The sequence below is a fragment of the Plodia interpunctella genome, chromosome 4 (assembly GCF_027563975.2).
Source record: "Plodia interpunctella isolate USDA-ARS_2022_Savannah chromosome 4, ilPloInte3.2, whole genome shotgun sequence".
Classification (NCBI taxonomy): Eukaryota; Metazoa; Arthropoda; class Insecta; order Lepidoptera; family Pyralidae; genus Plodia; species Plodia interpunctella.
Window position 1 is genome coordinate 3,485,937 of NC_071297.1, and position 72,089 is coordinate 3,558,025.

Genomic DNA, 72,089 nt, shown 5'->3' on the forward strand with positions numbered 1-72,089 from the left:
ATTCAATTTCAGTACCTTTGTAAAACTAGCGGCCGGATACAATGTGGTTGAGCAAAATTCACCTGATTTGGACCAGTAGACTCGGAGGAAATGGCTGTGACAAACGTATACAAGCGATTTACAAGGGTTCCGTTTTTTTAAATTAATCATACGGAACTGTAAGGAACCTAAAAATTAGCCTATGTTACTCCGGAAGTATGGATGTATGTGCATTATATATAGTTACTGTACATATATAGCAGCCTAATACACAACCAAACAATCAGTAGCAGCTCCAGTGTGCAGATTTATTGGAATAATGTACTTAGACGTTGTATAGTGTCTAGACAATCTTGTAATTATCAATTCATACACAAATAACATTCGTATCTGACCGCTCGAGCGTTAAGGTCGTTTAGCAAACATGATTGCTTTGACACTTATTTTTATCGCGATTGTGCTGTGCCTACTGTCTTGGCTGTCCATGTTAAGGGACTACAAAAAATTGAAAGTTCGAGGACCAGTACCCTTACCCTTAATAGGAAATGGGCTTCATTTTGCTGTGAGTTCAGAGAGTGAGTTTGTTTTAAATTGATTATTTTCTAAACACTTTATCGTTGGGATTGAACTCAAACCTACACCTAAAGTAATCATTCACCATCGAAGGCTTTTTAATGTACGTGATTTATATTTTGGTTTGATATATTTTTTTTTTTATAGTGGCAATAAAGTTCCATAGAATCTGGTTCTCAGAGCAATTTATCAGTAGGGCTGGTAATTTTAATATGGTACCTAGGTACCTACGTAATTATCTAGATAACTTAGATTCAATTATTATTAAGTACCTAATTATATCTACTTGAATCCTAATAATATTATAAATGCGATAGTTTGTGAGGATGTGTGTAGTATGTGTGTATGTTTGTTACTCTTTCACGCAAAATCTTTTGGACCGATTGTTATGAAATTTGTTACCCGGGTAGAATATGACCTGGAATAACATAGGCTGGGTAACTATAATAGGTATTTTTATCTCGAAATTCCCACGGGAGCGAAGCCCCGGGGTGCAGCTAGTAATGTAGGTATAAATGGATCCCAGCCTTTGAACCTGTTTTGTTTATATTTTTACATGTCTAGTAGGATCAAGAACAATAACGAGAAACAAGTTTGCGGAATCACATTATCAACTTGTTTTATAACATTTGACATTGACACACCTACAAAAGTACCTACCCAAAGTACTTAGGTACCTACTTATCATTAACCATATTACTTACCATTATGATTGGCGAATAAATAATAATATGAACATGAAAAAGTTTCATTTATATAATGTAATACATATTCAATTTATCAATATAATATTTTTTGAATAAGTATTAACTAGACCGGAAAAGGTGTATTAAACTTGGTTTTGAGGGCCCGGGGCGTTTATTTAAGTAGCGGCCCTAATATTCACTTCAGAAATAAAATTTTACTTTTACTTATTTTTATCATTGTATATAATTTTACTTTACAGGGTTTTTGCCAGTCATGAAAGAATTGGCTGATAAATTTGGCAACGTGTACTCGATTTATCTTTCATCTTTTCGATACTTTATGGTTTTGGACTCCCATTTTACAGAGGTAGGTATGTAATTAATTAGTCTCAAACTATTCAGTTATCTATGTGTAAAAATATATTTCGTACGAAAGTTTTAATTTAAATAAATATTTTCAGGGGTTACTATCCAGCTCCGAGTTCATCGAGAAAGGTCGATCTTATAATTTTCTGAAGCCCTGGCTAGGTTCTGGTCTCCTTACAGCTAAGGGTAGGTATCATTTTTATGGACTATCAGTTTTTCTGATAACGTGTTTATACAAATTATTTGCCAAGTCACTACATACACTGCCACTGCAGTAGTCGCAAACACACTAGTCAACTAAATAATATACCAAGGTCAGGTTTCCTCACGATATTTTTCCACCAGGAGAAACTAGTAGTGGTCTAGGAAAACTACTTCCCACTAACCCTACTAATATAATAAATGCGAAAGTTGTTTGTCATGTGTGTATGTAAATACGGGTAGAATATAACCTGAAGTAACACATGGGTACTTTTTATCTTGAAATTTTCACGGCAGGGAAGCCAGGGCGCAGCTAGTTTTATATATGAGTCTGATTGATACTGGAGGACTTGGGACTTTTCGATCATAGTTTGATGTTTTCCATCATTAAAAATATTTTGCCGTTTCATTAGCAGTAAGCATATAGGTATAGCAACATAATTTTAGCAACTCATGTAACTATAACGTACGTTGTTATAGCTACGAATTATTTAATGTGGCGGGTTGAGATCTTTCTATCTTCACTACATAGTATAAAACAAAGTCCCTTCCCGCTGTCTGTCCCTATGCATACATAGATCTTTAAAACTACGCAACGGATTTTGATGCGGGTTTTTAAATAGTGATTCCAGTGGAAGGTTTATTGCAATATCTTTGAAATTTTGTTTTAGGACAACGTTGGAAAACGCATCGGAAATTTTTAACGCCCACTTTGCATTTTAATATATTGCAAAACTTTGTGCCAGTCTTTTGCAAGAATGAGAACATTTTGGCCAAAAAATTAATGAAACTAGCTGATGGACGAGCAATAGATATATTTCCTATAATAGCTCTAGCTGCTCTCGATAATGTCACAGGTTAGTTAATTATTAGTAGTGTTAACTATTAGGTATTAGTAAATACAATCAATGGCATGCCTATTGTCCAATTCGTATTGGTCCTCACAAGTCGAGTTGACTTGCTCAAAATAAGAAGAAGAACGCCAAGTTAAAGTTAAAAGAGCATATAATTTACCATGATTTTAGACAGATTTATGTGCTGTTGCTGTGCTGACTGTAAGTACAAAAGGAGTTATTACACCTTCACTGCCCCTCTTACTTTAAAAAATGTTATTGTATTGCATCTACCACTCGTTCTATTTATTTTTATATTTAAAAAAACGTGTATGTATATTATAAATTGCTTTTCAGAATCCGTTATGGGAGTAGATATGAATGCACAAACTGATACAGAATCGAAATATGTGAAGGCTGTGGAATGGTAAGTAGGTTTATCTTATTTTCTTCTAATTACTTAACTAACTGATAAAACAAGTCCATAGCATGGAATAAATAATATTTTATGACTATTTTTAGCATTTCAAATATTACAGCAAGCAGAATGAGAAATTCGTTCTTAGCTGTAGACGCTATATTTAATTTGACATCTTTAAAAAAGAGGCAGGATGATGCGTTGAAGGTGCTACATGGCCAAACAAAACAAGTTATTGATGCAAGACTACTAGAAATAGAAAGATTAAATATTAAAACTATTTCTGATTTTTCAGAAATAGGTAAGTATTTACAAATATTTAACGAGCATGAATTAATGAACAATGATATTAAGGTGACGTGACATTTACGAACAACAATAGGTCGCGACTTAAACTTCCAAGATGACAATAGGGATGGGGCATAATTAAATTTACTTACTTACTGCATAAAAAACTTGGACGAATAGGGAAATTTAATTTTAAGTAATATTCACAAAACTATTGTTTTAGGAATCAAAAATAAGCATGCATTTTTGGATTTATTACTATTGGCAGAAATTAATGGTAAGAAAATAGACAATGAACATATCCGTGAAGAAGTCGATACTTTTATGTTTGAGGTGAGTGGAAATCAATGAATTCAAATTGATAGGAATTCTCAGTTGTTGAGACACAATCACATGGTTTAGATTTATAAAAACTAAAATGTTATTAGCGTGTGTCCCAAAATAAAACTTGGAAACAGTATTAACTACTTACTTATATAAATTTATTGTGTTGGATAGTATTTAGGTTTGATGTGTGATCAGTGAATTCAAGGGCACAACCTTGAATAACATTTGAAATAAATTAGGTTACTAAGCTAAATTTATTTGCAACATCACCAGCATAAATAAATTGTGCAATTCTGATATTTTTTTATTTTGAAATACTATGTACTTACTTACAAAATATTGCAGGGTCACGACACAACGGCATCTGGAATTACATTTACGTTATTTTGTTTATCGAAACACAAAGATATTCAAGACAAAATTTACAATGAACAAAAAAGTATATTTGGAGATGATATGAAGAGAGATCCCACTTACTCGTAAGTGTGAATTTATATTTCATATTATTTTTCGCCAACAATTTATGTAATGCATGTAATATAACGTATAATATGATTTTTAGTGAACTACAACAAATGAAATACTTGGAGATGGTTATCAAAGAAGCTCTTCGGTTGTACCCGTCAGTGCCCCTCATTGAACGCAAAATAACTCAAGCAGCAGGTAAGTCATTTAGTATAATTTTAAACTATCTACATATTTGTATAAAGTATACCTATTGTATACATACAATATATAACCATACCAGCATCAATCGGTCCATTATTTTTGTAGTGAAATATTAGTACCTAGTGATGAGATGATAGATAACGGTTACAGAGAGTATCTACTTAGAACAGTTATAGTTCTTATTCCAAATCATTGTAAGGACATACCCAAGATTAAGTTTACTAATATGCAACCATGTTGTAACCATTAACCTTGGTCGAGTTTTGTGTAGGAATTTATTTACACACTACGCGCAATGCTTGTGCAATTCACATCCAGTGACTAGAAAATTGACACTATGATATAGAAAATGAAAATATAATTTATTTCAGATATAGCAGGATTCTATGTACCTGCAAATACATCGATAGTGTTAAACATATTCGAAATGCAACGTAATCCTGATATCTTTAAGGATCCTATGGACTTCAGGCCAGAGCGCTTCGATTCCTCCGTTAATAGGAATGCCTTCAGTTGGATACCATTCAGCGCTGGACCCAGAAATTGTATAGGTAGTTAATACTTTTACTAAATTGTTGATTTTGTTGTGCCTATGTATGTAGAAAATTAACGATATTTTACAGATAAATATGTACGTACCTACTAAATTATTTATTTTCTTATTTCTGTTTTACTAGGTACATAAAAAAAACTATATAACGTAATATTAAGCAAAAAATATTGTATAATCAGTATAAAACATACATTTATATGTTAACATGCTTTACACACGCACCCCTTGTAAACCCATACCCGTTGGCCCATGTCTATACCTAATATCCACCGGACGGTACGTACGGAGTTAGGCACCACTGATATAATACCTAGTAACAAGCAATAACTTCAATAAAAATTGGTGCATCATCGAAAGTAAACTCCAAGATAACATTTTAATTAATTGTATTCTCTCCACGTTTTGGAGAAATAAATGTAATATTACATAAGTAGGTACCAATTATTATTTTGCTCTTTTCGTGCTCACTCACGTAAAAAAGAACAATTTTTCCTTACATTTCCCGTGCCCGTGGGAATTTCGGGAAATACTCTTTTAGATATTTTTTTCATTCCCTACACTCTCCAAGAAATATAGGTACATAGTACTATATATATATAGTACTATACCTGTCTATATCAAAATTTCAATGTGGAAACTCTTATTAACGGGTCGTAGTCGTTCGTTGTGAATTTTATGAGAAGAAAATTTCGAATGTAATAATTTTTTTATTTCACAGGGCAAAAATTTGCCATGATGGAGTTGAAGATAACCATCGCAGGAATTATAAAACAATTCCATCTGCTGCCTGCTGGTGTGGAGCCGAAATTGGCCGCTGACCTTATTCTACGATCTCGAAATGGAGTTCATGTGAAAATGCTTCCGAGAGAATGACGACCGACTGTAAAAAACTAATAAACGAATTACTAAATGTATATTCAAAACTAAGGACGTATACATAAGCACTAAAGTTTTTGAAGTTTTTTTTTAATATGTGGATAGGTAGTATACTAGTACTTAGGTATACCTACATACTTATTTAGAATTTATTTATGAATTTTAGGTATGGTGTGGAATGGTACCTAATGGTTTATGGTAAGTATTTTTTGACCCCCGACGACAGGCGGGAAGTTATAAGTTTAAATGTTTAACGTGTCTGTGGTGTATCTGTATGTCTTTCCGTGGCATCGTAGGTAGGTGACTTAGTAGCCAAACGGCTGAATCGATTTTGATCTAGTTTTATTCGAGAGAGTTCTTAGCTATATTTGGAAAATGTTCAGCCATTTAGAAATTTGAATATTTCTAAATGCCTAATTTCTCTTTTCTAGCGGGTGAGACGATGTCAACAACTTCGGAGGGGGTATTTTAAAATTTTAATTTAGTTTTTATTTCCCAATATTTTTACTGATAGACTCAGGCTATAATGACCTACCTACGCCTGGTTCTTTGTAGACCTATGCATCCAGATAGTTATGACTATTTTACCTTCGCCATGTTCCTATGTCTCGGGCGAAATCTTTCAACTCAAGTTTGAAGCAAATATGTTCAACCGAATGAGTTGAAATTTTGTACACACGTTTAGTTTTGACAATGCATTATTATGATAAGCATGACCCAATGATGCATCCAAGAAAAGCTCCAGACGTGGAAACTCCTCAACGGTTTACTGCACGGAAATGATTTTTTGACACTCATTAAATGTAATTAAGATCTCTCTGATAACAATAAAAGCTTGTGTCAAAAATGGCACTTTTGTAAAAAAAAAAATATGCATTTTGATCCCATTTGTGAGCAAAAGCAAATGTAAAAACTGTATTTTCTTTATTTTTTGCCGAATAAAGTATTTCTTTCAAATAAATATCAATACATCTAGGTAAATAAAATAATGATCGTTAAATGATCTTCCACTAACTAGATACTAGATTTGTAATAGACCACTTACAGACCTATTGGTAATTAAATCCGTAATAATCTATGAATCACGATGACTTAGACATAACTACCTACCACGTACTCTGCACTTCACATGGCTTGACAGTAATTATATTGATATACTTCGTTATTATGTGAAGTAGGTACTTTATATACCTACTTCCATTAAATGCTAATAACTATTGCTATGATGAATGACATAGCTTGGCGCAGTTATTAGGTATACCTACTTAAGTTCGAGAAGCGGTGGTAGTGTAATTGATAAGACGTTCGCCTGTGAACCGAAAGATCCCAGGTTTGAATTACTTCTCATGCCACATGATTTTGTATGAAGAATAACTTCGATCAAAACTTGAAATTCCTTTCTGGGTAAGTCCGCCTTTGTTATTTTACTGTTTTCTCTGTATGTGATTTTTTCGTGCAATAAAGACTGTACAAACCAACTTGTATTTACTTTATGCCGGCTCTACAGTCCACACTGTCGTCAATTGTCGACAATTTGCCAAACTTTGGCGTATTCGATATATATATTGCTGGTTGTTTATTGCGGTAAATAAAAGCACCCTTACGAACTACGCAAGTTCACGCATTCGCTTCGGCATGTGTCTGAGTTGAGTTCGCTGGCATGAGAAGATGCCATACTTACTTCCCTCCTGAGAAATTTAGTTACAAAATTTATTGACTATACGAACCATATGGACTCTTAAATCACAAATTGAGACTATTTTGATTACTACCTACTCACTTAAACGACAAGACATGGACCCAAGCTTCTTTTCCTATAAGGTTCGGGAACTCACAAAATTTCTAGTCTTGCTCTCACATAAACATTGCCAATTGAGGGAAAAAGCGTCAATGTTCAATATTGTTGCAGATTTACGACCAAAAATACCTTCTACGCAATCGTGGTGCGAGTTTAGAGGAAAAAGGAAGGATTTAGTGGAGTATCCTGAAAATAATAACACTATTTTAGGTCATGTTCTGCATTATTTGGTCAACTGTGGTCATAAACGGATGTAAACTTGATTTTACTGAAGATGTAAACTTGATTTTCTTACCTGTTTCATACAGGTAAGATCACATCCATAAGTCCAGATTTTAATAAGTCTTCTCGTGTGAAGTGTTCCGAGCTTCTTTTCAATCGTTTACTGGCTCGAAAATTTTACAGCGCGAGGCGTATCCCATAGTTTTCGAAGTTTTTTTTATCTTATGGAAAACGATTTTTCCTAATATGTTACTTACATTGTTGTATATTTTCACAAACGAATTCTTACATAATGAAAGGATTAATAAACTAAAATAAAATAAACGCTTTAATCGACATAGCAAAAGGCGGCAAACCTGTGTACCTAACATACTGTGCTGTACTCTGGTGAGATATATGTGCAGTAATACTCCCTATTGCCATCGCAATTCAGCGCGGGAATGCTGCCCGAAACAGAGAGAAAATAAATACCACAGAAAAAGATACAAAGGTACTATTATTATTATTTTTGCTTCTTTTTGTACAGTTACCTGCATCCCTTTCTAAGTTACATTGCATCGAGAGGTGAATACAAAGGATGGTGTAAATAGGACATTAACGCGTAAAATATAAATTATCCTGTGAACAAAATTCTGGGCTGGCTGTCACTGTCAGAAAATCAATGAATGTTAATACAATTTGACATACATATGAGCTGTCATTTTCATTATCATTTCAAAAACGCAATGTGAAAATTCCATGGAAATTCTTAGTTTAGGAATAATTCATATTTTTTTTCAAAATGTATAAGGGATTTACACGTATATTAACTCATTCCGATAGAATTCAAACGTGTATTTCTCCATTACTTAGGTCTAATGTTCTCTGTGCTCGTAAAGACAAAATTGCGAGTATAGGTTATATTTTCATGAGAACTAAAAAACATGATCGTGGAAATCCTTCTGCATTGTTCGTTCCTATTCCTGTTAAACCCAACCCTGATGATATTAACATCGGCGAAGAATTTACTGGTCGCCTGAAGAAGCAAGATTTGTTAAAAATATTGAATAAGTTCTATCAAAAGCCAGAAGTTCGAGTTTTGTCCTCAGAAAATGGTTTGGACGATCAATTATTACATCAGGCATTTCTGTCGTTCAGACGACACTGTTTAGAACACGACCTACCTCCTGATTTACATATAACTATTAGTGACATACTTCAGGGTAAGTGAAGGTTAATTATAATTGACACATCTAGCTTACAGCATTATTGTTGTGAATGACTTGACACCAGACCAAGAAAACTATATAAAAGACGGAGTGTAGCCTAATTTGCTAGAAGATTTTCAATTAACTGTGTTAAATTTACCAAATTCCCGATGTCCAATTCAGTTGAAATTTTTACCAATTAAAAATTTAACTTATAATTAGGTAAAGTTGGGAAAAATTACCATATAGAGGGTTGATGTCAAGCAAGTGAGTGCAGTAGTAATATTGGACTTGTATCTTGAAGTGCCGGAATGTAAATCCTATCCTATCCTACTAATATTATAAATTTGAAAGTTTGTGAGGATGTATGTGTGTGTGTGTATGTTTGTTACACTTTCACCCAAGATATACTGGACCGATTGTTATGAAATTTGGTACACAGGTCGAATATTACCTGGAATAACACATAGGGTAGTGGAGCAAAGCTACGGGGCGCAGCTAGTAGGTACATAGTTGGACGAAAAAGAGAAGTAGCTGGGAAATCTTCACCTAAAATATAAGGCCCATGTTGTTTTTTCAAATACAATTTTTTATTAGCGTTTAAAGTTGTGCTAGACATAATATATTGTAATTTTTTATTTTTGCATATATATTGTTTATATCTGTTATAGGTGCTGGACATGTAGATGATCTATTTCCATATTTTCTCAGACATGCTCGATTAGCTTTTCCACATTTAGATTGTCTAGATGACTTGAAAAAAATATCTGACCTAAGAACCCCTGCAAATTGGTAAGTTTGCATTATCTAATAATAAAAAATGTGGTTTCCACTGGTATACAAATGGAATTTATATTATTCACAAATATAAACTTATGTAAGTTTATATGAAATCACAAATCTTCAAAATTTGAAGTCCACACTTAATGATGAATTGATAAACTGAATATGTATTTAATTTTAAGGTATCCCGAAGCTCGTAGTATCAATAGAAAAATTGTATTCCATGCGGGACCCACTAATTCTGGAAAGACTTACCATGCAATGGAGAGATTCCTTGCAGCAAAATCGGGAGTATACTGTGGACCTTTGAAACTCCTAGCTACGGAAATTTACCATAAGTCAAATAAAAGAGTAAGTCCCTGAATCATAAAATATTGATAAAATTTTTTTTTTGGGTTTTTCAATCTAATTTATTAAGATTATAGGAAATTATACATCAACAATAAACATTTGTTGCTTCTTGAGTAATATTAAATCTACATTTTTACACTAAATAATTATAAAGCGCATTTAACCAACCTTTCTACAGAACTATTCAAACAATTTCCAAAGTTCTTTCATCTGTAAGACTAATTACTCTTTTTATCCCAATATCTTCAAGAGGTAAAGCCCAGGGGCACATCTAGTCCAGAATATATAATCCAAGTGCCCATTTCTGATTTCAGGGTACAGCATGTGACTTGATCACAGGTGAAGAAAGACGGCATGCCTCCCAGTACAATACAATAGATAGTACAGAAGACGAAGCTAAAACAGAAGAGCCGTTTCTTCTTGAAGAGTCTGAACTTACACCATCTAGTCATACAGCTTGTACAGTCGAGATGACTTCGCTCAATAATTCTTGTAAGTAATAAATTTGGACAGGTATAAAAATAAGATACAATTTTATTTTCTTATTACAGTAATATACCTAATTGCTAAGTAAAAGCAAATCCACATGTAAATATGGATTTGTTCAATATCGTAAAAATATTTGAAAACCTATTTACCTACACTGTTTTGTTGTCTTTGATTTTAGATGAAGTAGCAATCATAGATGAAATTCAAATGATAGGAGATAGAGGAAGAGGATGGGCTTGGACAAGAGCCATATTAGGTGAGTGGAAATACTTTTTCATAACCCTTTCCGGTTCGCATTCTGATTATTGTCAAGTATGAGTGTTAATTTGTTATTTTTAATATACACAATCTGGACTGATTGGTGCGAGTCCTTAGTTTTTATTTTTGGCTTCACAGTTCACAGAATCTTGCAATGGTTTTGTAGATGGTTTTTGAATAAATGAAAAAATAGTACTCAAGTAAATTTTGCAATTTCGTATTGAACAAAACCGGGTACATGTTACTTGCACTAGACCTGTACAATTCTTTTTTACAGGTCTTCAAGCTAATGAAATTCATTTATGTGGAGAAGCTGGAGCTATCCATTTAATAGAAGAGATATGTAATACCACTGGCGAAGAAATGGAGGTATGTTAATTTTCATCAGAAAATCAGGTTTAGTTTGCTGAAAGCTGTTAATAAACAGACTATAAAGCAAGCTAAACTTGTTGAAATATAACTGAGAGAGGAACATACTAATATACAAATCTTATATGAAGTTCATAGTAATATAAAAAAATTGAAAGTGTGTTGTTTTGTTTGTCCTTTCACGTTAAAAGAGATCTTATTGGATTAAGGTGATTTTTGCTACGGGCAACAACTATTTGGTGCATTCATTTTTCTACTTATATTAACTTGAAGGATTTTAGACTTTATGTTTACAGATTTTAACAAAGTCCTTTCATTTCAGGTGAGAACATACAAAAGACTAACAGAATTGAAAGTTGAGGATACGGCGTTAGGATCGCTAGACAACGTAAAGCCAGGCGATTGTATAGTGTGTTTCAATAAGAACGACATTTATAGTGTAAGTCGAGCCATAGAACAGAGGTCAGTCTATGTCGAGGCAGGTATCCAATAGAATGTATCGTTAGCTGGCAGTTTTTAAATACTCTAGTCAGGCCATAGGAAATTAAACCTTAAGCCACAAATACACTAGGGGAAATTTATCGTGCATGTTGTACGTTCTTTCCTTTTCAGTAGGTACAATTTATAAGATAATGTGCTATTTCACTCGAGTCAACTGAAATGAGAAGAGCGATATGTTGCGCGTAAAACGTCCCTAGTGTATAACTGGCTTGTAAGGTGATGAGGCCTTTTTAAAACGTTTTAAAAACATAGAAGTAAAGAATAGTGTATTTAAAATGTCCTTTAGACACTTTTTCGATGTCAATTTTAAGCAAAGATAAGCTATAAAATTAAATTAATATACATTATTTTGTTACTAGAAGATTGTCCAGAAATCTCTCATTATTGCGATCAGTTCTTTCTGCTCGTGATATTTATTTGCCTGTACTGGCTTGTTATAGCCGGTTATTTTTAAATGAACTTTAGATATTATGTGAAATTGTCAGATTTTATTTGTCAGTCCTGGATTGTAAGATTCCTTACCGACGACCTTTTTCATTTGTTTTTTTTTAACCTTAAATAAAATTGAAACTGCCAGTGACATCTCAGTTAATGTACCTATTGACCATTTATAACTTATGTAAGTTTTGTTATTGTATTGATGTAAATGTCCTTTTTAGGGGCCATGAAGTAGCTGTAATATATGGAAGTCTTCCGCCTGGCACTAAACTGGCTCAGGCCAATAAGTTCAATGACCCCGATAGCGCGTGTAAAGTTATGGTTGCCACAGATGCTATAGGACTTGGTATCAATTTGTAAGTTCTGGTGGTAATAATAAGAGGAGTTAAATAATTTTTTAATCATTTCTTATTAGAAAAACCTCATTCGTCGCTGTGATAGGTTTTTGATTGTTATTGAAAATCAACAAAAATAATATTTCAAAAGTTAGTTTTATATATTGTGTATAGTGGTTTTAGATATAAAAAATATTGTGTTTCAGAATAGGTATTATAATTATATTTTCTTTATACAAAATAAGTTTCGTTTTGACAATTTGAATAATTATTTAAAAAAATACTGTAAATCTTTCAGGAGTATACGACGTGTGATATTTTATTCATTAATAAAACCTGTTGTGAATGAAGATGGAGACAAGGAAATGGACGTCATCAGTATATCGCAAGCCTTACAAATTGCTGGTAAATTCACATTTAAAACAATTAGAAGTATATATAAGGTAAATTATTGTAATAAATTATTTGTTAAAATAAACATCAGTGAAATAGTTAAAAAATTAGAAATAGGTGACGTATCAGTCAGTATTACGCTGAACGCAGGAACGTACATATTTGTACCAAATTAATGCAAATAATTCCTCGATCACCGTGCGTAGAGACGAAAAAGTAAATAAGTGGACTCTTGGTTCCGACGCTCAATGTTTGCGGAGGTAACCGGGATAACGTTCAGATGAGAAAGAAATATATGTATATGTCTCTTTCTCTCTCATCTAAGCGTTTTAAGAAAGAATATAATATTTCTTTCGATGTCAGGTCGCGCCGGTCGTTACGGCAGCGCGTGGGAGACTGGGTACGTGACCACCTTCAAGTCCGAGGACCTGGCCACGCTGAAGACGCTGCTGTCCCGGCCTCCGGACCCGGTGACCCAGGCTGGGCTGCACCCCACCGCGGAGCAGATGGAGCTGTACGCGTACCATCTACCCCACGCCAGCCTTAGCAGTCTCATGGTGAGATTTTTGTTGCACGCTCTTCCGTTTGCGGTCTATATTTAACTTCGATACATTAACTACTTTTGTCTATTCCAAATTTCATCAAAATCAGCTCAGCGGTTTAGCCGTTATGCGTGACAGACAGATTTTCGCATTTATAATATTAATAAGTAGTTATGTATGTAGGCTCGATATTGTCAAAGAGAATATGGTTACCTGCCAATGGGCTGACAATTAAGAATACCGAAGACCGTGTGCAGTAGAAATGAAAAAGTTGAAAACCTGAAGCTTTGCTTCAACAACGCTCAGATGTGACTATTGCCTGCGAGAGATATTTTTCTCGCAGCATCTAACGCTGGTACCCAACTTTCTATATAAAAAAAATAATCGCGTAATTTTTCACTTGATGTCGGATCTATCGAAATTGGTCGCTGCATTATGTGTGTGTGCAAAAAAGGCCGTAATTTTGTGAATTTGGTAATTAAATAATCATTCAAGACAATTTGACAGTGTTACAATTATTCCCAGGACATATTCGTCCACCTATGCACAGTGGACGACTCCCTATACTTCATGTGCAACACCGAAGCGTTCAAGTTCCTAGCGGAGATGATACAACATGTACCATTACCGCTGCGCGCGCGCTACGTTTTCTGTTGCGCGCCCATTAACAACAAACTGCCGTTCGTCTGCGCCACTTTCTTGAAGGTTCGTGTAGCTCTATACTTGTTCGTGTAGCTCATACTCGGTTTAAGTTTCTAGCTAATATCCATTATTTTTTCAAAAGGCAAAAGATCAAGTGAATTACCAGAAGAAGTGTTCTGAAAAACCATTGCGATACAAATATGACAGTTTTGTTTCTGAAACTTTTTTTTGTGTGCTATATACATATAGTACAATTATAGCAAAAATATATTACGTTATTTCTTCTTTGGCAACTGGTTGTGGATGTCAGTTGTCAATGTAGCCGGAGGGTAATTATTTTTTATTAAGTTATCACGAAAATGAATGTACATAACTAGTATATAAATACTGAAAGTGAGATTTAGGTGAGCTTTTCATCATAATTTACGATCAATGTGCAGATGGTCCGCCAATACAGTCGCAACGAGCCGATCACACGTAACTGGATGTGTAACAGCGTGGACTGGCCACTCCCCGCCCCCAAGACCATCATGGACCTGGTCCATTTGGAGTCCGTGTTCGATGTTCTTGAGTTATACTTGTGGCTGAGGTGAGTGCCTGCTCTAAACAGTTTTGATTCGATTTTGAGAAAGAAACCTTACATATAAAACAAAGTCCTTTGCTGCGTCTGTCTGTCTGTTCACGATAAACTCTAAAACTACTGCCAGGATTTTCATGCGGTTTTCACCAATAGATAGTGATTCATGAGGAAGATTTAGGTGGAACATTTATTATGTTTTTACCTGAGTGAAGCCGGGATGGGCAGCTACATTTATAAAAAAATTCCTCTGATTGTGAAAATAAAATGTTTCGTTGGGATTTTGTGTTTCACACAGCAAAACTACTGTGCTTAACCAAATATAAAATTTTGATTAACATTGTAGTTAATTAATATTATTATATGATTTACTATACCTATAAAAGACAAATTTTAATGATGGAGTGTTATAGAATATCGTATTTTATACCGTCTACTAACCAATTAAAAATGGATAATAAATTATATTTTATATTACGTCTTTTCCAGCTACCGGTTTCCAGACATGTTTCCCGATGTGCGACTCGTGAGGGACATGGAAACGGAACTGGACGCCATTATACAGCAAGGAATATTCCAGATTACGAGGTAAATACAGCTTTTTTATTACCTTTTAATACTTGCAATACATCTATTTCTTTTAGAGTTTATAAATTTGTGAGGATGTGTGTGTTGTTGGTTACTCTTTCACTCGAAATCTACTTACCGGATTGATATGAAATTTAATACACGGGTAGAATATAACCTAGTATAACACAGTTATCCCGAAATTGCCCGAAATTGAACTGACGCACCAGTAGAAATCCTACCTACTTAAAAAACGTCTCCCTCGCACACAAAACATAGGTTCATTATCCTCTCCCCTATAACAATCTCGTTTTTAATTGGCAAAAAATTACGGAATTGTGAATAGTGAATATAATCATTATTGATATGGCCTAAACAGTTTAGAATTTTTTAAGATGTTTTAGGTCTTAGGGGATTTCTTTTGGTAACGTGTGCGTGTTTCAAGGTTGTTGCCACGTCAGGCCAAATATTCACGATCCAAGTTTGACAGCAAAAAGAAAATCTCAAAAGATCACGGAGATAAGAGGAACAGAAGTCCCAAGTTAGTCCGATTTATATGACCGCCAATGCCTACATTACACGTACATATTAGATGTGGTAAGGTCCTATCTAGCCGTACACTAGCCACCATACCATAGTAACTACCATAGTATTTTTATCAATTTCTTTTATTTCTTAGCGAAAGATAAAAAAATACATGGGCAAATTATCCCACACTAGATAAAGAATTTAAATTTTATCACAAAGTAATATACGAGTTTATGTGAGGCCGCCAAACTGCGTAAAACATAACCTTACAATTTGAAGAATCCGCTGTGATTCTACGACCGGCCGGACTCTCTGGGAATGTTATTGTTGCTATCAGTCACCGAGGTTATTGGTCTCCTATATATGGAGTGGTCCTATTCTAGGGCGGGACCAAGCGTCACAAAATTACAAGAAACGATACGACTACTACATTTATTGAAGCTTTGCGTGTATATACTAGGCAGCACAATCGCTTTTCCTTGTACGGTTTGTAAGAGTGAGAACCACGCTGTGCTATTTCATTTAAATCAATCAAAGTGAGTGGGATAGCTTTATAAATGACGTGTGAATATGGAATTAATACGTGTGTAGTTTAACATTCGTATACGATTAAGTCGTTACTTGAAACCGCCCCACGAAATAATATCGCGGTAACATGTGGAACTATCAATAACAGTTAGGTTACGTTGTTGTTGACAGCGACTGTAGCGCCGCACCTACAGGCCTTCTTATGACTCGGTGATTTCGATAAATGTGACGTTCCACGTGAAAAGGTATGTTATGGAGGGAAGTCGCTTAAAACGTTTCACTTGCTCAATTTTATTACAGATGCCAACGTACTTTAGCTTCCGAACTATCGATAGCTATTTTTGAGCAATACAATTGATAAAGAAATCGATAGTATTGAACCGTGATGACGAGTAGGCTATCGATATTATTTGTAGGAATGTAGTCAATAAATAAGCATATTATTGAGTATATTTAGTTTTATTGCGGTTGTAAACACGCGGTACAAGAAGGTATTTTTCTAGGGAACAAAATGGAGGATAGTGGACACATACACAGCGCCACTACACACAGAAAAAGAACTATTAGGGTTGCGTTCCATTCTTCCCAACGGTATTGCTGTTTATCAATAGTTTGCACCAAAACCGGCTATCGATACTGTCAATAGTATCTATACTATCGACAGTAACTATCGATACCATTGCTTTTTCTTAAACTGTGTATTGATATTGAAATGCTGTCGCTAGTTGATTATTGTGCGGCAACTTTATAAGCGACTGCCCTCCATTAATGTACCTTTTCTCGTTAAACGTTATAAGTAAATATCAAAGTTTATCAACATTATCGAAGGTGTTGGAGAAAAATAACTTCACAAAATGTGCAAGCGAGGAATGTTTATTGTGATAAATTTTATTGCATTTATCACTTTTATGCTGCAAGTTGACTTATTAGGTATGTTAAAGGCAAGTTTACAATATTGAACAATTTACTCAATAAACATGTTTCAGGATTATATACTTTTTAGCACATCCACCTACCCAAATTCATTGCAAACTCGCCGCTATTACCGCGCCATAGAGTATCATGCATGGTAACTGACGTGCTGTGGACTGTATTATCTAAGTATGATAATCTGATAGGGTTTCAGGGACGAAATTTTAGATTAGGAGGATTAAACGCACGGATATAAACATCACTATTTTTTCAGAAAATTTCCCAAAATTCCCAAGGGACGGAAGCCCCGGGGCGCAGTTAGTATTACTATATACACCTGTCGACTTCAACTGTGTTCAACAATGTGACACACGCGTGTATTGATAATTACATACTCGGCTTTCTCATGGCACTTCGCTACGCGTCCCGCGATAAAATCTTCCCGTCTCTCCCCCTCTATGTCTCACATTTACACGCTTGTATCATAATGTTTTCGATCTTTTCTCAGCCTTTTACTACCACACTTCGTAATTGGGCAATCTTAATCCACTTCACACCTGATGTTTTCTCAATATTATCAAAACAGCGCATATGTTGTCTTCGTGTATATCGCCTTCATGTACTATTATGTATTCGCTCCTACATTTGGTTGGCTACAAAATCTTGTTTTTTAACTTGTTGACAGATTGCTTCGAAACTCCGAACAGGGTATCAAGGAGGACCCTGCGTCCTTGGAAATGAGCGGGAAGAATTCTGCAAGGATCATGTATGGCCAACCTAAGGATGACTCCAAGGGGAAACTCTCCGATATGCTTGTTTCTAGGGTAGGTATCTAAAATTACAAATTAATAAATGAACGGACAACACTCAACAGCCCAGACTAAGTACGGAGCTGATATCGCGGTTGCGATGGACATAAACACAGAAACGAGCACAAAACACCCGTACACTAATAAATCTGAAAGTGTGTGCTTTCACATCAATATGGTGCATTAGATTGACGTGATCATTGGTGTGTATCTACATGTGTCTAACGAACGGTTATTTTGATCTAAAAATAAATAATAAAATAAATAAATAAATAAATATATTAGAACAAATTACACAGATTGAGCTAGCCCCAAAGTAAGTTCGAGACTTGTGTTATGGGATACTAACTCAACGATACTATATTTTATAACAAATACATATATAGATAAACATCCAAGACCCGGGCCAATCAGAAAAAGATCATTTTCCATCATGACCCGACCGGGGATCGAACCCGGGACCTCTCGGTTCAGTGGCAAGCGCTTTACCACTGCGCCACCGAGGTCGTCAAAATTACAAACGTAACACAAATTCATCCATAATTTGTAAAATGTGTTATTATTTGTTACAGGGTCTAATAACGCCACAGATGTTGAAGAAGCTCCAACAAGAACTGACATCTGAGAAGAAAGTGGACAGAAGTAAAAAGAAAATCAATAGGAATAGGAGGAAATAGTGCAGTTTCGTAGATTACCGTAGATTAAGTACCTGTAACGTGTAAGAACCCTGTTGTAAGAAAGTAAAATAAAAGTTACGTGACTTAGTATTTTTGTTTTTATTATTTACTAGCTGTTGCCCTCAGTACCATATTTTTCAATCTATATATATCTATTCCAATTTTCATCAAAATTGTTTCGTCAGCTGTGAAAGCGTGACAAACAAACTTTTGCATTAATAATATTAGATGTTTTTTCTTGTTCTGTCAATGGCAAATTTTGTAACATGCGTTAGTGACAAAACATACTTTAGGATAAAAAATGTTTAACTGTTTTATGCTACAGTGTAAAAGTTTGATAACAGCATCATTAGTTACATGGAAATGAGAATAATCATAGGACCATTATGCTAGAATGAAAATTTTGATACGATGGCCTTATCATTGTCACTTTATAACTAAATACTATATTTGTTGTTTATCTAAGTATATCGCTAATTGGGCGTGGAAAAAGGTTATCGTAAGGCTAAAAGAAATGTTAAGTAGATATTTATCTATTTGTATATGTATATTTGTATAAATAAATTATGACAGACATGTTTCTATAAAAAAACAAACATCACATCTTGCCAATTGGAAGATTTTGATTGCTTTATGTAATTGCGTAATATGCGACAGAAATTGTCATATATTTACATCGTGAAATACAAGCTTTTTTTCACAGCTAATATGCCGTAGATACTATTATATCTCCGTTATATGAGTCCTACGTTTTTACCTACTGTGGTGGAACCCTAAAAAACTAAGTACGTAGGTAACTTTACGGAATCCTCGGTGCGCGAGTCCACCACGCAATTGACCTGTATTTTTATTATTCTGTGGTGGGTGTGATACCTGGCATCTTGGAGAAATATTACGTATTATAAAATACCAATGCCAAAATATTTCTCCAGAGCATCTGTCCACGGAACTTTAAGAATAGAAGGATGTATTTTTTTCACTTTTTCATCTCACTATATTCAAATTAGGTCAATAGGAAACCAGCATTTACGACCAGCAAAATAATGGTTTGTTACTGTAAAGCTTTCTGAAAATACAGTCTGCGATTTACCGCGTCAAGATTAGAATAGATCCATTGTCAGCATTATCTCAAGTAAGCCTATCGCCAGGCTAAATAATAAACGTGGCAAATTTTTGTCAATGTCTTATATAAATCTGAAATTGTTAGTAAATAATAGAAAGTTGTTTGAAGCTTGTGTTGAAAGCTGTTTATGTAACATCCCTAATAATTATCATAGGTCTCGTGAAGTACAGACCTGTCGTGACCCACCTTATCAGTTCTAAAGAGGGTAGTTCGACCGAGATCAGTCAAGTGTCGGCAGTCTATTCCGTTTAAAATGACCGGCGACAAATTGTTTTTTCTCGTTTTATTTATTGTTGATAGAATTTGGAATATCAATGGTAGGTTTACAATAGGATTTTTTAATATAATAACGTAGAACTTCTAAGTTATTGTATTGTATATAATGGTGTGAATTTAATATTTAATTAAAGGCTATCGAGTGATAGATGTGGATGGAATTACTACGATTCTGGCGTTAGAAAAAGAGACGGTAAACATAGAATGTACATCAGATGTGGCGGTAGCATATTGTGGGTTTGTCCATCCCAGCGGAAAGAGATATTCGTAAGTTACATACTCGTTTTTGTCACAAATTTTCTTTACAATAAATTATGCCTTGTGTGCGTTTTTTCCAAACTTGGTTTAGTTCTTAAGTACTTACTGTTTCCACAGGAGTTGTTGTTTTTCCGAAATGAAAAGTAGCCTGTCCATAGTCTTAACTATATGAGAAATTGTATGGTGAAAACTAGACGCAAAATGTGTATTTCTCAAAATGAGTGTTTGATGCAGAATGAGCAAATTGTGATATTTATTTTACATACCAGAAGCATCTTATGCCTAGGTTTACAGACAATACAAAATCTCCAAGCCAAAGTTTAGATGTCTAAAAAAATTTCAGAGTAACGGGTCCTGACCTAAACCTCGGGAAATGCGGGATCCGAATCAAAGCGTACAAAAACGACACTGGCATTTGGAAATGTCACATGGGGACGTCAGCCATAGGCGTCGAGACCATGAATAGGATATTCGTGAGATTAGCCAATCAGATCGCTGCGATTCGGTCCAACATCACCGTGACCCACGGCAAGGAAGTGACCCTCGAGTGTACTACAACTAGAGGATTAAAGCCGCTGAGATATTGCCGGTTTGAACCGCCTAAAGGCAGCCCTTTTAGCATCAACGCGGCTGTGAACGTTTCCACGTAAGATCTTACTTTCGATAAATCATGTTGTACTTATGTTAATCGAATTAAAATGTTTATATTTTCGGGATCCGCTGTTGATGTGGCCTAACATTTATAAAATTACTAGCTCCTATCTCCACCTGCTATGGCTTATGTTTGACACCGGGTCATTCGTTATACCTATCTATTCCAAATGTTATCAAAATCGGCCCAGCTGTTTAGCAGTGAAAGCGTGACAGACTTTCACATTTATCTATATGTATAGAGCTCGCCAATAGAAGTCAAGCTGTCTGCTTCTCTAGTAAAGATTGTAAAAGTCGATCAAGGGAAAGGGCTATAAACCGGAGATGATTGTTATTATAACAAACTTTAAATAACTAAGTAGCCTAGCAATCTATCTCGATTCATTCTCAATTCCAACTAATAGGCCAAACGTTTGCCAATTCCCAACTCCTGTCTTCACCGTATCAGAAGTATATTGTAATAATTCCAGTGCAATACTGGGAAAATACTACTATCCGAGAAACAAGAGCGTTGACCGGGGGGATTGCGCGGTGACCATAAAGAAGGTGAAGTATGAGGACATCGGGACGTGGACGTGCGGGGCTGGCCTCGACGATGATAAGGAGTATACTGACGTCATCAAAATAGAAGTAGAAGGTAATTAGCTTTCTGATATCATATTTCACGTATTGTTATCGCTACGGGAGTGAGAGGAAGCAAACAAATAATTAACCATATCAACTGTTACGTATTTATAGGGCATTGTCGCCGAACTCAGACAGATTCGGACGCGTATGCATGAACATTGCGTAGTTTGTATGAATGTTATTATTTACCGCAATGAAAAACCAGCATTGTATGCCGAAATAGCAAAATTTGGTGTGTTATAATTATAAATATAAAGGAGTCCTTTTTTTCGAGCTAGACTCATCGACATATTTTTTTTTCAAATTCATGGTTAGATAATAGCGAAGCAACTCCACATATTTCCACCAGGTGGTGTTGTTTCCCACCCATAGCACTAGCCAAAAATCTCACTGAAGCCTCTCCAATCCCAAATGATTTTATGAAACTCTTACGACATTTTTATTTCTTTCCTTTCCAGGATTTTACACGCTGTCGACAGCGTCCGTTACGGGCATCACTTTTGGAGCCATCGGCATTTTCGGCCTTCTGTGCTTCTTAGGCATGGTCGCGTGGAAGAAGCGAAGCGTATTAGGCAGTCCTCCACTGCCGGCCGAAGAGATTGAAGTGAGGGAACTGGAGAGACAGAGGACGCCACAGAGGTCGCCACAAGTAACACCACAGTCGTCTAGGCACATCCCTAGCGTAGTGGTTCAGTCACCGTCTGAACCATCAGAGCCAGGGTCGTCACCGCTGATGCCGAAATAGAATTAAATCTTTCGCGCTGGCTAGCCGCTGGGCGGATTTTGATAAATATAGTTAATAAAAAGCTATCGCGGGCCGAGCTGTGGGCAACAGCTAGTATTGAATATGAATTTAACTGAGTTTTTGTTTAAATTTTTAAGATCTCAACGTTACTAGCGTGTTGTATTGAGTTCCTGTTAAAATACGGGAATAAATTCAAAGTCTATTAAATAGTATGTTTTTATTAGAAAAATAGGCGTAAAAGCATCATTATGCTTATACGCAACACAAACACTAGACTATTTATGCAATATTTTCTTATTCATCAATACCTTCGTTATATATAGAAAACAGTCCACACAACTAATTCTAACTCTGACACTACATATACATTATAATACGAGGGCTGCTATTTATGTATCCGGAATAACAAAATTAAACAAACATATATTATTACATATGGTTTTATTGTTTCTCGAAGTATTCTCCGCGATGATCTATGCACTTCTGCATACGATGAAACCAATTTTCAAAGCACTTTTTCCATTCTGATTGAGGTATGTCCAAAACGTGTGTTTTGAACGCATCAACGGCCTCTTCGCGGCTCGAAAAACGTTGACCACGTAATTTATTTTTAATGTTTGGAAATAAATAAAAATCATTGGGTGCCAGGTCGGGGCTGTACGGCGGATGACCCGTCAATTCAATCTTTTGACCCTCCAAAAAATTATTTGTTTCAGCCGACTTGTGGCAGCTAGCATTGTCGTGATGAAGTATGATTCTGCGTTGTGGGTTGTTCTTTCGTATTTTTTCAAAGACTTCTGGCAAACAAATGGTGGTGTACCATTCAGAATTAACCGTCCTACTATTCTCTAGTGGCACTGTAGCTACATGTCCGTTGATACCAAAAAACAAGCGACCATTTGCTTTAAAGTGCTTCTCGCACGAACAACTTTTGTTGGATTCGGTTCATCTTGAAAGACCCACACCGTTGACTGCTGTTTAGTTTCAGGGTCATAAGCATAGATCCAGGTTTCGTCACCTGTGTAGATATTATAAACAGCTTTTGACGTGCTACGGTTGTATTTTTTTATCATTTTCTTACACCAGTCGACACGAGCCTGTTTTTGATCTACGCTCAAGTTGTGCGGAATCCAACGCGAACAAATTTTTTTAACAATTAAATGTTCGTGTAATATCGCGTGTATACTCGTCATACTAATGCCCAGAGACGCCTCTATCTCGCGGTATGTAACATGACGATCTTGCATTACTAATTGTCGCACAGCATCAATATTTTGTTGTACCACTACCGATTTAGGACGACCCTCCTTAATGTCATCCGTGAGCATAGACCGTCCACGTTGAAATTCCTTAAACCAATAATACACAGTGGTTTTCGATGGTGCTTCATCTCCAAAAGTTAAAATCAGTTGTTCGATGCACTGTTTTTGAGTTAATCCACGCCGAAAATCATAATAAATCATCGCGCGAAAATGTTCACGAGTTAAATCCATGGCAATGAAGACAAGCTATTTTCAAAATTGGCGCCAATTGAAAAAAACAAATGACAGGGACATGAAAAATATTTATTCTCTAGCCGAAGAGTTCTATTTTCAAATGTTGTAATTACTTTTTAAATATTCTAGAATTATTGGCCAGTTCCGGATACATAAATAGCAGCCCTCGTATTATTATCTTTCCTTATTGATAAATATCTACCATATCTAGTCTTTCTATGGTAGTCTCCTCTCTCTCTTATTCAAAAATATTTATCTATAACACATACACTTCTAAAATCGCATTCTACTTTTCGAGTGAATTATTGCTAACACTGGTGTCAGATTTTATATCACTAATAAATTTCTGAATAGGTACAACAACGCCAGCAAAGCCACACGACAATAAAAATTAAAAAAATATTTAATAGGTATTTATTAATTTTTATTGCAAAGCCCTGTTATGGGTTTGAACTTTCCCGTTTTGAGCCAGATTTATTGCGTGAATCACAAAAAATATTATCAGTGAATGGGTGACAAGAAAAATAGATAGCGCAAAGGGCGCGATATCAACCACACTCGCGTTTCGTGGGGTCATAACTCTGAAGCTCTGATAAGTCCGCTATTATGCCAGCTCCACACTGTCGCCGAACATGGCGACACGTGGCGCCGCGAACGCGTGAAGATTGCGTAGTTAGTATGAGTGCTTTTATTTACCGCAATGAAAAACCTGCAATGTATATCTAATTCGCCAAAGTTTGGCAAATTGTTCGACGATAGTGTAGAGCCGGCCTTAGATCTAGTCACCGTAAATTATGAAAACATGAACCCAAATAGAAAAAGTCCATAGTCAGCCAAATTAATTATGATTAAATATTTAGATATGTCAGAAAAATGACTATATTTGTTAAGTTTATAATAGTTTATTATAAGGTAAAAATAAAATATTTTGCAGTACTTATTGTTTTTTTTAGAGATTTATTTTTATTTAAACAAGCACCTATTTATAATTAATATTCTTAATAATACAGTTTATGTGTCAAACAACACAGCTTGCCAGTAACTCTTAAAACAGATATTTAAATATTTTACATTTCAAATGATAAATATTCTTTCTAATAACTGGGATGGTTCAACATCAGAGCAAGTCTTTCCATATTAACAGCATACACGGAGTGACAAGCTATAGCATTCTTATGTGTCAGCAATGTGGTGTAGAACTCGTCTATGGTCAATTTATCATCATTAGGCTCTGGGTTTGGTACACTGAAATATAAATGTTCACTTTTAAAAATAGAAAAAATATTGTTTTGTGGGTTGCTCTATATCCACTTTGTAAGCATGTTGTAGTGGTTATTTATTTTTAAAAATGTATTTACTGACAAACTTAAATTATTGATAATTGATTAATTTATGAGAGACCTTTGTCCAGCAAAGGCAATTTTTGACATAAAATTTTATATTATATAGTAATTCCTTGAAAAGCCACAAACTACTGAAAACTATAACTAACTAAACAAAACATAAATAACATTAATTCCAAATAATTAAACAATGATATTGTAATTATATTAATAAATTTCATCTCAAAAGTAGAAAGGAGGAATGTTATATGAATCATATTAAAAACATTTACCTGCAAGCAATTTCAAACGCAGCAGAATGCTCGACCTCATCTATAGTTGGTGGACATCTAGGGCCGAGGGCATCAAAACTATCATCCAAATTAACCCTCCCTTCTAATTGCGGGTCATACAACTTTGAAGTATTCCTTAGCCACATATTAGGGACGTCACCTCCAACATCATACATGAAGTGATTGCCACGCATCTTGTAACCTTTGCGTTGGGATATTACGGTGCTTATAACATTCTTCAGGAAATTCTGGACAGCTACCACTATGATGTCTGCGGCTTCATCATCAGCTCCTTCTAGGCCAAGTTCCCAGGCTGCTAACATGAATCTACCAACTACCAGTGCATGATCTGGTAGAAACACCTCCTATAAAATAAAGATTTAAACATATCATCCATAGCCTTGGCATCTGATAGTCATCAATAGCCTTCCCAATGGGAATTGGCGTCAGGCAGGCAGACTGTTGTAAAATCACAGATGATGAATAAGTCGAAAGAAATAATAAAATGACCTTTCACACACTGATATGATCATAACAATTAAAATCATAATTAATTTTACCTGTGCTGCATATTTAACTCCATCACTGCCAGCTCCAGGTGGTGAATTAGGTGGCAAGTACTCAAGAAGGTCTGCTGGTTCAAAAGTGGATTTTTCAGATTGTCTATGGCTCTTTTTAGGTTTCTTTCTGTTGTGTGAAACTGCTTTCTCTTGAGCTATGGATATAGACGTTTCAGCCAGCCCTTCAACTTTATTTAACAACGCCAGTAAGAACTCATTGTGGTAATGAACTTGGTCTACAGTCAGCATATTCCGTGCTTCAGCGTCAAATTCTTCCTTTGTTAGTTTCATTCGAAACCACTGCTTCATGTGGTTAAAATATCTAAGCGATTTCTCCCCCAAAGCATCGTTCAGTTTTCTTCGGGCTATGTTAAGTGTATCCGAGGACATCTTACTAAGATACAACCTGAGCCACCAGGTCCCTAATTTAGACAAGGACAAGGAGCGTAATTATTGTGCTTATAAAAATAAATACTTGTATTAGTGTAGTTTTTTAATGCAAAAGGAAATTAAATTTCAGAGAAATAACAACCTACGTATTGTGGTTTGTTTGGTTGGTCTGTCTGTGTTGTTTACTGACGTTTCCCAAAAAGTCATCTCGAGTCGATTGACAGTGACAGATAATTTTTTTTTACATTATGTGCAAAAAAAAAGAAAATCCTTATTTACTGGCACAAAGAGAAATGTGTAAGAAAGCTAAGATTAGTCTGCACAGTATCAGTGTTCAAACCTATTAGGGTGCAGTGCAGGGAAAAAATAAAAAATGTCAAGCTGTCAAGCAGCAAGTGATATTTCTTCTGACCAAAGATTATGGATATTATCTCAATGTGGATATTATCCAAAACTTTGGCCATGTTCTATCCATGGAATGGAATTAGTAGGTCCTTACGAAGTAAATCCATGGTTCTGACATTGATATTAATACATGAAGTTGACATTGACATTTGAGTGGAAAATTGACAAATATTGATGTGAAGTGAAATGAAAAGTGCGGAAAAGTGAGATATTTTGTGACTTGAATTACGAAATTAAAATTAAAATGTCGTTAAATTTTTTATTGAACGTGAATAAGCCTTCATTCGTTTTAAAAGGTTACCATTCGTTATTTGCAAATATCTAATTATATCCATTCGTTTGAGGTTATACAAATAAACACTTGCAAATATAACTGTTTCTTATTTTCCTACAGAGTTCGTCCGTAATGCCAGCAAGAAATCTGGAGGTAGTACAAAGAATACCAATTGCAAAGTAAAGCCAAAACACAGAGGATGGAAAGTGCAAGATGGTCATTTTGTTCAAGCTGGACACATACTTGCTACACAAAGGACACCAAGATTCCACCCTGGCTTAAATGTATGTATCTTTTTTATACGTCATAATCATGCTTTATTCGTGAAATAAAAACATTTTTTAATTCTTAAGAGTTGACCTGACTAGCTTGTCATACTAGAATTATAAACTTTTAAACAAACCTTTATTTTTGTGATCAATTGAGTACAATTGGTCACACAGAAGTCTTGCCTACACTATAGTACTTACTAGCTAGTCTTAAATTTAAAAGCATTCCTTGCATTCAATCAACTCTCTACATTAACCATTTAATAAAAATTTAACATAGACAGAGTATGTGTAAAATTATTTATTTTTGATGTTCTAGGTTGGTTGGGGCAAAAATGGCACAATATTTGCAATTGAAGCAGGTCGTGTTGTTGTCACTTGTGAGAAATTTGAACCTAACTGGGAGCACACTTGGGTACAAAGGATATATGGAGGCAGGGAAACACAGACCATTCTGAAGAAATACTACAATGTTATACCCGACCCGCAACATCAGAGATTCAAACTTATTGATGAAATTTAGATTGCATAGTGATTATTTAGTAATTGTAAAAAACATGAAATAGATAAATATAGAGTGTTAAGGTATTATTGTGTTTTCATCACATTTTTATTATGTAAACTGTTTTAAAATATTTATAAAAACAATGCTATGAAAAAGGAGGCAAACAAAGTATATGTTTGTGCTCCATTCATGCCAAAACAGAGCATTGTATTGGTTATTTTTTGTGTGAAGATAGAGTTTTACATTGGCAATATATTGCCATGAACGGAGCTGCAGGCAACAGCAACATCAAAATAATCTTTTCATAATAGTATACATATATTCTTAAAACCCTAATTTTGAATTAAATGAAATTATCTACTTTCATTTAGTAGCTTCTACTAGATCTGCCATTACTACGAAAATATGTAAAAACCTACTTTTTACATGTAATTGGATACTTACTATACCACACTTGTGAATAGCTATCAAATCTACGTAGTTAGGCCCAATCTAATTGCATTTTATCATTGAAACGAAAAAGTGAAATTAATACTGGCATAGTGAAAAAAATAAAGATTATTCATCTGGTACTAATATTAACACCCTGTTTCCCCCTCTACCATAATATACACACGTATGAAGTTGATAGCTTTGCAACAGATGTAAGTAACAGTTACATAAAAAATGGCAGGTAGGGAGAGATTGGTGATTTTCCGGAGTTGAAACGACTTCCGGTCGGTCCGGATGTTGTCCGGCGCACTCTAGTCCTATACAGTCACAGCCAGTTTGGACCAGTTTTAGCTTATCAGCGCACTCGTACGAGTTCGAGAAGCGCAATCCTGTTAGAACTGGAATTTCTATTGTAGTTGGAAAGTTCTGCATTAGTGAAAGCCAGTAATTTGAATAAAGTATGTAGATTATTCAGTATGAAGATGAAACTGAGTTTCTCGCTTTTGTGAAAATAATTTTGAAATGCCCTTTGCCGTAGATAATGTGCAAATAAACGATAATAAGTTATATACGGTTACGATAATATATTATTTAATTATGAGTCCGGATATCGCCGGTACCGGATATAAATAAATCATAATTAACACCTTGCCGTGAACGATAAGGTAAAGGGCTCTTTATCTTATCGCCCACCGCGAGCTGCTACATAGTATAAAATTCCCGCTGTCTGTCTGTCCCTATGAATGTTTATATCTTTAAAACTACACAAGGGATTTTGTTTCGGGTTTTTAAAATAGATAGTGTGATTCAAGAGGAAGCTTTTACCCGAGTGAAGTCGGGACGGGCCACTAGTATGACATACATATGTCGTTATAGTGAAAGTTTATTTTGACTCTTCTACACCTCCTGTAGCATTTTCGTCGTAGCAGGTCGAAGCTATACCACTACGACGATGCTACGAGATGTCAATGTAGACTGGAGCTTTCCTAGTAACGTCGTTTACAAATTTCTCTGTAATCTCGACATTTTTGCCTGGAGTTGGCGTGCCCTATATGAACGAAGGGCTCCAAATTTTAGTAATTTTTCTCCGTTGCGATATTACATTCGGCCAATAACAGCCAACGCCCACAGCTGGGTATAACCCAAGTGCTAAATTAACCTTTTTGACAGAAAACTTGTCATGTATACCAGGTTTTATGGTTTGGTTTGTTTCAGGTTTTACGATCTTTGTATTTTTGTGTGGGCTAGGACAGGTATCGCGCAATATTTATGTAAAACATGTTTCAAGTTTTACGCCGTCATATAAAACTTATTCAAGTTATGAGAACAGTTTTCCAGGATGACATAGCTGTCATAATGAGCCTTATGTCTTTTTCCGTATATACTCTTAACAATAATATATAGTACAACAGTACCTGCGACTTCTTCACGTCCTAAATATAGCCAAAACTTGTGATACGAAATATCTTAATTCGTATCGCAAATCTTGGCAGTTTCAAGTAGATTAGAAAGGTAAAAATCTCACGTTCGCTTTTACACACGTGAGTTTTTTGTTTTATATTTCCAATACTAACTGATTATAATATTAGATGGAATTGAGAGTAAAGTTAAATACTTCACAAAACCTATCTGTATACAAACCAGAAAACATTGTGCTTCATTTCATATGGTAAAGATGGTCAAGTTAAATGACTTAGGTTCTAGTTTTATAGTTAGGTATTTAGTTAATCAAACAAACTAAGAAGGTGAATCATGTTATTTCATAAACGAGCATTTCGTTGTTACTTCTCAGGAAACATGTCAATTCTAAAGTGCTCCACATCAGCTTTCAAAAGCTGTTTTTAAAAGCATTGCTTCCAGATTATTATTGGAATACGAAACGTGTTGCCTCGACATTAAGTTTGAAAGTTGCTTGAATATGTTGTTGGTAGACATTTCGCCCCAATTACTGCGAATTGTCACTGTTTCTGTAATGAAAGTCTCGAGTTGTGCATTCTCTAGAGTCACGTTGTTGCTTCACTTGTAACTGTGACATGGATATATGTAGTTATCTGCCTAAATAAATGTTTATGGATTGACGTAGGTATTTACTGTTATTAAAATTGTAGGTAAGTTCCAACTGGTTTCAACAATTTTTATTGTAGTTTAGTAGGTATCTAAATAGATCTTCTTCTGGTGCCTCTCTGACTCGCTGACTAGACAAGGTTGGCTGTCAATTATGTAAATTAAATTAAATTTTTAATTCTAAATTCACTTGAAGAGATTGTTTAAGTAATAAAAGGGAAGGTAGTAACTTTATTCATACTCTACTTTATCCTTATTCCTTTGAAAATATATAATTTTCTTTTATCAGTTGAAAATGCTCCCAATAAGTATAATTTTATTGTAATCTTTGGTCTTTTGCATAAATACCTATATAAAATAACGTAATAGAAAATAGCGGCCCTGACTTTCCCGCCCTTTTTAATCCACCTGGCATTTTTTACGATCGTCAACTTTTCCTTGTAAAAAGTTGAACAGCTGCCTGCCGCCGCGGCAATAAACATGAGCCTCTGAACAAGAAGGCACTTTATGATTATTTTTTATAACCTTACTTATTGTTTTAATCTTTTAAGCCACCTTTGGTTAAGTTGCTTAGTAACAAAAACTTCATTTTTTTTCGCCGATGGATTTTTAAATTTACTTAGAATATAATTGTTCACGTTTAATTAATTTAATGTTTTTTTAATTGCTCCGACGAAATAAAGTAAGTAGGTACAAAAATCAGTGAAAAATTGTATAAAGAGAAGAGGGCGTACTGGGGAGATTATAGCGTAAAATAAATACATAACTTAGTACCTAAAAAAGGTACAATAATATTTACACGCGATACCGTAATATGTAATTGATTTCTTTTCTATATGAATACTTATTATATCTTCTGAACGACCTTTCTTTCTTATAGAATGTTATCGGTAACGTTATATTTGCAATGTATTTTCGTAGGTTGAAATGTTGTTGACAATACCGTGTATGAACTTGCTTAAAAATATTTTGGAAATGATTGAGAATGGTCTAAAGCTCGTCACATAAAAACTTTGTCTGTCTTTTATTATTCTTGCCATTTCCCGAATTCCACTAACCAATACAGGGAGGGCACGCACGAAGCGTTCAAAATAAAAAGGATTGAATTGCAGGCTTTTTCGTATTCGTATTTATATCGATGTATTAGATCGGTATCGATTTGAGTCGGACTAGTGATTTACATCGGAGCCTTCGTAATTCGTTGCCTGATAGACGCGCGAAATAAATCAACGTTGGGCCCCTGCTAACCGGGCATTTATCTCTTGATAAAAAAGTGCCCAAGGGCTAGTTGCATGCTTGAGTGGGTGCATGGGTGCGATTATTTACGTTGCTATAAGACGGATTTACTTAACGGCAGTCTGCATCAGCAGCAGTGTGTCTTTTCTCGAGCTATACTTAGAAATAATTACTTAGATATCCTATGGTTAAAACAAACCTCTCTTAGTTATACTTAAAGGTTTTCTAGCTATCATGTTCATATTAAGGGTATTTGCACAAGGGGCAAACTGTACTATATAGGCACCTACGATCTCTTACCTCCACGATCTTTTTTACCTTGATTCATTGAGTTTTTCACAGAGGTCGTTTAAATAACGCAAAAAGATTGCGACATCGAGTATAATATTCATGGGAAGACATAATTTAATTCCCGGAGACAGTCTGCGTCGCCCCGGTCTTCTGAGATTAGACGCTCGTCTCAAAAATGTGTAATGAAGGGAAACGCTCGCAAATATGAAATTATTGACTCGCTCGAGATATTTCTTCGTTTATTGTGAAATGTGAGATTCGTTGTTTTATGTGCTGCGTTCCAAATATTTTTTTGACGCTTTTGTTAGATCGCGGCTATGGCTGTTTTTTAGATAATGCATTTGGTGCCTAAGTGTACCTACTTACATACTTAGTGTATCGTATTTTTTGTCAAATCCATAGTAATAAGACAAATAGAGGCGGTGAGCCTAAGATTGTAAAAAACATCAGCTATTTTACGATCTATCGCGCAAAATTGTTATTGTTTTGCATGCATGCATGGTTTACTTTTAAACCTTTTCAAACTGTTAAATTTCTAGGAATTGGAAGTGAGTATTTAACATGTGTTTAACATATAACCTAACTGGTAAAAGGAACCTTCGAAGCATTATTATCTAAATCACCGATTCATAGTAAGTATTTCTCATTACTGATAAGAGTTAGTCACAAAAATAAAACCACAATCTGACAAATGAGAATCAGGTATCAAGGTTCAGCTAAAACAATCAAGCATCGAACATAAACAAATATGTAGTCCATGATGGGTGTGCCGGAAGATAAACTCTTTGTGGGGCGCTCACAGGCGACTGAGCAGTCAGAGAAGGGTTGACTTGACTGACGTTTACAGGTTAACTCGATTTAATTGTTTGCTAGCCGGTTAATTTCTTTAGCGCCTTGCTTTGCTGGCCGCTGGTGACAGCTTATGAATATATAGAAATGGATTTGCATTCCTTTATTTCGTGTGCCTGTATCACTTACGCCACTAAGTAGTTGGTGAGAAATATTGTAATTATAATTTAAATTTGACACACAAACCTTATCTGTATTTTAGGCACTTGTAAAGGGAACTTTCTGAATAAATGTCTCTGACTGAATGTTGGTTAATTAGCTAAACTTTACTTTGCCTTTCACTTATTTATTTCGATGCAAAAACGATTTCAAAAAAATATGATTGAAACATTTTTAAATTTAGAACAGAATCATCCAGGCTTGTAGTTCCATAGGAAACTTTTATACTTTTTTATATTAGTACATTCGTTATAGTAAATTTAGCGCACTTGATTCTCTAATAAGGTATTCTATATGCAAGTGGGTGCACAAAGAAAAAGTAAATTATTTCCAGTAAAGTCAGAACTTCGCTTAGTTCATTTGAAAGCGCTCTTTTGTAATTATGTGTGTTGATTTTTGTTCGCAACAAGTTTTCTCCTGAAAAAACTGCCTTTGTTTGAGTCGTTAGTGATATACTAAGTACGACTATACTAAGTACGACAAATTGTATGGTTATTATGGGTTTATTGTCTGAAAATAAAATATTTTTTTTATTGTATTATGATAAAGAAATACTTTGAATTTGAACGTTTACAGATATCCACAAACCTGTACCTAATCATAGTAAACAAAATATATCGTAAAGTTTTCACTTGATAAATCGAATTTAGCCCCAAGACAATAAAGTATTGCCCATCTATTGGTAAATTCCATTTCCCATAATTCAGGCAATTTCTGGCATTGATCAATTGGCTGATCCCAGACGCTCCGGGATCCTGGTTTATTACGTTTTCTGGCAACACTTTAAAATTTTGTATTTTTCTTTATTCATTTCGACGGCGACTTGCCTTGTTCTTATTTTCTTATCTTGTTATACATACATTTATAAAAAGCACATGATTAACATTAAAGGAAATAATGCCAAAGGTGGATATATCCCGGGAAGGGATCTTTACAATAAAAAAAAATCCTCCTACTACCTATATCTTTTTTTAAAGAGACTTTATTAATTAATATTCTAAGCATTTATTTATGTAGGGTATCGCGCCCGTGCACACTCCACGGTACGAATTATATATTTGATATGAAATTTATTTTCAGTCGTAGCACCGCGGGTGCTATTTTAATTTTCCGCCATCTTTAAATTTATACCTTCAGAATGGAAACCGTATATTTTTGTACGGTGAATATTTTTTAACTGGTCCTATTCGACCCGCGGGTATTCAGCTGTTTGGAGATACACTACAACGTAGGTGTATGTTTAAATTATTCGTATCGACTTGGATATGAGTAAGTTAATCATTTTAATATAAGATGCAAACTTACTAAAAACCATTTTAATGGGCACTTGGTCAAGTCGTCTTCACCTCACATTGAATAACAGATGATTTATTTTTTAAAATGTCCATTGTCCTTCGTGTTGTATCCTTACAAATTATAATTACAAAGTCCTCTGCCGCGTCTGTCTGTTCGCGATAAACTCAAAAACTACTGCACGTATTTTCATGCGGTTTTCACCAATAGCTCGTGTGATTCCTGAGGAAGGTTTAAGTGTATAATTTATTATATTTTTAACCGAGCGATGCCGGGATTGGCCGCTAGTTTTATCACAGTGCAAAGAGCTGATGAGTTTATGTAGAAAAGTTTCAGCTAAATCCAAGAGATAATATTCACAATAAGTATTCACAGGCAGACTGATAATGCAGTCAGAATTTTTAAATTTATTTACGAAATTCGCAAATTCCACCAAGATAAAACTCTATAAACGTGACCCGCCCAAATAAAATTTGGAGCACCATGACTCTTAAAGTCCACTCAATGCTCGCTCGAACGCGCATTCAGAATGGCTGCCGTATTTACAGTATTCGGCGGGAAAATAAATATTTTTAAATTTGGAACAATATGGCGGACAGCGGGTTGCCATAAATCTAGAGATGGTCGTATTGCGAGAAAACACGGCTGGAATTCTTTATGAAGGGACGGCAGATTTAAGTTCAGATAAAATAGGGAAGATGAATGCTTCTAAGATGTTTTGTCGTTCGATTCGGGGATATCCAACCTTTTGAATAAGCCGTATATAATTCACGCATTATAATGCACAATTGCACAACACATATATTATTGAAACAATTTCACATAACATCTGTCAAGAAATTGAAGACAATGGACTTTGGACAAACTAGGTTACATTTTTTGCCATTGCAACACCAATTATAGGATGGTCAAGATTGGGTGATAAACACGGAACACCTAGTATTACCAGCTAACAGGACGCCCTCATTTAAATTTTCTCTTTTTTGACAGACAGATGACGTCTAGTCCGCGGATGTCCTGTTGCAGGTAGTCATAATACCTCTATATTTGTAACGTAATATCTGTAAATTGTAACCAATGTTTTGGCTGAATAAAGTTTTTATTTAAAGAAAAGACTTAGAAGATATTTTATAATCGGAACCAAATTATAAAATTTCAAGTGAAATTACTGTTTCTTACCCCAGACATAACACATGCAATGTGCCACTACTGATTATGTAACAGAATTTTACGAAAAAGTATATGTAAGCATAACAGTACCTACTTGAATAAAGTTGAGCAGTGGTAATGAGGCACTTTTGCGTCCCTGTACTCGTACGTAATAGTAACAGTGCAAACGCATTAGTGCATCATTAACTAAACGATAGAACAGTCGGACATCGAGGAAACTGAGAAGTCTTTATTCCATGCTGATAGCAATGTTTGGCGCTATTGGTAGCTAAGTATATTTAAATACGATTTCGAAAATACTTTATGAATACCTAAGTACCTTATATAGTATTATTAGCACTCGAAATAAGAGTAATAATAAAGAATTGAGTGGGTTTGACCTCAATCTAGTCTGAAGGAAAGCCAAGATCATTAAATACCTATTCACTCTTGTTTTTTAATTCAACTTTAAGGACAACGTTCTTGTCGATGGAGTTCTTTCCGTCTCTCTCTATCTTAAGCCATCGTTTTGACCTTAAAAATCCCTAAATTGTTTTCAAGAATGGTATCGTAACCAGATTAATTTCAAGACTAGCATTTATAATGTATAACGTGTTTTAACTAAAATAACCCTAAAATGAATTCTTTGGCGGATACCACGAATTAAACAAGACATAAGACTTTAATCACGTTTATACACGAGAAGAGTGATCCACAATGATTAAACAAATAAGAGTCGAATATATCCACCTCTTCTTTGGAAGTGTCGGTTGAAAAGCATATTAAAAATGAAAAGTTAAATATTTCGGGATTGAAATAAGACCATGTAACTGTTGATTCGAATGAACTGATTGTTCAGCGGTAATGAAGTATTGGTTGATTGTGACCGGTTCGACGCCGGTCGAAGATTCCGTCAGCGCCGCCTCGGGAAGCTTTTTAATTTTCCGCTAGCCTCAGATTTATATGTTTCCAGCCACCCGTCAATTTTGCGAATTTTAATTTAAACGCTCCGTTGGCTCCGAAAATGCTCACTTTATTCATACCTGTGAAAGCCATTCAATTTATTTGCAACCGGTAATTTTGGTAATTTATTACGTAATGGAAGTTCGATGTTCTGTTGTTATTAAGTTATCGTTGTCAACTTAATATTAATCAGCACAAAGCTGAAAAAATTCGTTTGTAACGCAATGCAAAAAATACTTATAATGCATATGTAGTATAAAGTCAAGTATCTCATCTCAATACACATACAGGGTAAGGTTTTATTCATTGCACATTTTTTTTCAATATGCTCAGTGCACAGAATACTTATAACAACGATGTTATATTCATGTAAGTGGATATAAAGTATACAAGTTGATTAACTTTGTGCCTTTTCGCCATTTAGTAACTTGTATATTCTATTTACACTTTACTAATTTAGATTAAATAAAGTTTGTAATTTACACAACACAAAACGTGATTATGCACGCGTGGGTTACGGGTGTTTACAATTTTTAAATCAGTAACCTACGTCTGATTTTTAGTAAATTATCAGTATATTTTATTTACCTAATTAATGCTATAATAGTTATTAAAAGTATTACGAATAAAGCATTTAAATTACAGAAATATGTATTTGATAAAATTCAAGTATCAATACTTTAATTTTGCGACATATAGTTTTTAGGTGTCATAAAAATGGCGGGTCTCTGCCTCAGTCAATAGTCTCCAGATCCAAGTCACAGATTAAGGGATCGATAAAATTGAGTCTATTTCCTAAGTTCTTAGCAATATAAATATCACAGTTCAGTTCGGCTGCCAGCAGTGAGCGTACACATTTTGATTTTTAAACAAAGTCAATTTAAAAATAGTTACACCTATCGCACACATGTAAAATGATTATCAAAAGTATTAAACATCAGAATATAGATTATTATAAGTATATTCATTTTATGTCAGGAAGTTGAAATATCAAATCTGAGATTTGAAGTTATACTACTTAACCCTTTCGCCGTGCTTATTGTTTACGACATTGATTATTTAAAGAATGTCGTGTGTATTATAATTTCATGCGACGATAATAACGAAAATGATTAAATGAAAAAAGTCAAATACTCTTATTTATTTAAATTGTTAATCTTACTTATTCAGTGTTAACTAAGTCTATCTTCTAGCTTGGTTTTTATGGATACCCCATATCGTTTCAAAATCAAAAATGTCATAATTTTGATAACAAGAAATTAGAATATATACTCAATAAATAATTTAAAATATTAATAACAAAATTAATTTATTTTCTCTTGACATATTTAAATAATTGACATCAGAAATGTACCTTTTTAGCACAGATTTTCAGAAAACTGTTGAACTGAACAACGAACAACCTGAGAATAAAGTGTTACTCTGTACGTTCACTAAGAAACGCGAGCTGCTGGGGGGGTCCGGAAAATTGCAAACATAAAGTTTCTAATCGACGGATCTTTTATTCCCTAGCTCGAGATACAGCCCATTAGCTTTGTAATGGGGAGGATGTTCAAAATTTATTTTATCATCTCTTGGCACGTGATGTCTTTGTTTTAGTGGCCCGCGATAAAATTGTAGCTAAAATAACAGACGTTTGATTTATGGCTTTAATTTTTGTTTGGGAAATGATATGGAGTTGAAGCGTCATCCAAGAAGGATAAGTCGCACGGCGCGGCGTGCTTCGACCTAATTTACAGACAACATCAACTTACACAAATTCATTGTAAACTCGTTGGTATTACCGCGCCAAAATTCATGCAGGCCCTGCATTGCATTGCAGGTTAACTTGGTGTTATGTTAACTGTACGTAAGATAAGTACTAATTATCCATCTTACAGCATTTTTAATCGAAAAATCTCCATTGCAATCTCCTTAACACGGTCTTGTAACTACTCGTACGTCTATAGTCACCTTAAGTTATCCTGCTAAGCGGCGGTCCGCAGGATAAGATGGTTTTAGTATAGTTTGACGCAGTAGATCTACATTTTTACGTTAATTATTGGAAAATTTATCATTATATAGTCACAGCAATATTATACAACGCGTTTTGATGAACACAAAAGTTTTCTACAATTCCATAAACGGTAACGACTTGTTCTTCTCCATTGGATAACTGACCTATCGTACCCTATCTTCTACTAAGTTTTTGAGTTTTATGTAAGAACTTACAAACTATCGAAATTTGTCTGCAGAAATTACGGCAAATCACCTAAAAAGAGTTTCACATTCGTGTAATATACGAGATCAAAATTGAATTATAATTTAAGTTATAAGGTAACTTAACTTGCGGCCTTAAGTTATAAGGTAACTTAACTTGCAAATGTAAGTGCCTAAACAGTAACAAAAAATAAATGCGTAATAAAAAAATAAAAAGATATTTGCTGTTAAACCAGCGAGCGAATTAAGCGATTTCTCTCAAATCTGTCAGTGAACGTCCAGCCATAGCGCAGTGAGTGCACTCGTTCAAGCGCGCATTCGTATGCAATTTATATGTCTCTCGCAGCGGGAACGAACCATACATTACGGACATTAGAACAACCGCGATAGCAGCTAATTTATACGCAAATGGAAAGTATGCTAGCCCAAGTGTTTGTGTGCGAAACCTTTGTTACTCACTGTAATAGTGTTTGTGAGGACAAAGCAGAGTGTAGTCAAAGGCTTGTTTCATTTCCAGTCAACATTTTTTTCATTGGACCACATACGTATTTTGTCAATTTCTGTTGCGTAGAGAATACTAATTTTGTTTGGAAAAGTATGCGAAAAATGAAACATTCACGTATTGTAGTACGTATTTTTTAATAGTTTAATTTCTGTTAATTTCTAGGTTTGATATAACATTGTATATTAGTATTTAGCTGACTGAGCTTAAATCATCCTAGATTTATATTCTAGGATGAAATCTAGGAAGAAACCGGCAAAACTCTCAGATGGAGAGAGATTATCATTTAGCTGACTCAACTTAAATCTGTAGATTTCAATTTATTTTGATACGCCTTTGTTATTTGATATCTAAATTTGCTATATCGATATAGTTTACCAATTTTCATGGCTTCGTTACAAGGCTACTTCGAATATGCAGGGTTACCTGATATTCAAAGAGTGTTCAGGATGTTTAGTCTCAGATTTCGATGCCAAAGGGTTTTATATAGAAGGATAAAAACTGTCAAATGGTGGCTTATATACCGTTAATTTGAAACCAAGCTACTAAGGATCAGTTGCACAAGTCAACTTTGATATTAACTTTAACTTGCGCAGAAAAATGCAAAGTACACCATTTTGTCTATTAAAGGACAGCAGCGCGCTGGTTATAGTTAACGTCAATGTTGACTGGTGCAACCAACTCTTAGTAAAAGTTATGGATGCTTACAAAATTACAAAACTATATATTTAATAGGAGTAGTACCTGTAGCCAATACTTAATTTCCAAGAAATAATAATAATGGATATTACTATTTCTTATGTATTTTGAAGTAATGATGTTCCAACAGCTAGCTTTTTTAAATTAAAACAGCATATTTTTCAATTCGAAGCAAGATTCCTCGTGAAATTACATACATTTTCGTCTACACGTCACCATTTATAATAAAAAAGTATAAAAGTTCGCGACAAATTAAGAACCTCCTACTTTTTTGGAGTCGGTTAAAAAGCGACTAACATTGTATAAATGAATATTATAACCTGTATAAAGTTGGTTATATGGAGAGCAATACAATAATTATTTGGACTTCAGAGTTCGTTTATTTTATGTTATTGTATTGAAACTATCTAGTTATAGCTTTAGTATTTTCACATTTGGAAATCGTAATTGCTTTAGTGAATCTCGAAATTTACAATGACTAAATGAAATTATATTGTTTAATTGAACTTATTTACGTTAAGAGTCAATAATTTGAGTAAACATTGGACGTCAATAAGTGATTTATATCGACCTAAGTGGTATAAATAGCTTTGTTTTTTTTTGTCATAAGTATTTCTTCATTGAGATTAACGCATGCGGCAAACTAATGAAAACTCAAAGAACCCATATGCATTTATGGGAAATGTATGCATACATTTCCTATAAATCGATATGGGTTCTATGTTCATCATATACTATTTATTAGTCGTAAGTTATAAATACAAAAATTTCTCATCACAAAATCAATCTTCACGACAAAACTGCTGCTGGATCAATTTCTATGCTTTATGTTAAATTCAGTCTAGGACTAATCCATCCATATTATGGACGATATTTTAAATATATTTTCAATTAATTATTACTTTATAGAAAAATGCGTTTGCAAAAGACATGGTTTATTATTCTGAAAATCTTGGTTTTAGGAAGAAAAGAGGTATTGTTACCGAGTATAAAATGGTGAATAGGCATGTCCAGGCAAAAAACTATACAATGCAAGTACTTGCATATCTTCTTATTTTTAAGTGTGTGGTAGTTCATCTCGCCACAAAATGACAATGTTTACTTCCTGATATTCCCCATTCCCTTGCAGACTTTGCACACCCTCCGGTGATTCCGCGAGAAGCCCGCAAACACTTGGTCACCCCAACTTAATTCCACTTTCTCTAAATACATTTTGATAGGTAGCGACGCGACGTCTCGTGTCTTGAGTGTGTGGTTCTCCATTTATTTGTAATAGAAGGCTAAAATAGCAAAATACACTTAATATAATATATAATTTATTATATATACATATAGATTCAAGTGCGAATTCTCTTCTTCCTTTATAGATAAAATTGGCATAAAATAAGATGCTTTTCTTCAGAACAAAATACAAAAAACAAAATCTAATCCTACTAATATTATAAATGCGAAAGTTTGTGATATATGTTTGTTTGTTACTCTTTCACGCAAAATCTACTAGACCGATTGTTATGAAATTTGACACACGAGTAGAATATAACCTGGAAAAACTGAAATTTCCGCAGGAGCGAAGCCCTGGGGCGCAGCTAGTACAACATACAATGGTAGTAAAAAAATTAAAAAAAATGTTACGATAAAGAAAAAGCTAAGATAAACAAAAGAAGCACCACTCAAATATTGACAATAGCCAGACCTTTGATCCAGCACTTGTCTTGTAATTTAAAACAAACACTTCTGTATCTCGTAAAGCCCCAAACTTAGTTACGTTTTTCCAGTAAATTGCAGAAATTTCCATCAATACCAGTCTAGACATTTCTAATTTAACAAACAACACATTGTGGGCACATTAACCGTAAGTGTTCGAAACAATGCTTTCATTTTCTTAAAATTAAGCTATCGATTTTAATAGAATTTGGTTCGACGAATAACGTAACATGTCGGCGATTGTTTTGTCTAAAACTAGCATCCCGTCTCGGTTTCGCTCAGGTAACACCACAAAAAAAAAAGTATATGTGAACGTAACCTCATGAACGTTTCGAATATCTCTGTGCCAAACTACAAATCTTAGTTTTGCAGGGAATAAATGTCGGTTTAGCGAGCGATACTTGTGTATTCTGTATATTGTTAGTAGTAGTATATTGATTCGGCAGATGTCTTCATAGTCGTATTCCTCATGGCTGAGGGTCGTGGTCATCACGTGGAATGAATTACACACTACAACTTTTTTGGCATTTGAGTGTGGTTTGCCATTGCCTTCACCATTCACACACAAGCTAATAAGAATCAACCAGTAATGTTTATCGACTATCAACTACAAAACGCAATCGATCTTTATTGCATGCGTTCGGTGTATAATTTGGTCTAAAAAATAATTAATATTGTATGTTTACATTGTTTTTTTTTACTAACGGGAAGGAAAACATTGAAAACAAAATACAAAATAAAAAAGTCTTTTTGTTGATTGACGTGAGACGATTACAAAGAATCCCCCATCCCGTCCCAACAAGTAAGAACATTGAAAGTAGGAATTAAATGCTGACATGATGGGAAAGACTAAAAATGATGTTTATCCAACGCGTATAAAATGTTCATATTCATTTTTAATTTAACATGTTGTTTCATGGTGAACCGGTGAATCGAAAGGTCTCAGGTTCGTGCCACATGAGTTTGTATACCAATCTAACTCGTGTATAGTAGTGTTCATCGACCACCACTTGTTTCTAGTAAAGGAAAATATCGTGAGGAAACCTGTATCCTTATTTTTATGATTATTTACCATCTAGTGTGAGAGAGGAAACCTTAAGATTTTGAAGATTCGTCTGTGATTTTACAACAGGCCGCCAGTCTAACGTCAAAACTTCTTGGGAATGCTATTGTTGCCAAAGATCAGAATCAGTCAAAGAACCTACTTAGGTGATTTCTCATTGTATTTAAATTAAACCATTTTAATTAAAATTTAAAGCACGCCTGCGTCAATTTCTGACGGGAACAGTATTCTTTCAGAGGTAATAATTTGTTTCTTTCCCTCTTAAAGCGACAATATTCATTATAACTTGGCCGATTCATAGTTCATACATATAATGAAAACCCTCATGTTTTAGTCAGAGATCAAGCTTAGTTGCCGTCTAGTAATCCGATTTCATTCGCCAAGTAATGAGCTCCATTAAACATACGAACAGTCACAACTAAACTGTAATAAATACTAACCACACAATCTTTAATTATAAACTGTAACTCAAAGCCGTAAGATTTAATTTCGCAATTTAGAATGTTATATCGAGCTAATCGAAAAATGTTGAAGGTATCTTTATAGCAGAGAAAACTGATCTCTGATATAAGCGATATTGAGTTTAAATTAACTTGTACTTTACAGCTCATATACAATTCATTTTAGACCTGAAAAGATATGCCGAACCCCGGCAGACGAAATATGAGGATTAAATTCCAGTACTGCACTTAACTAGACTAATTTATGCTGGGATGCACGCGTATACTCGACTTAACTAAACTAATTGAGAGGTAATGGTGCAAATTTCGGAACATATTGTTTGTTTGTTGTTCTGGTCGTATTGTTCTTTGTCTAGGTTAAGATCCAAAGTTGAAACTATAACAAATGATTCATTAACATTGTTAGATGTTAATGATAATTACGGTCATTTTGGCATTTGTTGTAGTTTCAACTTTGGTTTCAAGTTTCATTTTGGGAGAATTTTAGAACTCATGTCACAGAGTGGAACGAACGTGGTCACGAAGTGGATGAATCATGGAGGCTTCTTACAATTCTATCCTTCTATGTTATATTGTTAGTATCAGTTAAATCACGAGGTAATGACTTCGGAAAGTATGTTGTGTTTTATATTATCTCTTATCACTATGTCTCCGCATGTCCGCCTATGACGACCTTGGTGGCGCAGTGGTAAAGTGCTTGCCTCTGAACCGAGAGGTCCCGGTAGGTCCCTAGTCGAGCCATGATGGAAAATGATATTTTTCTGATTGGCCTGGGGCTTGGATGTTTATCTATATACATATGTATTAATTATAAAATATAGTATCGTTGAGTTACTTTGGGGTTAGCTCGATCTGTGTGATTTGTCCTATTATATTTATCATTTATTTATTATTATTATGTCAAAAAGTAGGTTATGTCACTCACCAGCTTTCCAACTATCTTCACATCAAAATTAAACTGATCCCCTCCGTGGTTTAGCTCGTAAATATGTCAAATATTTAAATCAGGTTGTAATATTAACGTCCTCAGCCTCCAAGCAAATTAGACGAAACATTGTTTGAATAAAGTAATAGATGAAATTTTTCACCGTCGGGTTAGGCATATTTGCCCGTCGCGCGGGCCGCGACGACGACGGCCCGTGAAATTGCCTGAGGCACAAAATAAAGCAGGTACCGAAATAGTAATCTTAAGTAGTCCTATATGTTAACTTTATTTGAAAACTATTCTACTAGATACTATAATAATACTACACCGTCAAAAAACTTTAATGTAGATTTACTAACATAGTTATAAGTTCCTCTGTTACTAACACTTTATGGGCTATGCCTGCAATAAATGATTTTTATTTTATTTTTTATTTATAATATTTTTGTGTTAATTTCTAATTTCATGCAGTCAAAAAAATTTAATCGGCGATAATAGGTGTAACCATCCGATACAGGCTGCAGCTGCACCTAGGTTTAAAACTAAATCTATGCCGTATTTCGGGGTTTAGCCGTATCATACGAGTGATATACAATTAGGATTGACTTCATTTTCACGAGAGAGCAATGGTTAGAGGGAGAGCAGTCGCATTCTTCATGGCTGAGGGTCATAAAATGATATAAAACACTCAAAGACTTTCTTGGCATTATTCATGGAATGCATTCTCCATTTAACACCCAGATGATATTCCTAGCAACTAGAGAGCAGGTTGTGTCACGATATTTTCCTTCAACGGATGCAAGTGGTGGTTGATGAAATTAACTAACTTGAGTCAAATTTGTATACAAAGATATGGGGGCACAAGTTTTTTCGATTTACAACTTTCGGTCTCCTAACTATTGTACCACCATCGTTATAAGCGAACAAGTTGGCCCTTTTTTGTATTTTCCTTATTTCATGGCCAAGATGAAGCTGCGCATGGAAATAAGAAACGGGGCCACACTGAACGACATTTACGAGATAATGCGTTTTGGCTTCTATTACGTCACAGGAATATGTAATTTATTGACATTATATATGCTTGCCTCTTCGCTGGCTCCGATTGTGGTTTTTACATCGGTACAGTTTCTAAAGACTTTATTGTTGAAGGTTTTTTTTAATTTATGCTATAAAATATATGTGACTTTTTGTATATTTTATAGCATATAATAAGCATTCTTTACCTATCAACTTTCAGAAAAAACATAAAGATAAACTTCACACATTAGTATCGTACACTACTAAAAGATAATTCTAACAACAGTGTTACCAATATTAAATTATATATTCAATAAGAAGAACATTATAGATATTTCTTAAAGATTTGCATATATTGGTATACAATGAAAACACCAGAGGTAGACCGTAGTGGTCGACTTTTGGCGTTTTCATTGTATAGCCGACGGACAAATGACATCTGCATGGGTACCTCACTCTCATCTATGTTTGGCCTAAAATAGCAGTTCTTGCATTCTTGTGTTCCTGATTGAATGGTAAGTGCAGTGTAATTACAGGGTATTGTGGCAGGCGTCGATAGGCTGTGGTGACCACTTACCATCAGGTGGGTCGCATGCCTGCGTGCCTGCTTGGTAATATATATAAAAAATCATTTTATATAGCTTTTAGGGTTAGTAGTGAAATCTAAAACGTGAGCAACTTCGATGCGACTTGTTTGTTGCAATATTTAGTATTTTCCACAACAGTACTAACCTATTAAAGTACTTAGTTATTATTAATGTAAAAGCCACTTGATGAACCGTTAAAGCAACAAAAATCTCACGGCATTGTTCTAAACAAAGCCTCATATTACGATTTGAGAGCGTTTAAAGCCAAGCGGCAAATGCCCTTATCCGAAATAAAATATTCCGCGTTGAATGACTAAAACCTGGCATTGTAAATTGCGACAATAAATAATTCGAGTGTTGCGGTTTTTTATTATAAAAGTATGAAAAGGTTGTGAAAGCTTTCTGCGCTGCAATAAGTAACACAAAGGCGATTATGTCTTCTTCTAAACGTTAAATAATAATAGCGAGATGGTTGCTGGCGGCGTAAGTAGGCTCGGCCCGGTGAGTGCCTAACATTTTGCAGCACTCTGTGAAAAATAAAAGTGAGTAGTTTTAAGTTTTTTTTATTTTATTTACAGCCCGTCCCGCCTTCGATCGGGCAAATCAGAATCAGTCTATCTATTAAAAAATCCCGCGTCACATTTCGTTGCGTAGTAGATTCTATAAGCATACATAGGGACAGACAAACAGCCGGAAGCGACTTTGTTTGATCCTATGTAGTGACTACGTAAAGGTTTTTTATATGAATGTATTATAGTTTTCTATTAGATACATTTACTAATGATAACTAATTATAACCACAAACTTGAACTAGTTATCCATGCTAATGTAAGAGGAAAGATTTGTTTTTTTGTTTTTATGTTTGTAATGAATAAGCTCAAAAACTACTGGGCCGATTTTAATGGACTTTGGCACAACCTACAAGAGTGACATAGACTACTTTTTATTATGATTTTACTCGAGCGAAGCCGGGGCAAGCCGCTAGTTTTTGATACGAGTCGTTAAACATAATTGCATAATTAATGATTCAGATGGATGCAACTGAATCATTAATTATGCTGTAATGATATTACGATTTCAATCTATTCGATATATCTAACTCTATATTGATTTACCATAATAATCTGAACCATATTTTTCGACGATGATGATCGCACGGAGGTAGGTCAGATGGAGTGTCAAATGAAACAGTCTGTGGGAAATACTAATGAAAAATATGTATTTAAGTAAGATTTGATATAGAGACAGAGAAAATAATAGAAGAAGTTTAGAAGTAATTAAATTGTAAATCGCTCGTTTTCCTGAAAAGAAAACATGGTTACTACGCAACAAGATTCGAGATCGAGCATCATTAATGTCTTAAATTTACAATATTAACCCGTAACGGCTTATTAAATCTTAATAATGAAGTTGTAAACAGCATTGTTCAGCATTTTGTAATGAACTCCGAGAGCGACGTACGCGGAAAATGAAAATTCCTTGTTAATCTGATCTACGTGGTTCATTTCATAAATGCCAAGCTTCAGAGACATGTTGTGTTGAGAATCCTTACATACCTATAACTTTATACGTTGTATTATAATAGCGCATTGTGTAACCGAGCAAATTATATAATACTCCGTGCGTTTTGTGCTTCACTCTCAAAGGCATTATAATTCTATTATAATATTTTGACGACCTTGGTGGCGCAGTAGTGAAGTGTTTGCCACTGATCGAGTCATGATGCAAAACGATATTTTTTTGATTGGCCCGGGTCTATGATATTTATCTATATATGTATTTGTAATAAAATATAGTATCGTTGAATTAGTATCCCATAACACAAGTCTCGAACTTACTTTGAGGCTAACTCAATCGTGTGATTTGTCCTAATATATTTATTTATTATTATTCATTTATTACAATAATGTTTATATAAAAAGCTCAGATTCTAGATAAGATTTATTTTAAAATTGTTCTTATTTTTAGATTAATAAAAATCTGATAAAACAAAACCATCAACTATGTACTTGTCCAATAAATGAAACATAAAGCTAACGATAAAGCAAGATTTATTTATTTGCATAACAAAATCAAACACCGTCGACGTGTTCATTTGGAGATTAAAACCTCGGGGCGGGTGCCACTCGGTGATAACCCGAATTAATACCGAAACTCTAAATGTTCATATTGGAAATTCAAAATATTCATATTGGAAATGCGTGGCTGTTTTTTGCTTGTTGTTACCGAGGCTTTGTCTCTAAGAACTGAATGTTTAATGTCCAGTGGGGGACGACAACATTTTCCTATAATACACCTAGAAGAACAGAAGTTGCTATTATAGTTTTTCTTATCTCATATTTGGAAACAAGTATATTTTTGGTCCGAATAGCGGGCAGGAGATACGTATTCCCACCATGGGTTTGGAATAACTTATACAAATTTCTGACCTCTAAGATAAACATACATGCCACACTATGCCACAGTGAGAAATGATTTTCTCGGGCTATAAGGTCAAACTGTATTTTCCAGGTGTAAAGGGAATAAATAGAAATTCGCAAACATTTCGGTAATGTCAGAATGGTGTGCTTTTGTGAAACGCCCGCCAGTAATCGGACTTTGTATACAAATGGGAACAATAGGATATTTATGATTTTTTAATTCAATGTTTTGACGTTTATATCCTTTTGACGTTTGTTGATTTTAATGCATTTGTAAAACGTATAATTAAATCCAATTCATGATAAATGACACAAAGGATTAATAAATGTTGTATGTGGAGAGTTGTTGGACGAATACTGAGTTGACCTCAGTAACAGCTAGCAAGAAAGATTAATCTATCGTAGCTGTAGCTCGTAGACGCCTACGCCGCTGCTAGAACTGCTACAACAGTCGTAGCTCGTGCAGCCCAGCACACTGGCGCCACATTTTTACAAATTTTTATTAATGTCTTTTATTTCTCAGCGAAAATGAAAAAAAAAAAAATTAAGAGATTATGCCACACTACATAAAGAATTTTAGTAGAAAGTATTAAATTTTTCTATAATACAATGTGATTAAGTTGATTAAACAGATTTTGGTGGCCACCGTTTTCCATTTTGACCACTGTTTTGACTATATTGTGATAAAGCGCCTTAATAAAACTCTTAAAATATACAAATTATAATTATTATAGATCTTAGATAGCGTTAGAGATAGAGATTTAAGATATCATTTTCTTATTTAATATTATATAATTTCGGGTGTCAACCAGGCCAGTGAAATTAAAGCTTAAAATTGTAAAATATTAAAATTGATGAAAAACAACAAATATACATCGCTATAAGTGTTACAATAGAGTATTTCCTTACGACACACCTCGTCGATATTTTAAAAATAAAGCAATATCACCATCCAGAACAGCGCCCGAACAAAACTGAATCTTGCACAATGCACCGATCGCTATATTTTCTTTTCTATCAGGCGATGAATGCAGGAAGCCATAGATACATCGAGTGGATATTGGACAAAGCTGGGGCCGACAACTGTTCCCATTTAACCATTGTTGTACTCCCACAACAATAGGAGTTCTCGCTGACCCATTTGTGTTGCCAGTGAAAAATAACAAAAGTTACGTTAGCGAAACTTTTTGTTTTATCTGTAAATGAGAGTTTTTAATCTTCGTTGACTGATGTTTTCTTCCAATCAGTGCTTCTGTGGTGCTTTGTGCAACAGTCTTTCTGATTTTTGTTGAAATTTATAAAGCATTGATAGAAAAATGGAACAGTTTGTGAACTGCATGGCTTACTTTTTTTTTAAATCAAATTTATCTGGTCAGACAAAAACACGACTTTTTGGTAACTCCGGTTATGTCTCTGAATCGCAAAGTTAACTTCAAATGAAGTGTAAATAAATAAATAAATTGTCTAATTTAGATTAATTAAAACACATATCTTATTATTTTCGGACTTAATTTTAAATTATACAGTAACGAAACTTCGCCATTATTCTCAAAACTAACACTTTAACTAACTCGTTGTCTATGGCCAAACTCCAGGCGAGATTGTCTGAAAACACAAACATATACAACCATGGGTCGCTGTTCCATAACTGTGTAAGGTAGTAGGTATGCTACGCTACGCGTAGTAGATCTGATCCGACTATGCGACACTGTGTTACGAGTATAGCGGCTACTTACTGTCCAGGTGTTCTATCTGTAGGTGACTTGTGAGTCTTACAAACCTTTACTTGCAACTTACTTTACTTAACTCTTTTGAATGTCATATTGAGTAGTCACTCTTTTAATAATTTATATTTAAATAGTTTTACTGACCAAATATTAAATGAAAACAAACATGGTATAAGTCCGTCAATATATCATCATCATTTTCCTTATCATTTCCCAACATTTCGGGTCGGCACAATATGGCTTTTCTCTCCATAATTTTCAATTTGCTGTCATACTCACTTCCACTCTTAACTCCTTCATATCCTTCCTAACACAGTTCATCCATTTCTTTTTTGTTCTCCCGCTTCTTCTCTACTCAGTAACCATCATGTTAAAAATATGTCATTATCAAAATATGGTCTGTATCTTCTACAGAATAAGAGGGAGAACAAACGAGTTTATTCTATGTATATACAAAAAATTGATAATATCTTTGCTATTCTATGCTCGGCATTGGACTAGAGCTCTAAAAGGGTTGTGCGTCTGAAGTAATTAGTCTCAACCTCGTAAAATTTGCATGACAGTAACGTTTCCTTGCAAGACTGGATTCATTGTTGACTGCGGACATTTAGATGCACCCTCCTCCGGACCGTAAAGAGGCTTGTAGTCACTTCTACCATTACACTCACATTGGAACCTGTTTATGTGACTGTTAATGTATATTCACACGTAGCTTTAATTTCATACTGTCTTTGATATATTACTTGTGTAGGCACTTGTTTTTATTGTTACAGGAAGGTAATATCATTCCACTTGCACATATGGTGTTATTCCGTAACTAATAAGACAATTAAAACAAAGTACTGGTGAAATTTAACCCTTAAATGTATTATTATGTAGATCTAATGATTACCAGCTTATGGCTTAAATATATTTGTACAACTGTTATGAGAATTACACATTGTTAACGAAAATACGTCAATAATCGTGACGCGTGAGTGTCCCGTATTTTTTATTACCTAACAACGATATTTTTGTATTAAAAAAATATTATGATTTTCTTGATTTTTGAACACATTTATCATTTCATGTTAATATTATTCTTATGCTTATTTACATCAAACAAAAAATATACACCAAAGAGACATTAAGTTATTTATCGTGTCAATAGGATAGTAAACAAAATCACATTGAAGTATTCATGAAATGAATGGAATCACAGTAGAAAATTGGATCGGCCAATCAAATATTAAAATTAGTTTCGTCAGTCACGCGATCAAAACTGGGACACAGACGGTTTCAGACTTGGTACCATGAAACTTCCTATTTACAAAATAAAAATAAGAAAATAAAATGTATTATCTCACATATGATAATAATAACATATTGTATGTAGTGCATGTTTCTTTTTTTTTTGGTGTCGCATATATTCTGAAGATATTGTTGCGGTTTGTATCTTTTTTAGTTTGCATTGTATAAATTGGAAACAACTTTCTATGCCTGAAATCGCCAATCTACGGGGGCCCCTACTGGTGAGTCATGTTCCATGCTCTTTATCCTTCCATAAGGAACGCTTGGATCCTCAGCAGTGAAGTATATTGATACTTTACTTCACCGCCTAGCACCAGACGGGTGATCGGTCCTCCCATTGGGACCATTTCGTCCAGAGACCAGTCAGTTACTTTACTATCGATTCTAAAATTAAAATTGTATGTTTATTATCCTATCAAATAAGTATTATATAAAGATAAATAAAAAGCATTATTTTCGTATGCCTTCTAGATATACCTTCGAGATATACCTACATATTTTTTAAATTTTATCAAAATAAAATTTAAAAAATATGTAGGTATATCTCGGCATTTGTTCTGCGACCGTGACGGATTCGCATGCGAGCCAATGAGAAATGTTTGCGGAAACTCTGTAATGTCTTGCTGGCACGAAGGCGATCGACCTATATTCGCGATTACTATTGTCAGCCAGTTTGCATTTCATTACAGAAGATAAAAAAAGTAAAATACGACGATTAAACGTTATTGGCACTGTCAATTTGAGGGAAAATATGAATGATAAGTTTCATATGATCTTTTTATATGTGTGTTAATGTTAATTGTAGGCGAATATTCTGGAGTTCTGAACAAGTACAAGTATTTCCTAGCTTAGGCTGCAGTCCACCTCCTCCTTTGGCAAATCACGTATACCAAACGTACCTATTTTATGGTAAAAAAACAGTTTTTCATTATTTTCTTAAAATGGCAATATTTTGACTAAACTGCAAGTAGGTACATGCATTCAACAATTATAATGATTTCTGTCATATATTTTAAATTTGTCAAAATATTCAGAGTATGCGTGGTATGTATCAGTAATATTCATGGAATTACTAGGTACTACAGAGTACCTACTAATTCTATGGTAATATTTACTCCGTGTGTTAGACAATAACACCATTAATCAAATACCGTGCAACCGCAGGACAACCGATCGACCATAAAAAATCAGAAGGCGGGCAATAAAAAGCATAATGTTGCCACAAGTATCGGACACGTTACCACGATTTATAGGTATCCTCTTCAACCGCGATGCGTATATTTTAAAAAAAGAACAGCGCACAGTAAAATATGCTAGGTATCTTTCGGCTGAAATTGTGATTGGGGTTTAGGGAGCGATAACTTTCACTTTATGACCCAATTTTTGCTGGATAAACAATGGAATTTGAAATTTTATCGCGGACCCCCTCATCTGGGTCGTTATCGGCACACGTACGTCGAATTTCAAATGTCTCTTGTATTTGTTTGACTTTGCATAATTAGCCGAATTGGTGATTGTTTTTATTTCAACGGTTAGCTGGCAATAATTGCCAAATTACCGCTTATAAGCATAACGCATTCTAGGAGGTTACACTCTTAGAAAAGCGTACCGTACATAAAAATAAAATAATTCACATACTTATTTAACAAATAGCTAAGCACATTTTCTTGAGATTAACACGCTGGCGGCGGTACCATGGTACGTTGTTAGGCCGATATTAAAAATAATTGCACCCCTTAATGCTTGTTTAGGCAATCTACAAAACTAAAACAGTGTTTAATAATCTATTTCCTATTCCAATATCAAAGTGCTTAACCCAAAAGCCTCGAATTCCATCTGCGATATCTCTGTATTAGGGAAAAAAAATGCCGCGAAAATTAATCGTCGTTGGTTTGGTGTTTTCACAAGCAATCAATTCCCAATGACACCGGGCGAGGCAGGGAAATAAAAATAAAATATATTCGCATCAATTCACATCCATCATGGGGTCCACTCGACCTGACAAACTGATATCACTGACATAGAAAATCTGATTGATTTTACGTGGCGAATTATCTAAACACGCTTATTATGTTTTTAAAATTTTATTTTGTACCTCTATTTTAACTTGCCAGCTACGGTATCTCTTAATTATTTTTATTATTAGTACAATTTTATTGTACAATATCTATGTATTCAGATTTATCTGTGTGCTGAATTGTTTAATGTAAATAATATACTATAATATTTTTCTTTTTTATCACAATTATAACTGTAGCATTTATTTTGGCGTAGTTGGATTTGAAATAACAGGTAACCAACTATAGATCAGTTTAGGAATCAGCACTTTATGAATGTGGATGAAACAGGGAATGCTCTGGGATGTGAATGAAATTAAACAATATTAATACTTCTAGGAAGTGTTTTGTCTCAACGAATACAGGCATAATATTTATGCTTGTCGGCTGGGATTAGGGGCGGGTGTAATTACGAGCGGCTGCTAAGTGCAGTGGATGTGGTATATACTGTTACAGGCTACTCCCGACGCATTAATTGCTATATGTGGATGTCTTACACTGTTCTATTATTATCATAGGATATCTGTTTATATTGTACGATTTAACAAATTTTAAACAAACCGTATCAACGACATAATGAACAGGTCTGATGGTTCTTATTGAAGTTTTTCACGAAGAGTTTGATTGTAGAAGATTTAGATTATTGTAATAAAATTCTCATAAACTTTTAGGGTTTTTCAAACCTTGTAAAAACGAGTATATATATACGACATGACTTTTTCACAGGCTGGCAGCGATCCTGAGATATACTTTTATATTTGAATTTTTCTAGACAACGGTGATCACTTACTATTTGGTTACTAGCTTGATCGATTGCCTTTTTTTAAGATTGCGATTTTTCATAATCTACTAGGCTATAGCGACAAGCTCTCGAAATTGTTCTTGGTTATGATGATTACTACAAGACATAGTTATAAAGGTTATATACTTTATGGTGCGGAGGTCTCTGAGAGAGATTGCGAAGTTTATCTGACGGCTCCCAAGGGGTCTGAGCGTCGCGAGCGGCGGCGCGGGGAGCGGGACGGAGGGCGGCGGCGGTAACTGATGTAGCCGAAACTTTACGCCCTGGCGGTTTTCATTCATACACGTCAACCTGTAACAAATTAACTGCCTATGGTGCCCTTTTTGCAGAAATGTAGTTAACTGCCCTAGTTTTTAATTCTTTGTCTTTTTCGCAGAAGTATGTGAGAATGAGAACATATTTTCTTTGACGAATTTTAAAAACAGTATAATTACAAGATCAAATGTACGATCTAGCGTATATAGAAAATAATAGAGTATTTAATACTATATTTACTATTATACGTAATGTCAGATTCAAGATGCTTATGCAAACTTCCGAACACAGGTACCTAAAGCCTCAAGTATGTTATAGCATGTAAAAGCAAAATTTCTTTACCGAGACTCATTTTGCACCTGTATTTTAACAACTTTTCTCTTTGGTTTCACACAACTCTGCAACTTATCTTAGTAATAGCCAAGTTCTTAACAAGAGATCTTAAATACTCGAGTCTACGAAAGTTTTCTAAATGCAGGGAATTTTTGTAGTCAGCTCTAGGTATGTGGGGGAGCAATCTCATATGAGCTCGTTATTTACTATAAAACTTAAAGACATCGTAAAAAATCTTGTCTGTATAGTTTATACTAAATTAAACCTTTAGTTGGTAAATTAAGAATCCTAATGTTATTATGAGAATAAAACTCGTGCGCACGGTTTTGAAAAGAGCTTCGAAATATATTAATGAGTATCTGTTCGCACGAAAGCACTTTTTACCGCGATGATTTTCATCCGTTTTGACGTAAAAGTTCTTCTTTTAAACAAATAATTACACTTTTAAATTTATAATATACTTTTGTTTGTTTGTAGGTAATTGTTAGTACGAAAACAAGCGCATAAATTAAAATTAATACAACAAAGATACATGAACAACGTCGGATTTATCCCACGTAGGGATATCTTACAGTCAACGGGCGATAGATTCTAAGGCTATACATTAGTAGTTCAATGATAATAGGATTATGGATGGAAGTGGACAATATCCTGTTGCAAGCTAGCGGCCACAAATATGCTACATTCACCGTGAGATAGTACACACGGTACACACATACGTATGACGTAACACACGATCAGTCCAGAGTTAATTAATGGATCCATCCCTTTGTTGGCTCACAATACGAGTATTGTTCACATGTGGGCCAATCTTAACAGCAGCCTTTATGTGGGACCTGTAGAGTGTACCTTTTATGCCTTTGCTTTATGTTCGAAGTGCTAAGATTTACGGAAGTTTTCTAACAGTTGTGATATTTTTATGTCTATTTATCAGCCATTTTCTTTTTATTAATCTAATAAATACAAAAGGAGAGCGATTCAAATTAGGATGATAAGTCTACTGCCGACTTACAAACAGCAGGTGACAATTAGGATAATATACAAAATTTATTGACATTAAAATGTTTCTAAAACTAAATCTACTGCCGACTAACAGGTACAGGTTCAGGTGACGAAGAAGCGGCACCTTCAACGCAGCCTTTTCTTCAAAAACGTATATAATATTAACAAATAATGTGCGTCTTATATTTATATTATAACTTAGTGGACGTCTCTATGCTAAAAAGGTGATATTAAGCAATTAAGAGTTGCAGACAATTGTTTAAAAATAAAATGTTATTATTATTGAATCAATAACCACGCAATCGGCATAATATCGATAAATCAAACATTTAACTCTAGCCCCATAAATTACTTTGCCATTAAGTTTAACGAGTCTAACACATCCATGTCATGTAAACGCAGATATTTACACAGTAATAAATTAGCGACGCCTGGAGACACGAACTTGCCTGATATCACAAACTTGAGAGTTTCTGATAAGCGCCGAAGGAATATCTAATATAGTTCTCGCATAGTTTTACGTAAATATGTTATTAAGTAAACCAGCGAATAGTTACGTAGATTTTCATATCTAAATGTTTGACAGTATCTATCCATTTTATGATAGTTATGTCTTTCATTGCAAATCTGTCAAACTCAATTAAAAAAAAATTAAACATCGACACGACATCAAGTTTTTAATATGAACTTTGGCGGTTCGACGTACATGCTGGCTTCTCCTTGCGATAAATACAAAGTTTCATACAAACTACGAAATGTTCTTGTATCTGAATACGAAAAATTGCCCATGTAATTTCCCACAATACAAGTAAGTACAACATTTAGAAAGTACATGAGAACTCACAAGTACGTGCCTACTTGTTATCTATTGGCAACTAAGTTGGCATGGCGGTGGTACAGTCAACACAATAACATATCGCAATTTATTTCCACTATATAGATATGTAAAAAAATGGTACGAAGTAAGCTGTAGTACACCGCATGTGGAGTTAACTTTTAATATACAACCAAGCAGGCAAACAGGCGTGCGGCCATTACGGTAAGTGGTTACCACAGCCTATCAACGCTTGCAACATCAGGGATGTTACATGCGCGTTACCTACTTTTTGGCCTAAGATCTTTTGCCATACCATATAATATCTTGTAATTACTGTACTTTTGAACCAGAACACAACGCTGCTGTTTGGCGGCAGAAATAGATGAGAGTGAGGTACCAGAATGCAGACGACCTTTTTACCAAGGTCTACTTCTGGTGAGCTGATGGATTATGTGCGACTTCGAAAAAATTTAGGGTAGGTTATGTGCTGTTGACTGTACGTTAATTTCGAAAATAATTTAAAGAAGGCCCGCGGCGTCGCGTCGCCAGTTAGAAACGAGTTTAAAGAGCTGTTTAGATGAAATTTTCAAAGGATTTCTCTCAAAGAGAGCTTTTTGTTTCGAACTTTCACCTGCTCAGTTGTTGGATATGTTGCTTATCTTTTGTTATTGTTCTGTGATGTAATTATGGGCCGAGGAAGTTCGTAACTAAAGTTTGGAATTACTAAACAGTAGAGACATTATGAGATAACTGATGTTTCTTTGATGTTTGAAACCTGGCTTTTCTTTATTTGATTAATTTTGTATTTGTTAGGTTTTTATGTAAATATTTTTGCCCACTACTGTAAATTGGTATTAATTTCTGTGTAAATAGGTTTGAAAGAAAAAAAAATCATTGCCAAACTCGGCATAATTCCACAGCTTATACAATTAAAAATTGAATAAAAACAATGAGTTTGTATCTGACAGAAAAATATCATTGAAATAATCAACTTTCACTGTCAAACGTTCTGGCTTTTAGTGAATCTAATTTGGAGTGATACACGCCGTCGTCGCTGGCCACAATTGCGTTAGAGTGGGGTGCTATAAATTTGGCAATTACAACTGGATGGCAAAACAGGAGCCCTAAAACTGCGTCCAAGATATGATATTAAAAATATTATCACTGAGAAAAGCCTCTTTTTCTTTACAACCTAAGACTGTACAAAAATAATTTTTATTTTTAACACAAGATTTTAAAATTCTTTTTTTTTATCATTGAGAAAATGCGCCTCTTTTTCTTTCCAACAAGTCTTGTCACACGCATTGTGAGCTAGACCATGTTTGAAAATGATTAATCATTTATTTTCTGTATGTCTGTATATTCATACAGACTTTTTACCTCGTCATTAGGTTTCTGTGACCCATCGTTGGGTTAATTAATAGTATAATTATTATTAGTTTGTATTCTGTACTTCCTATTTATTTTAGTTTAATTAAAGTTCTTATATTCAACTTGCAACATCTGTTTGGTCTAATGATTGACTGGTAGAGAATGCCATATGCCATTACGTACATAATTGTTTGTATGGTTGTCTATAGTTGTTGTTTTTTTTTAATTTAAAAGTCAGTGTTAAATCAAATGTATTGAGTTATATATCAAAACTTGTAGAATAAACGTTGCTGTTTATGGTGTCCATTTTCAAGTCCTTCGAGGTGGTTGGTGTTTTACCAATAGCTCTGTATATTTCTGAAGACATTAAGCAACATTTTAGGCGTCCACGGCCACTGCAAAATGACGGCGTCGGCTTGGCGCCCCCGGCAGACGGAACCAAGAAACCGGCAAAAAATATATTTTGGCACCATCCTGTACAGCTTACTGTGGAAACAAAGAGCTTCTTCCCAAAAATACTACCAATTTTTTACCTCCTCTACTTTTACGAGCATAAACCGTTATATTTAACTGTCTTGGAAAATATATTTTGTTGATAAAATGTTTTCATTGTGGAAAGTTTTGTATAAATTGCCTCTTAATAACTAAAGTATGAAAAAATATAAGGAACCCTGGTATAAAACTAAAGTACTGATATTATTGTCTTTAGTGTTAACCATAGATACTTTTTTATAGACTCCAATTTGATAATATACGTCAGAGTACCATAGATTATATCCTATTAGTAATAATGGCAAAATGCGGCGAACACAAACCATCTTTATTGGTATTTGTCCAATACAAAATGGCCCAATTTAACTGACAATATCTTGTTACGAGTTTAACGATCTAATACTGAAAAAGTTACGGTAACATATTTTCGTACTGGTCATTCTGGTCTTTCTGGAAATTTGTAGCTCAAGTTCTAATTTTGTTTTCTCCAAATAACCGGGCAAGCGAGAGTCAGACCGTGCTTGAAGACCGTGAACAAATAAACTCATCATTTTACTGGACCGATTTTGAAGAAATTTGGCACAGAGGCAGACCAAATCTTCAAACGTAGGCTACTTTCTCATTACGGTTTTATCCTGGCGAAGCCGGGACGGACTAGTCTACTCTGGTCATGTATAAAAATTACAAAAAAAATTCAGGTTTGTTGTATGTGAGCCCGTTTAGTATGTATTTTATTCTGTTTTTAGTATTTGTTGTTATAGCGGCAACAGGTACATTTTTTGTAAAAATTTCAACCGTCTATCATCCTGGTGACTTACAGATAGACCGACCGACAGCGGTGTCTTAGTAATAGGGTCCCGTTTTAGGTACCCTTTAGGTATGAAACCCTAAAAAGTTCCTATAATGTTTGATGTGGCATCTTGGCCGAGGGCGTATTAGAACGAGTACCTAGTGGCCGGGTCCCATATTTTCTACAGGTAATTCCGTGAAGAAAAATATTTCAATGTATAAAAGAAGGGTTTCTTTTGTAACCGTCTCGACATACTTTATGGGCTTAATAAAATATCATCGTCTTATAAATCACAATGTATTATGGTGTTACAGCTTCGGAAATTGTTAGGTTTCTGACTAATTTGTCAATATCGGAAATTTTGGCATAGTTTGTGACATTTGTTATTTGTTGTATAGTAAAACAGTACTTACATAGCCGAATTTGCCAAACTATTTAAACAAACTTTAAATTTGTAAATGATCTACTTAAATGTAAGTAGAATTTTTTATGTAAATTATAATTATAGAATAGGTACTGAAAATATAAAAACATGTATATTTTAATAGGTTTATTAAAGTTAACATCAAAGTTGATGGTGCAACCTACCTTAACTTAAGCATTATTTGACAAATATCAAAATACACTTATTTGAAAATTTAATAGGTAGATCAAATTGCTTCAGAAGTATCTATCTAGTACAATTTTGTTACTCACTCAGTTTTAGTACTAGTGTAACCGCTATTTGCGGCGCGGCTGAGCTGAGGCGTGTGACCACAATGTCGGCGAACACTAGTTTCTACATTTTGTCGTAACTATCCTGATTATAGTTTTAGAATAGCTTTTGCTTTTGAAATATTACAAAAATGTAACAGTACATTATACTGTTTCTTCTTCCATCCCTTACAAAATCCCTCTTCTTTTATCCCTTACAAAATAGACATGCAGAGCTGAAGGTTGCGAAACTCGAAGGCTGCCTTTATCGGTATGCTCGTAAAATATTACAAAGCTTTTTGAAACTTATTTTTCTAGTTAAGTGGCACTAAGGCACATCAGTTAATCAGTGGCACTACTGGCGTCAATAATTGTTTGTAGCGATGGTAAATGTTTTATTTAGAATATCACGTGAAATGATGTCTGAACTACAAAATTTTGAATGAATGCGTTGACTAATCAACCATTTTGAAACATCATGTGTGGTTTCTGAAAGGAATCTGTAGCAGAGACTCAAAGGCTGTTACAGTTAATAATAACAACAGAATATAGTGTACCTAGTCGTAAACAAACTTATTGGACGACAATGACTAACCGCTAGTTTTGAGACATCCTACGACAAAAATAGGATAATGACATTTGATTACTGTTAATATCTTGATCTTGGAATGTATTTTACAATTTAGAATTTGGTTGGTTAGTTTCATAATCAAAGCACACAGTTTGTGTATATTTCTTTTTTTAGATATCAATATGCCTTCGCACACCGCTTCTCTACTAAAAACACTAAAAACAACCTCTAAAACCAAGATTTTGAAGATATCATAACGGCCGTCAATATTCTAAACACTCCAGCCAGTTTAAGGATAGTGGAAAGAAAGAAAGTAGTAAAATTGTGGATTTTGTGACTTGCAAAATACGTTGATTTCACAGTTCTAGTTTCAATTTCATCACCTTACTTTGTTATTTAGGTTGACATTAAATAGGAATGTAAGTACAGAAGTTAAATACGCAGGTATTTCAAGTGAGATTTACTCCAGCAGACCTATGAGAGAAGATTAATATGTGACATCCGCTCAAATTCGAGCCCCACGCAATCTGTGGTCTGATCTATTTGCAGCTTCACTTCATCACTTATTCAGTGCACATTATCGCTGCAGTCTTCCTGTCCATTGTTGCATTCAGCCGTCCTGCGATTGCCCTTCCCTGTCCAACTATTTATTCAGCATTACTATTTTTAGCCCCTTCCTGATTCACTACAGTTGCAACTCTCCTCGTGTCTCGCTGGGTATTGCATGATGGAATTATATAAAGGTTGTTGATTTATTTCTTAATATGACATAATGTGGAAATAGTTTTGTTTCTCTATTTACTTCGAAATATAAAATAATTCGAAATTTAAAATACATTTGGTTAATTAAAAATGTTCCTTACTGATGAGCTGTTTAATAATTAATTGAGCCGTCAAAATATTAATATCTTTGAATATAATCGAAGGTCATCTAGGTTGGACATATGTACGGCAACCCTAGGACCCTTGAGAATGGTGAGTTTGATTAAAATGTGCTTTCGTGATATTGAAAATATTTATAAAATATAGTAAATATTTATAAATAGTTATAATTATGTGGAGAGTCAAAATCGTCGCCTGTTGGGAATGGATTTAAAACATTGCGAAACTTTCCAAATGCTCTCTAAAAAGCCGCTTATTTTAGGTAATTGGATGTAAGTGTCAATCTCTGTCGCATTAGTAAATCAACCAATTTTAAATTTTAATGGAAAATTTCATTTGTTTAATGGACTCTGGTTAAAATAGCTATATTAACCGTCTTTAATTTCGGATTTCGGGGACAAATTGATTTTAAAACGATTATTTGTGTGCAACCAAATGCAATGAAATTTCACCCGCCATTATAGTTATTTGGGGGTCGATTTTTGAAAACAAAAGTAGTCTATGTTCGAACGAGGGTCTTAAACTATATTATGTATACCAAATTTCATCGAAATCGTTTCAGCCGTGAAAGCGGAATAGACAGACAGTATAGAATGTCACATTACATATTTTTAGGATCCTAAAGGCAGAAACTTCTTATTATGAAGCTCTAACATCAGACAACTGTAATTATCGATGCAGATGTCGACTAATTTTTCGATCTGTTTAGGAGAACTTATCAAAATTAGTGAGATTAGGCCCAACTAATCTATATTAAAATATAAATTAGTTGACCAGTTTTATGTTATGAAATTTGGTAAACTCGTGATTATAACCTGGAATAGGGTACTTTTTATCGCGAAATTCCCAACGGGTCTCAGCTAGTATCTCAATATATGAATAAATGAAATAAATTGCAATTTTAATTAAATTGGAAACTAAAAGTAATATTCAAATATAACTAAATAAACAGTACTGAATAGAGAACTTTTCTTCAAAAATAAACTAAATTCAGATACTTCCCATATTCATGATCAATTCCGTTTTCCCCAAATAAAACGATGAATCATAATATGAATACAGGTATACAATCGCCAACATTACAACTCAGCTGTCTGCAGTTAGCACAAACAGACTCACAGACCACTATCATGTTAATGTAACGTAACACGGAAGTCATCATAGGAGTTTACGAGCTCGGTGGGGGTACTGCTTTATAAACTGACGTGCCACCCTGTGGTTGGACCGGGGCAGTAAAACTATGGAAAATGGTTGTACAAAGCTTTACACAGTATGCAGAGTCCTATCATTTATACCTAGCTTTTGCCAGCTAAACCATCCGAGTTTCGTCGAAAAATCCTATTTCTCTTTGGCGTAATGCTAGAATACTTCTCATGCTATTCTAAGTGATCTCTTTTCGAATATCTTAATTTGAATTATTGAAATATTATCCACTAAAGTATAATGGTAACTTTACTTCGTACTTTACCTTAGCAATACAATAGGAATATAATATATGTATGTGTATAGTTTACATAATGCACCTTACCTTATCTACTTGGCAAAGGACAAACAAAAACAAACGTAGCCTCCTAATCGAGGCTTCTACGGTGCAACGAAATAGGATTACATAAAGGACACGTAGCTGTTGCATTGGAATTTCAAATGAGTGTATTTTTTAGGCGGTCTGAGTGCGGAATTAAATTACTGCGCAAATACTAAACTCTGTCTGGACGAGGCTTTATCGCAGTTTATATCTTGGATGCAAAGGATACTGTAGTTTATTCGTGTATTTTGTAGTAGAAAGAATGTCCTTTTCATGTGAAAATGTACTAGCATCGATTTGCAATATAGTAATTAATTAAAATAAATATATTTCTCAGACTGGATTGGACATGTCAACTGCAGAAAAACGTAAAGAATGTAATTTTGTCTACACGTCGCGTCGGCGGCGGCGCGCAGGGTGAAGTTAACATCAGTGACTGGTGCAACTCACCCCAAGACGCATATTGTAATTTAAAATAGCACACGTATATTAAATTAAAAAAAAAAAAAAGTTGATTATTCGAAGTGGTTGTTTTAAAACCGAAAAACATGTTGAAAAGTACTAGACAAATTAAAATGAAATGAAATGGCAGGAAGGTATAGATTAAGAGACATCCGCTAAGAAAGGATTTTTGGAAATTCCATTTCAAAGTTCAAAGTAAGAGAACACGGGCTACAGGCAAAACTAGTGTGGTATAAATTGGTCCTTCCTATTCAGAATAATGAATCATAGTGTGAAAACGCCTAACAGTCAAACATAAATATAATCAAATCATAACATCATAGACATTTACTAACATATCTGCACTCTTTTGCATGACGTCCATTTTTGGCACGTGTGCCATTTTGTTTACCACACAGGAATAGCCATAACAAAGCATGTCAGTGTTTGTCATAGCATCCATTGCATCCCATATCCTAATTGACATATCGATGAGTGCGCCGCCGGTCCCGACCGACGACTGACCGGATTAGAACCGGCGTCCGGCCCGGACAGCCGGACAGGACGATCGATTGAATGATATTGTGTTGTGGTTGTGCTTTATTTGTGCAACAACTAATATTATAAATTTGTGTGCTTATGTGAATAATAAACCACAAAAATAATGTTGGATGTTATGTTTATTATTCTTACGTATAAAATTATGACCTCCGTTGCGTAGTGGTCACCACGGCCATCCTGGGTTCGATTTCCAGCGCTAATATTCTTAGTTGTGATTACAGATATTTGTCTGCGGGTCTATGCGTGTTGTGCCTGTTCCGGGGTCTGGTTATTGCTTAGCTGAATGTTGTCAATTTATCATTTTTTATTTACTGGATGTGAGAGCGGGTTAAATAGTCTATCATTATATATCTATCAATTATTTAATCATCATCATAATATGATAAGTTGATGGCCTAAGATGCTGGATATAGGCTTCATCCAAGGTGCGCCACTACGTTTGGGCTTTGGCTTCCAGTTTACGACCTGCAATCTGTCGCAGGTCATGAAGAATTAGATATGGTATAGGCATGATGATACAACAATAAAGTTACGATGTAATAAAGCGGCTGCTATCTTGACGTGCGATCGACGTTTTATTGAGATCGTCGCCGATACTACTTTATTCAAAGCACAGGTCATACGATGTAATAGATGGTCGTTTAGAGGAAAATTAATGTAGGTTATTAGTCTGCAAATAATTTTCAGTAAGTACCTAGTTTGCGAGATTCACCATTCCAATTCTCAGAATATACTCAGTATAATGAATATATTACCAATAAATATTATCGATCAAGGTACATGGCGACACAAAAATTACAATTTCTTTAGATACCTGCTGCTCACTTCACCAACACAACGTTTTCTGTATAATAAAGTATGTTATTATGCATCGATTATAACTAGAATGCTCTCAATAATCCATAATACTCCTTCACATTATTTCTTATCGCATCACAGTTAGTTATCTTTTTTTTAACCTGTTGTATAAAAAACAATTGCTTTCCCCTTGATATTTGCCAAAGAGCTTCGCTAAAAATGTGTCTTTTCATATTTAAAAACTCAAAATTTGCCTTTCTAATATACGATTATACATAGTAAATAAGCAGCGGGGCGCGAGAGTGTCTTATCGTTTGGGGGTGTATAAGGGCGAGTAAAATATGTGACGTCGTGGTCACGCTCCGCGGAGCGCGCAAGAATTGTGACCTCGCGGGGCTGCGGAGAGTCCAGCAATTAGGAATTTTACACTCCGTTGGGAACTGATTGATAAATGTTTCAAGATCCTGTTGAAAGAGTATAAAATTCTGACCAGTTTATATATTGTCCGTTTGGGTTCGAGTTACAATGGCATGCTTAGGGAATATTGTAAAACTAGTATTTGATCTATTAGGTACTGTTATATCGAAGTTCATAAATGCAGCTAAATGTTATTCATGTCATACTTAAACTTCCATAGGATTATGTGCTTTCCTATTATGGGTCTGTATGTGGGATGAAACTCACGACAACGAATTTCTCAGCGATATTATTGATTAAGTTGGAAATTTTGACGTGACAACGTCTTAAATTAGTTTGCGGCTGGGAGTCACTTATTAAAAAGTGTAACGCCCGGTAACGTTACGATGAGTCACCGAACGAGAGAGAGGCCCGCCGAATGCCTTGCGTCTCTCTCCCACTCAACTATGATCGGTCTGCCGCGCGCGTAAAAAGACGTTGTCACGTAAAATCTTCGCCCGTAAAACCGACTTTACAGGCAACCATTTTTTTTTTTTGATAGATTATTAAAATCTTTACATATTATAAAACATACAAAACCCTTTCCACGTCTGTCTGAGCTTGATAAACTCAAAACTCCTGTAGAAAGTTTCGATGTATAATTAATTACGGTTTTATCGACCGAAGTCGGGATGGGCCGCTATAGTGTAGCATAAAGAAAATAAGAATGACTAATCATAATCTTCAATGCACTTCACTCGAACAACAAATAAACGACTCTCAGCGGAAAAGGGCAACGACTTCATTACAAGGTGCCAATCACATCTCGTGTGAAATCATAACTCAAGACGGCAACCCCTCTCTAAATCTTCGGGGAAGCCCCATCCATTGCGTTTAATTACAGCCAGACCCCGCCACGTACGTACCTGAAGATCGTTAATCTTTCTTAAAGATATATTCCCTGCTTGCAGCCTTCATTCCTCTCCACGCTAATCGCTCGATGTCGCGTACTACATGCGCTATCTAGTAAATATTAATCTATGTGCGCTATCGACTAAGCTAGGGCTGTCCAATGTAAGTGATGCCGTGAGCGAATCCCTGGCCGTCCATATGTTAGCGTAATGCATTGTCTTATTCAACGTTGTACTATCTAGCGTATACTGCGTATTTACAATATGCAGATAGATATTTTCTAGTTGATTCGACTCGAAAAGAAGAAGCCACATTGAACTTATTACAAACAAACAAACTAAGCATGTCACCGTAATAGCAGCCCTGCGCTAAGCTCCTCAGCTTAACCTTTGCTTCAGTAACAACTAAATTGGGAACTCTTTGAACCCTCTCCCGGGAATAATCGGCGCGTCTTATCATGCCTTGATCTCTGATGTTTAAGGCCGGTGCACACTGAATTACGGTACGCGGTTGCGGTACGCGATTATTGTATGGAATTGTAACGTATGCGTGCATGCTTACAATTCCATGTTCTCACTTAGGCTTTGTCCAGGCAGTCCTTGTCCGTCGTAAGAAAATCGTAACTTATTTTTTGTTATACATGATAAATGTAAAGAAATACACCTGACATTCTATTCTGACTCAATGCGTATGCAACACGCATATGCATAAGGATTGTATGGAATGTACACATATATCTTGGCGTACTAAATACAGCCAGGTACAATTCTATAAAATAAAAGCGCACTGCTACGCGTTTGGTCTGCACCTGCCTTTATGCTCATTGATTGGCGGTAACCGGCGGAGACGTCAGGTTTCAACAGATTTCAATAAGCTCCATTAACCAATTTGTGTTGAATTGTGTTGATTTAAAGTTGGTGACAGCCTCTCGAGTTAATTACATAGGAATCCCGGTTTTGATTAGCAAGTTACGTAATTACGGCATGGTTTCATGTTGGATAGTTAATATCACTAAAAGGTTTGGACCTCTTAAGACGAAGTTATGTGGTGGATACTTATAGCGGCCCCCAGAGTATAGCCTCTAGGTTTCAGGTTATGATAGTTTGTGTTTTGATTAAATCTGTAGTATTACTCCAGTTAGAGAAAGAATCAAGCAATGGTTTACATGTAAAAGTTATGAACATATAAAAGTCCGTCTCTATTGAATGAGGTCGGTCAGAGTGACTAAATAACATCTCACAAGTGTAACACTCTCGATACGAAAAAAGCTTTTGTAAATAATAATACTTATATTTATGCATTTTTAGAAATAATCGGCTACTCTCCAACTACCTACTCAAAATAGAAACGTTTTTCTAATGTCAAAAACAAAATTTTATTGCTAGCTCGTCTGAAAGTCACATATTGTGACGTTACGGATTTTGCTGTCAAAAAGCATTTCTAATGAGACCGAAGAAATAGTGAATCTTGTTATTAATAAAATTGATCAATTAAAGTGACATTTAATTATCGTGCATGATTATTTAAATACCGTCATACATTTTATTTTTCTTTACGGATCTTACCCGGTCGATTAGCAAAATACCAACAGAAATCAAGCAAAAATGACAAAATTCTTTATTTGAAATCGGTACAAAGTCAATAATTGTTGACAAAGAGTATGTATGTTTCAGAAGGTCCTCACCCTCCGAATGGGCTTTGACGCAAAGTACAAGAGCGTAGTCTGGCCGAGTACTAAGCAAATAGTCCGGCCGGTTGCTTTCCAATTAAGTTGTGGTGTTTGAGTTGAGTTCAGGTATCATCATACCTCTCTGGATGCCTTTGATGTGCTCTGTTATGTGTAACTTGCTTGTGACTTTCAATATTACAGACTAGATTTTGCTACTAGCTAAACTACCTAACTTTATATTTATTTAGTAGGAAATTTTGCCTTAATTTCTTTATCTTTGCCGAAAATAATGGTCTGGTACAAAATAGAAAATTTCCGTTTTGTAAATGAAATTAATGTGTTTCCATGACGAGAGAAGATAAGATAGAATACTTATTTATGTTGCGTAGAATTTAATGTGTAATCATTATTACTACGATGTAATAGTCCGTTGTACATCGCTAAAAACCTACAAAGAAACAAAATTATTTTAACAAAAAAAGTAATCAACGGAAACGTTTTAAATTAAAATCAAAGAAGATTTACATCGCTCTGTGTTTAATAACGTTAAGAGCAGTTATAAGAGCAAAAGAGACAAAACGAATATTTCTACAAAAATGAAGATGCTAAGCGACAAGATTTATGCACTCGAGGTCGCCTGAGCTACAGAAACCGAAGACAATGAAAAGGACTCGACAAAGTTATTTAAATTACGCGACAATTTTCTTGGGCATAACGTTTAAGTGGCGGAGGCGACGGGACCCCCACTAAATGAGGTTTTAAGCCGACGTTTTCTTGAAAAGGGATTCGCAAAGCAGATTTCAGCAGACAAGCTACTGCACAATACTCCTCTTGATCCCTCGAGCCGCCATACAATACCTAAATTATTATATTGTTTTGTGAGGCCGGTTTATGACACTTTAAATTTACTGACTAACTTACCCTTTTGTTAGCAAGCTGCCAAATGACAATGATATTCATCAACTGCAGATTCTAAACAAATAGCATTTCATAATTAATCTACTAGATGTTTGTCATTGGAAATAAACATGGCTCTTTTACTAAAGCCAATTAGAACACTTAATAAATAGAACCTGTCTTTACAAAAGCATTTTCTTAACCAATTCGCAAATTACCAGGAAATAATGTCGCCAATTTGTAGACCTTCCATAATTGAGTAAACATCTTTAAGCAGTTACTTCAAAGCTGGGCAAACAAGATTAAAATTTTGGTGAGTTTATGTTCAGAAAATATTTCAAATGGTTATTTGTTTTCACTACTGTTTTCTGTTGTGAAGTTTCTAACAATTATTCTCAGTATCCTGATTTAGGATTAATTTTGCACTTGCTCACTAAATATCGCTCACTCTAAATTAACAAACACGACAGTTTGATTCATTTTTAACATATCTAGGTACATGTATTTAAAAAAAGAAGAATAGTTCATTAAATTGAAAAAAAATATAAACGTTCCAAATTCAAGTTTCATTCAAATGATTATCCCAAAAAATCATGTATGCGTTACAATCACTGGTCTGTGGTTACAATATATTAAAGTTTGTTGCTTTTCGTGCTGTGCCCTTCCAATACCGATTTTACTTATATAGCTACCGTACAAATAAGGAAATGATTGATATATCTGACAGTGGAGTTCAAGGCTCGTATTTGGAATATCACAGTGAAATACGATTGTCTCGAGGATACTTCCAAAGAATAGATCCGCGTTTACCATAATGCGAAGTACTTTGTCAACGATATCTTATCTAGCCAAGTTGATGTTAAGTTCATGATATTAATTAACAGATAGTTTTAAGTATAAAGTAAGTAGTCTTAATTTGCTGCAAACGAATAATCATTTTACTCAAAACTTTATTTTTGTAAACAGCTAGACGTAATCGATTAAGTCTATTTAGATTTTGTAATAAGGGAACTCCTAATCACCCTAACTATGAAGTTAGGTAGTGTGTTGTATGAACAACACACTGTATTTGGGTGACTACGAAATGAATAAACCGACAAACGCTCAAATGAGAACGACAGAGCTGAAAATATTTGGTGGAAGATAAGTGCAACAAAGTGATTCTATAAAGCAAAGGGTTCCGTGCAGGTACAGAACCCTAAAAATGGTATAGGTAATTCAAAAACTGTGTGATCCTATAAGGGTTCCGTGTTTACCTTTTGAGGTACGAAACCCTAAAAATGGTATAGCTAATTAAAAATTGTGAACCTGATATATTTTTGGAATAAAAACGCTACATTTTAAAATTATAATGGATGATGACAAAATTTTCTATATCTTTATAATAAATTTATTCTGAGTTGGAGTAGTCGGAGCTCATAATTCCTGGAGCGCTTTCATGCTATCTAGTCAGCGACTGGAGTAGAATTTATATGAATTTACACGGCTTCGAGGACGGATTTTCAGGATTTTATATTTTAAATCAATTTGAGCGTGACTTGATCACGAATACGCCATAAATATTTTAAATCGGGCTTGTTTTATTAACTTCTTGCTTTCAGTTTAATTTTAATATGAAACTTTAAGAATATAAGTCTTTCTTAGGTAAATAAGTTATTACAAAATACAACTAAATTATTAAATATAACTACACATCTGAAAATATTTGGAGACAATTTCTACAAAAAGTTAAATCAATTTGATATAATCAAATGTTATTTACAAAACGTAGCCAGTAATTTCGCAAAATAATAATTTTTTTTTTCTTTCTTATGAGTGTGTTATTGCTAACACCGGTGTCAGGTCTTATGCAAGTAACCTAAAGGTATTTATTTATATATTTACACACCAACTTAATAGATACTAACCACGAAACATTTATTTTACAGTAACAGATAAATAAGCATAGGTTGCGTATTGCAAATATGATCTTTTCGTATCTTACCTCTGCAGCTTACTTCGGGAACAAACACAAAATATGTACGACCAAGTTTTGTTTCTTTTCCTGCCGGGTTATCTCAGGGCGAAGTTTGACAAAGCATTTATTGTTGTAAAGTCGCTTGGACCGATAACGAGTTCTAAAGTCGGAGATCTGCCGGAGGAAATCTCACTTACCAACTCTCTATTTCGTTTGTGTTCCAAACTGCCAGTGTTATTTGCTTAAAAAGATGTTGTGTTCCATTTTCAATTTTTTTTGTATGAATCAATTGCCTATTATATATATATTATTTACATGGTGATAGTTACAGGCGTGATTTGTTTAAAAATATACTGTTCCATTTTCAAAATATACGGAACTTATGGAAAAAGTTCTTCGTTGGGAATGAAAAATAGTTTCAGTTGGACAAAATAGTTGGTGAGAGTGGAAATAGGTAAATAATATTCACATATTTCCACATGTGACACCACAGTGTGACACACATACATATACCTCCTCATTCCACGTGCTCTGAAATATAGAATTTTCATAATAGTAGTATTTTTTATAAAACACCGGCGTGAAGACTAAAATCAACGTCAAATTTCACCTTAACAACTAACATTTCGTAGACTAAAAATAACCAACGCGAACAAATGTTCACATTATAGTCTCATTCGAGGTATATCTTTCACAGAACAAAGTCTTACAATTGAGATCTCAAGCCGAAGGTAACCCTCAACGTAACAACCGTAATCACAGATGGGATCTTATTCTCTAAGCACTCGACTCGGCCTCCCAGGCTATATAGTCTGGGAGATAGTGAGACACATGTAGGTGCACTTAGTTGGTACTTTGATACAGTGGTAGCCAGGAAATAAAGTGGAAGATCAACAATTTAGCTCGTTTGGTAACTGCTGTCGGTATTCTGCCATGTAAAAGTACGTATTCTATTTGCATACGTACATGTCTTACACTCAATAATAAAGCGACAGATGATACAGGAGGACAAATGATAAATATTTTCCTGTACGTGTTTGTTTTAATAAACAATAATATTAGTGTGTAGTTGAGAAATAAATGAAAATTTTGTGCAACCATGTAATAAAAACAAGACGGACCTATGTATATTTAAATTAGAAAAAAGTAAAAATCTCCAATAGTTAGGATACGAAAAAATATGTAGTTTTTAAAAGTTTTTAAAATTGATGTATACATATTATATACATTTCTTATTGACGTCAAAATCTCATGTGTATAGCTACTGCCGACTTACAAAGGGCTGGTGAAGAAGAAGCGGCACAAAACACTTAAGCCGCAGTCTTTTAAGAACATCAATAGGATAGCTTTGTACGGCTTCGCCCGAGAGGATTTCTCACAGGAAATGTTCCTGTTCCCGGAATGAAAATTAGTCTATGTCTTTCTCCATTCTCTTAACTATATATATGATAAATTTCAAGAAGATTGATCGAGGAATATATAAACAAGTACTTTAATATTAGTTGGAATAGATTCAAAACACTTATGCTATTTAATCGTTTCAGTTTCTTAAAATTCTCAAGCTGCTGGTACGAGAAGATCAAGAGGCTTCACGGGTACTGAAAGTAATCCGCGTACGGTAATAAAGAAGCACTTTTTGGAGATCTCGAGATAAGGAAGGTGAGCGCCGATATATCAAGAGATTAGTCGGTTCCTGCCGGTGGGGCACTGAATGCAAAGTGGGTGAGTAGTGATGCGATGCTCATTATCGATATCGATAGTCGTAGTCTTAAAAAGGGTTGTTCAAACAGAAATTAAATTTATTTAATTAATTTCTGTCTGAACAAGGTGGAATACTTTCTTCCACAAGTTGGTGATGTATTAGAAATTCACTTGAGGCTTACATTATATTTAACTTTTATTAGATCTCTTTCTAAGCCGTTAATATGTAACCTGTCTTATCCAAAAAACTTACGAACTATGTAATTAG

General features: G+C 34.7%; 4 protein-coding genes across 5 annotated transcripts; 3 read left to right on the top strand and 1 right to left on the bottom strand.

Moving 5' to 3' along the window:
- Nucleotides 1-347: 347 nt before the first annotated feature.
- On the top strand, nucleotides 348-7,247 carry LOC128669428 (cytochrome P450 4d2-like). Of its 2 annotated transcripts, XM_053744257.2 has the most exons (11): nucleotides 348-554; nucleotides 1,499-1,605; nucleotides 1,700-1,790; nucleotides 2,477-2,662; nucleotides 2,996-3,065; nucleotides 3,161-3,357; nucleotides 3,568-3,677; nucleotides 4,017-4,150; nucleotides 4,234-4,334; nucleotides 4,712-4,891; nucleotides 5,612-7,247. In XM_053744257.2, the coding sequence occupies exons 1-11, from the start codon at nucleotides 404-406 to the stop codon at nucleotides 5,764-5,766; spliced, it is 1,482 nt and encodes a 493-aa protein (XP_053600232.1). In that variant the 5' UTR covers nucleotides 348-403; the 3' UTR covers nucleotides 5,767-7,247. The 2 variants fall into 2 exon arrangements, with proteins under 2 accessions (XP_053600232.1, XP_053600233.1); XM_053744258.2 differs by lacking the exon at nucleotides 2,477-2,662.
- Nucleotides 7,248-8,478: 1,231 nt separating this feature from the next.
- On the top strand, nucleotides 8,479-24,787 carry Suv3 (Suv3 helicase). Its single transcript, XM_053743929.1, is given in 19 exon segments — nucleotides 8,479-8,991; nucleotides 9,648-9,768; nucleotides 9,942-10,110; nucleotides 10,425-10,602; nucleotides 10,778-10,855; nucleotides 11,135-11,226; nucleotides 11,549-11,688; nucleotides 12,387-12,521; nucleotides 12,799-12,905; nucleotides 13,257-13,450; nucleotides 13,961-14,140; nucleotides 14,518-14,666; nucleotides 15,144-15,242; nucleotides 17,875-18,013; nucleotides 18,571-18,694; nucleotides 20,209-20,341; nucleotides 20,676-20,978; nucleotides 21,454-21,620; nucleotides 22,069-24,787. Coding segments are annotated over 19 exon segments (3,216 nt in total). The 5' UTR covers nucleotides 8,479-8,570; the 3' UTR covers nucleotides 22,356-24,787.
- LOC128669241 (transcriptional adapter 1-like) lies at nucleotides 24,786-26,609 on the bottom strand. Its single transcript, XM_053743928.2, has 3 exons — nucleotides 26,027-26,609; nucleotides 25,467-25,831; nucleotides 24,786-25,096 (listed from the first exon to the last, which is right to left on the bottom strand). The coding sequence occupies exons 1-3, from the start codon at nucleotides 26,414-26,416 to the stop codon at nucleotides 24,946-24,948; spliced, it is 906 nt and encodes a 301-aa protein (XP_053599903.1). The 5' UTR covers nucleotides 26,417-26,609; the 3' UTR covers nucleotides 24,786-24,945.
- A 347-nt stretch (nucleotides 26,610-26,956) lies between these two features.
- mRpL27 (mitochondrial ribosomal protein L27) lies at nucleotides 26,957-27,952 on the top strand. Its single transcript, XM_053744020.1, has 3 exons — nucleotides 26,957-27,117; nucleotides 27,216-27,379; nucleotides 27,684-27,952. Exons 1-3 carry the CDS (start codon nucleotides 27,066-27,068, stop codon nucleotides 27,885-27,887), a joined length of 420 nt encoding a protein of 139 aa, XP_053599995.1. The 5' UTR covers nucleotides 26,957-27,065; the 3' UTR covers nucleotides 27,888-27,952.
- The last annotated feature ends 44,137 nt before the right edge of the window (nucleotides 27,953-72,089 follow it).

Bases quoted from the DNA above. Each gene is read 5' to 3' on its own strand.
- LOC128669428 (XM_053744257.2), top strand. From the start codon at position 404: ATGATTGCTTTGACACTTATTTTTATCGCGATTGTGCTGTGCCTACTG. The intron at 3,066-3,160 runs GTAAGTAGGTTT...GACTATTTTTAG, and splicing joins TATGTGAAGGCTGTGGAATG to CATTTCAAATATTACAGCAA. The intron at 4,151-4,233 runs GTAAGTGTGAAT...TATGATTTTTAG, and splicing joins AAGAGAGATCCCACTTACTC to TGAACTACAACAAATGAAAT.
- LOC128669241 (XM_053743928.2), bottom strand. From the start codon at position 26,416: ATGTCCTCGGATACACTTAACATAGCCCGAAGAAAACTGAACGATGCT. The intron at 25,832-26,026 runs GTAAAATTAATT...TTTATTTTATAG, and splicing joins GAGTTAAATATGCAGCACAG to GAGGTGTTTCTACCAGATCA. The intron at 25,097-25,466 runs GTAAATGTTTTT...TTTATATTTCAG, and splicing joins GCGTTTGAAATTGCTTGCAG to TGTACCAAACCCAGAGCCTA.
- mRpL27 (XM_053744020.1), top strand. From the start codon at position 27,066: ATGTCGTTAAATTTTTTATTGAACGTGAATAAGCCTTCATTCGTTTTA. The intron at 27,118-27,215 runs GTTACCATTCGT...ATTTTCCTACAG, and splicing joins GCCTTCATTCGTTTTAAAAG to AGTTCGTCCGTAATGCCAGC. The intron at 27,380-27,683 runs GTATGTATCTTT...TTGATGTTCTAG, and splicing joins GATTCCACCCTGGCTTAAAT to GTTGGTTGGGGCAAAAATGG.